This window comes from Chenopodium album, chromosome 15, assembly GCF_948465745.1.
Source record: "Chenopodium album chromosome 15, dcCheAlbu1.1, whole genome shotgun sequence".
Taxonomy (NCBI): domain Eukaryota; kingdom Viridiplantae; phylum Streptophyta; class Magnoliopsida; order Caryophyllales; family Amaranthaceae; genus Chenopodium; species Chenopodium album.
This window is the reverse complement of record NC_137848.1, coordinates 42,346,604-42,418,692: the sequence shown is the minus strand read 5'-3', so window position 1 is coordinate 42,418,692 and position 72,089 is coordinate 42,346,604. Positions and strand designations below refer to the sequence as shown.

The 72,089-nt window shown below is 35.2% G+C and overlaps 5 protein-coding genes across 5 annotated transcripts; 2 read left to right on the top strand and 3 right to left on the bottom strand.

The window, feature by feature from the left end:
* Positions 1 to 3,119: 3,119 nt before the first annotated feature.
* LOC145582267 (small ribosomal subunit protein uS7) lies at positions 3,120 to 5,042 on the bottom strand. Its single transcript, XM_081639277.1, has 4 exons — positions 4,881 to 5,042; positions 3,853 to 4,124; positions 3,517 to 3,720; positions 3,120 to 3,275 (listed from the first exon to the last, which is right to left on the bottom strand). Exons 1-4 carry the CDS (start codon positions 4,965 to 4,967, stop codon positions 3,221 to 3,223), a joined length of 618 nt encoding a protein of 205 aa, XP_081495403.1. The 5' UTR covers positions 4,968 to 5,042; the 3' UTR covers positions 3,120 to 3,220.
* A 19,756-nt stretch (positions 5,043 to 24,798) lies between these two features.
* Positions 24,799 to 34,670, top strand: LOC145583170 (uncharacterized). The gene is made up of 20 exons (XM_081640342.1): positions 24,799 to 26,239; positions 26,390 to 26,593; positions 28,104 to 28,208; positions 28,367 to 28,432; positions 28,513 to 28,677; positions 28,811 to 28,885; positions 29,000 to 29,154; positions 29,472 to 29,607; positions 29,745 to 29,814; positions 29,897 to 30,024; positions 30,152 to 30,208; positions 30,833 to 31,018; positions 31,153 to 31,245; positions 31,845 to 31,930; positions 32,020 to 32,086; positions 32,167 to 32,233; positions 32,316 to 32,452; positions 33,268 to 33,359; positions 33,584 to 33,650; positions 34,076 to 34,670. Exons 1-20 carry the CDS (start codon positions 25,010 to 25,012, stop codon positions 34,238 to 34,240), a joined length of 3,351 nt encoding a protein of 1,116 aa, XP_081496468.1. The 5' UTR covers positions 24,799 to 25,009; the 3' UTR covers positions 34,241 to 34,670.
* Positions 34,671 to 36,481: 1,811 nt separating this feature from the next.
* LOC145582266 (ethylene-responsive transcription factor ERN1-like) lies at positions 36,482 to 37,631 on the top strand. The gene has a single exon (XM_081639276.1). It carries the CDS (start codon positions 36,636 to 36,638, stop codon positions 37,608 to 37,610), a length of 975 nt encoding a protein of 324 aa, XP_081495402.1. The 5' UTR covers positions 36,482 to 36,635; the 3' UTR covers positions 37,611 to 37,631.
* Positions 37,632 to 40,052: 2,421 nt separating this feature from the next.
* LOC145582264 (tubulin alpha-5 chain-like) lies at positions 40,053 to 44,225 on the bottom strand. Its single transcript, XM_081639275.1, has 5 exons — positions 43,874 to 44,225; positions 41,918 to 42,132; positions 41,624 to 41,823; positions 41,031 to 41,539; positions 40,053 to 40,630 (listed from the first exon to the last, which is right to left on the bottom strand). The coding sequence occupies exons 1-5, from the start codon at positions 43,984 to 43,986 to the stop codon at positions 40,321 to 40,323; spliced, it is 1,347 nt and encodes a 448-aa protein (XP_081495401.1). The 5' UTR covers positions 43,987 to 44,225; the 3' UTR covers positions 40,053 to 40,320.
* Positions 44,226 to 46,820: 2,595 nt separating this feature from the next.
* On the bottom strand, positions 46,821 to 69,517 carry LOC145582263 (alpha-mannosidase I MNS4-like). Its single transcript, XM_081639274.1, has 18 exons — positions 69,382 to 69,517; positions 68,776 to 68,921; positions 66,797 to 66,916; positions 66,588 to 66,680; positions 65,723 to 65,809; positions 61,828 to 61,918; positions 60,947 to 61,002; positions 60,639 to 60,711; positions 58,200 to 58,309; positions 56,278 to 56,328; positions 53,631 to 53,719; positions 53,469 to 53,550; positions 53,198 to 53,311; positions 52,520 to 52,599; positions 50,601 to 50,736; positions 48,644 to 48,714; positions 48,226 to 48,481; positions 46,821 to 47,450 (listed from the first exon to the last, which is right to left on the bottom strand). The coding sequence occupies exons 2-18, from the start codon at positions 68,899 to 68,901 to the stop codon at positions 47,232 to 47,234; spliced, it is 1,854 nt and encodes a 617-aa protein (XP_081495400.1). The 5' UTR covers positions 68,902 to 68,921; positions 69,382 to 69,517; the 3' UTR covers positions 46,821 to 47,231.
* Between the last annotated feature and the right edge of the window lie 2,572 nt (positions 69,518 to 72,089).

Here is a 72,089-nt window from a genome sequence, read left to right as displayed (position 1 = left end):
GTAACTGAAGGATCCTCGGCCTCATGAAACGAGGCGGTCAGAGGGTCACTAGAATTGATTGTTGCAACTATATCCTCTACATGTCCGTCCTCACTAGGACAGGACCTGTGTTTGGTGTCTGACCATCTATTGCCATAACGAACGAGAGTCCCATAGATGGCGCCAAATGTTTCAGGTGATTTTGTGATTTCCTCGGACTCTGGTCGCATTCTTCTGACAAGTAGACTCGGACACCTGCAAAACACGAATATTCCAATGACGGAATATTCGCCTCCGACAGTTAAGTTAGTAACCTGAAATCGAAAAGGCTAGAGAGAGAAAGTAGAGAGAAGTTGGAGCTGTTTTGTGCTCTATTAAATGTTGTCTTTATCCACCCCTCCCATCATAAATGATTGGGGTATTTATAAGGGTGGGGATCTGAGCTTTTTAAGGTTTGTACCCTAGAATGACGTTCTCTGATTGGCGGCGCAATCAAGTAGGGACACGTGTCCTTAGGAAGCGCCGTTTTGCGGCTTTCTCGGGATTTGGGCCTCCTGATGTAAGGAGGCCATTTTTCTCTCTTATTCAGGTGCTCTTAAATTGGTTGTATATGTGGCTTCTTCCTGTAGTGATACGTGTTGCCTTCTGATTGGGCCACATGTTACCAAGGGATTGGTCCACTTGTTGGGTAATTTTTGCCCCAAACAAGTGTGTTGTGAGTTTGACTTTAAAGTAGTTGTCGAATAAATGGTTTGATTATAGGTGTAGCAAAAATTTTAAAGACTTGTTATAATGATTCAGTGATTTCGGGTTTAGGAAATTTGTAACAAAATATTATAGCAAAAATTGAATTATATATAGTTTATCTTGTTGATTGTATCATTCACAAAGCATCACATCCATTTATATTACAAGTCTAGAGCATATGCAATCGCCATACATGATCTAATAAGGAAAACAAATATATACTATACAAAATAAGATAATATACTATCCTTGATTAAGCAATCTTAAGTCAAATAATATGAACTAAATCACTAAATATATGCTGAATATCCGTGAATAATATTGATTGGGAAACAATATTAAGCCTGTGATATCTAAATGGTGGACCAAGATACGGAGTAGTAGATAACCTATGTTCTTCCCTCATACCCTCCAAAATAAAGAACAAAGCTACTGAACACTTTGGAAAATCAAGAGACAACTACTGCTTAAACTTTAGGGACAGTAGAAGCAAATGCACTAAGCTAACCTTGTGATGTGGATTTAAGCCCCTTAACTTAATAAAGGATCTAAAATCACACAAGTAACACAAGCCTTCCGAATTCCCTTAGAAACTCAAACAAATTAAAAATAATGAACCGGATGTGACTTGTAATCCGACAACTCCTAGAACGAATTCAAGAATACTCAAACTACTTACACTACTCCTAGAACTAAGTATTTTGATGAAAAAATCTTAGACTACTCCTAGAACTAAGAATTGAACGTTCTAATTATCAAAACAACTCCTTGAATTGAAAACTAGCAAAGAAAAGTTTAAACTAAGTTAAACAATTTGTATTGAAATTAATCTGGTTTTCTCTTGTCTCTCGAAGCTACGAATATTACCCCTATTTATAGACATAGGAGGCAACTAATCCTACTCCTACAAGGAATAGGACAAACCCCTAACCTTGTTCCGCAAGTATCCTAACTAGAATAGAATTACTACTTCTAACTAGAATAGGAAAACTAATCCTAAACAAACTCTAATTAACTAAAAACATTCCTAATAACCTTATGAAGTTTATAGCAACTAAATAACAGAAATTAAAGCTAATCCTAAGTGATTAAACCAAGTAAAACCCTTTCAAGTGAAAGGTAAAAACTTGCAAGTAAAACTCTAGAAAAACAAGGAAGGAAAATCATCCATTTCATCCCGTCAACTTCCGAGCATCTCATGCATCGAGATAGCTTACACGCGTCGACCCAAGGTGTTGCCAAGTTCAAGGTGGTTTGAAGGAGGTGGCGCGTGGCCCTTGGAGTGGCGCGTGCACCCAACAATCGCCGTTGGAAGTAAACCGCACCATATCTTCTTCCTTGACGATCAAGCTTCCTTCTTTCTCAATTGATTTATTGAACATTTCCTTGTTTATTTCCTTGCTTGGGCAGCCTGTAATGGAGCTATTTAGACCTTCTAAAAGTACATTAGATCCTTCAAAAAAATTAGCCTCTTGATTTACATCACCTTGTCGATGAAGAAGACATTCACCGAACACCAACAACCTCTTTGGTGGAGGTTAAGCTAGCATGCAACAAATTGCAGGCACCAAGATTGAAATTGAACCTTTTAGGCTCACTGGCGACCAACAAAGGAAGCAAGGTGGCCACCGACGAGCTACTCTTGCTAGGAGGTTAGTGGAAAGCTTCGAGACGAAATTAGGAAGGACTTTCTCTCTCTAGGACTTTTTTGAGAAAGTTTGATATTGCATGAGAAGTTATAATTCCTAAAGAAATACTAAAATTAAGTTTAGTCAACATGAAGGAAATTGTATATTCCATAATTACATCTTGAACTACTTTCTTGATTTTGTCAGGCAATAATGTCACTTCATCCGAACAAATTTGGAAAGTTTGCTCGACTAAAGTTGGTTGGGTACCTTGGTGTAAATAATTCCCAGGATGTTTTATAAAAATATCAATTCCAACAAGAGTTAACCAAACCAAACAACTACCTCATAAATATATTTCCTATGAATTTGTATTTTCTCATTATTGCAACTAAACAAGGCCTTAGGTTTTACTCACTACATTTACAAATTTTTTGCAATTCTATACCTAATTCTTAACACCCCCTCCCCCTCTTTTTTCTCCTCTCTTCCCCTGATTTTTACATTCCCTTTCCTAAGCACCCATTCCCCTGTTAGTAATGTAAAGTCAGCTCAAGCTAAATATCCATTTAAACCAAAATATATTAGACTTAAACCAAAGATAACAATAAAGTAAAATCTAATAGTAATAGATTATCAGCTCAAGCTAAATATCCATTTAAACTCAATCAATATCCAATAGACTAACAAGCATGACATAGATTTTGAAGGTTCATTCACACCTAACTTCAATAAATCTACTTCTCCAGCATTAAAAATTATGCGAACTATCTGAAAGAATCAACAATACATCTGATTGTCGATGAACCTAGGTTTTCAAAATTGCTGAACAAAATTAAATCTCTGTAGAACTCCAAATACTGAACTCAACGGTTGGCCTTGGCAACTCTTTCAATCTCATCCTTCTTCTTGATTGCATAACTGTAAAGATAAAAAGCATCATAAGTATAACAACCCACTGTAATGGGATGGAATAAAATTTAAGCTAACATAAAAAGTTCAAAGATAACAGACAATATCAAAGAAGCAAATTGAAAGCTCAAATATAAAGAAAGATTTAGCTATCCTGCCAATGACAAGTCTAAAAATCACAAAGAGTACCAACAAGTTGTCTTGTTCAAACCGATAAGAACAGAGTAGCGAAGTCATTGTGCAAGCATACCTGTTTGATGATCCCTTGGCAGCATTAATGAGTTCATCTGCAAGGCACTCAGCAATAGTCTTAATGTTCCTGAAAGCACTCTCACGAGCTCCTGTTGTCAGGAGATATATTGCCTGATTCACCCGCCTCAATGGAGAGATATCAACAGCCTGACGTCTAACAACACCAGCTGATCCAATCCTAGTGGCATCTTCTCTTGGTCCACTGCATCAAAATGTATGTCAAACAAGAACACAGATAGATGCATACAGAAGTCCACAATACGACCTTTCAATTTAATATAAATGTAAACACTCATATATTACAACTCAGAACCCAACTGGTTATGTTCAATACCTGTTGATGACGGCATCAACAATAACTTGAATGGGGTTCAAGTCAGTCAAGAGGTGAATAATCTCCATAGCATGCTTCACAATACGAACAGCCATAAGCTTTTTACCATTGTTACGCCCATGCATCATGAGAGAGTTGGTAAGCCTCTCAACAATGGGGCATTGAGCCTTTCTAAATCGCTTCATTTGGTATCTACCAGAGGTGTGAGGCACAAAGGTCGCATGCTTAACTGCAGATGCAGCAATGTAATCGGCAAGGGCAAGATCCGTGACCTAACAGAGGAAGAAAAAATGAACATTCTCAACACAGATGATAAACATTGAAATCAAAACACAATCTGAAGACTACAGAAACAGCCGCAGAGCTCCATATCAACAAACCAATCACAATAAATAAAAAATTGGCTGGCAACAGACGCTATTGGATACTAATCTCGGGTCTCCCCAGCGTTACGGGGTAGAATAATTGTTTTCCTCAATAAACATAATCCTTTACAATCTGCAATCTTCCCCACCCCAACCTAAGTTAACCTCATTGTAACCTCCTTTTCCATTTGACAATTCTCTATCTCGAACCCTACCCTTACCTCGGTTATAAAGATTCATGTGATACAAAATTTCACATTAACTTATTATAAGATGTTCATACAAATAAAACACAGAGGTCCAATATTACATCTGTTGCACAACCAAACACTAAATCACTTTTCAAATTACAACCAAATTCACAAATTGCACAAAAATTAAAGCATACCACACAAACAAAAATTCAATAAAACTAAAAAATGATTTCTCTATGAAATTATAATCAACATTCTACAAATACCCACGAAACAAGAATTAAAACAACAACAACACCAACCAAAAAAAAAAAAAAAACTACTTAAATTTCTCCAAAATTTAATCAACAAATTCGTTCAAACGTCAGACAAAAAAAAAAAAAAAAATCACGAAAAACAAAGCCACATTCCCTTCAATTTCACATCATTAAAAAAACAAAGATCTAAAATTCGAAAAGATGATAAAAACCTGGACATCTTCAAAACCGTAATTGCCAAAGAGCTTGACAGTTTCGGTCGAAGCTGAAACTGGCACCAAGGCTTCCACTTCCGCCATCTGAGAGAAGCAAAGGAGATCAACGTCGAATTCGAGGAGAGAGAAAGTGATGAATTGCAGAGGAGAGAGAATACCTTGAACTAGGGCAAATGAGAGAGAAAGGACTCAGAGGAGGCGATTTTAGTGAGGAGGCGCTTTAAAAAACGTAAAATTGCAGAGAAAAAAAAAAAAAGCATAATTTGTTGAATCTGCTGAGGGTCTAAGAAGAGCTCTATGATTTGGGCTGAGTTAGTTGATTGATGAATTGGGTATTGGAGGCTCATGATTTTTGGGTGATTATGTTTGGGTTTTGAGGGTTGGGTTTGTAATGGAGGAATTGTCGAAGTGAGAGGTGATGATGAGCCGCGTCCGATCGTGAACCATATAGGCTCGACTCGGTCAAGGCTCGATTCGGTCAAAGCTCGATTCGTGGTGACTCGGCTCAAATTTGAATTCGACTCGTTAGCTGAGTTATGTCAAGCTCGACTTGAAAAGTTCGTGAATAACCTCGATTAGTCTTTCCATATATAAAAAAAATTACGTACATAAACTTAAATATATTTATCTTATATATTATGCTATAATAAGTTAGTTTTTTCATTTAAAAAAAAAACACAAAATTAAACTCATTGCAAAATTAAAAATTTAATAATTAAAAAATTAAAAAGACGTGTTAACTAATAATAATAAGTCAAGGTTGTTCGAGAACAATTCGAGTTTAGCTCCATCAAAGCACGACTTTTAAAGTTTCAAGATCGGCTCGAGTTCGAACAAACTTAAACGAACATGAGCCGACCTGACCATAGTTCGGGCTCGGCTCACTCGATTATTACCTCTGGTTATATACACTCAAATGTATGGTCATTTATGAGTATTTTGTTCTCATTTTGATGATTATTTTTCATATAATAAACAAATGGAGAACAAAAATTAATGTTGGGTTAGTTGGATGCACAATGCACCCCGTATGTGTATAAAAAATTTCAGAGGGTCGAGGATGAATAGAGCTGACAATAGTTGATCAGAATTTAACATGATGAAATTGGGTGAAGTAAGAAGTGTGGTTGGTAGCTCCGGGGTGAATAGAGTTGACAGAAGTTAATTTAATATTTCGATATGATAATGGAGGGTGAAGTAAGAAGTGTGGTAGCTTTGGGGTGAATAGAGTTGACAAAACTTGATATTTTAATACAATAATAGTGGGCTAGAATGGGGAGTGACCTATAAGCTTCTCAAGTCAAAGGTCTACATTGTTTCTCTCAACTTAAGCGAGCTTTAACTGACACAAATTTGATTTGCTCATGGCCATTAGGGTTTCCATTACACTATTAGAGTTGCTCATAGTCATTACAAGTTGGAAGCGATTTTATGATTTCATGATTAAATTAATATGGCCTAGTAGTTTGTGGTGAATAGTGATGCTTAGAATTTTTCAAAAGTTAAAATGTGTAGTATTTTAATAATGAGCATTAGTTGCGCAAATTTGTTTGAGTATCAATAATTTGGGCATTAACCCCCTACCACCTAACCTTTTTTTTTTTTGGTAAGGAAACTTTTCCACTAATCAAAATCGCTCTACTCAATCTAACCTTTTAAAGTGGGAAATGGCCAAGGATTTCTTTTTCCTAAAGTGCCATAGTGAGTTGTGATATACGAAATTTACTATCAGACGAGTAGTTGATAACTACTTTTTTGACATCTAGTTGATAAGTACTTTGTTACAATCTAGCCTAATTACCATGTCATACATATGTACAAAAAAACCTATGTAAGATAATTTATGCATTTTTAACATCACTACTCCTTATGAAAAGCATTGTTTATGAAGTAAGGGTATTATAATGTACATACAGGATATTACGTTCTACATCTAATAAGTTACAATAAATTCTATAGAAATCAAATTTCATTATTAAAATAATAGAAGTATATAGTGGGAAAAAACATAAGAGTATTGGAATATTAAAATTCATATTTTAAACAATGAATATTAGTTTCCAACCAATAAATATATATTAAACTATAAAAATTGCATGAGGATCTAAAGAGAGTGGATGAATTGGTAGAGTCAACTAATATGTCAAAGTTCATATGTATCAACTTAATTATTAGTCTTCCCTTCCTTCACTTCTAGGGATTCTGACTTGTTTCATCGATTTTCTTTATTTTTAAAAATAAACTAGTGTGTAGCCCGGACAATGCTGCGGGTTGTGACTTTGAACACTTGTAATAAAGGCTTGAGAAAAACAAAGAATATGCGAAAGGGTGCACTGTATTGGCATCAAGAGCTACTGACTTTGAAATAATTCATGGAATGGAAGTGTTAGTATCGAATTTGAATGAAAAAACTTGTACTTGCAGGAGGTGGGACTTGCATGGTTTCCCCTGCTGTCATGCAATTGCTGCTTGCAATTGGCTTAAGGTACCTTGTGAAGATTATGTTGATGATAGACTAACCAAACCAAAGTACTTGCAGACATATAATGGACCTATTAACCCTATCAGAGGTGAAAGACATTGGGCACCTGTGGACTTTCCTCTACATTGCATCCACTTGATGTAAAGGTTAATGTTAGGAGACCAAGAAAAGCAAGGAGGAAAGCTCCTCGTGAAAGTCAAGAGAAGCCGGGAAAATTAAGCAGGCATGGCATGCAAATGACTTAAAGTAGATGCAAAGGAAAAAATCACACCATAAGAAAATGTCCACAAAAATCAACTGACCCTGCAACCATATCTAATTAACCAACTGTAAGTACTCGACACTACCATTGTTGTGATGATTCATATTTTCAAAAAAAAAAAAAAAAAAAAAAAAAAAAAAAAAATTAAATAAATAAATTAACAACCTCAATTAGCAAACTACTAAAAGAAACAGAGCTAAGAAGACTACCTCATCAACGAAAAGCTTAACTGAGAAGACCGCTTCATTAACTACATCTACTAATAACCACTCAAAGAAATCAGGTTTTGGTCTGAGCAGAGGGAGGGGTAGACCAAGGAAAGGCACAAACACCATACTAACAAGTTCAGAAGATGCAATAGAAACACAAGCATCTACAACTGCTGCACCTAATACATAATGTTTTAGCTCTTTTTTTAGGTTAATAGTTAGGTTTTTGATGTAAGAAACAAGATATAATTAGGGTTTGTTTTTAGATCTTAGTACATATTTAAAGCATCTTTTGAAAGGAGTACTCAGTGGTTATGGTCAAAAGTATCTTTTGCATATTATTGAATATTTTCCATGTACCTTAGGACATGTGTCTGATGGCATTGAATATAATAGTACAAATGCTATTGAGAATCTTAATTATGCTTATTTTTACCAAGTGCTAAACAGTAAACAAAGGCCTAATATGATAATTACATCTAGTTCATTCCATGCAAACCAGAAACTTACAAACAAGATCCAATTATTACATAGATAACATGCCAGCTAGTTCATACTTATAGCCATTAATTCGGCTTATAATGCCAGCATACAAAGCAAAAACACATTCAAAAGAGCAACATTACTCCCATATACATCTTTTCCCTGTAACTCATAAATATTTTTTTTATTTTGCTTCAAAGTCCTATTTTAAGATTTTACAAACTTTAGCTCCATTTGAAGCTCCACAAGTTTTCTCCCATCCATGAAACCTTGAATTTCCTCCCCAACGATCAATTTGTCCTTCATTTGCTTCAGTTGTGCTTTCAATTTTTCATTATTGTTGTTGTTTTCCTTCTTCCTAAACGATAAACATTAGGTTGAGCTCGAGCTCTCTAGGTTCATGAACTTACCAGTACAAGGATGACGTTTGCGTGATTTCACTTCACTTGGATCTTCTTCTTCACCTATCAATGGTGTTCTTCATCCATTTGAGTTTTTTTTTTTAATTGAGATGTAGGATGGAATGGCCAAAATACTAAACTGGGCCCAAACCAAGCCTTACTTACGACCTAATGATCATGTGGAGGGTCCGTTAACCTTAACCTCATTCCTAAACCCATTAGGATTTATTACAAGTTTCTAAAATTATCTAGAAGGTTGTTTTAAGTCCTAAATCCATTAGGATTGATTATTGGCGTCTAGAATCTTCTAGAATGTTCTAATCTATCTTGTTTTGAAAAGATAAAGATTAAGAATTTTATATCGGATAAAACACTTGTTTTTAATAGATTTAATTCTGATAAAATAAGGATAAATACAGAAATTCGTCTAACCTAATTTGATTGGAAGACAGATTCCGTACAAATCTTATCTTCCAAAAAAGTATTGTTCGGCAATGGAAATATCGCGCAGCGATATAAGCATCGCGCGGCAATATAAGCATCAAGTAGAGATATAGCCATCGTTTTGCTATGAAAGTTGTTTCACTCTGAGTCGGATTCTGACTCTTTTTATGATCTTTTCCACTGCTTTTCTCTATAAATAGAGAACGTTTTCCTCCATTTTCATTCACCAACAATCATCATCTTAATCCCTCTCTAAGCTAAAGCTTATTCTCTCTCTCTCTCTCTCTCTCTCTCTCTCTCTCTCTCTCTCTCTCTCTCTCTCTCTCTCTCTCTCTCTCTCTCTCTCTCTCTCTCTCTTAATTTCTTAACCTAGCCTTGATCTAGTTTTAGCCTAAACACATCAAACACACATCCTTGATATTTCTTTGATTAGTCACCATACCTCATTCACGAGATTCGAATAGTTCTAACCAAGCTCGAAGTTGCCTTAGACATTGACGTGAAAGGTTGATAGTTTTGAGGGTTTGATCCCAAATCCATATTTCAATAATTATTACTACCTCCGTTTTTTTTAGTTGACAAGTTTTGACTTTAGTACTATTCACACACTCCTCTTTGACCGTGTTTTGTGCTTTGTACGTAATAAAAAAATAGTCATGTGAAATCTTGTTAGATTTGTCACGATATATATTTTCACAATATCAAATTTTCATAATTTTTGCTTATCAGTAATTAAAGATATGAGTAGTTGAAGTTGTGCATTGGCAAACGTGACTAAACAAACGTGTCAATTAAAAAGAAACGGAGGAAGTATTTGTTTGATTTAATCTTTCTTGAAGTTACTAAAGTGTGTATTGTTTGATAAAAAGAGATACAAGGCATCAAAGTGAGTAATTCGATTACTAAATTATTCTTTTGATATAGAAATCATGCTTAGAATATTATTTTAATTCCTAATATCATGTTAGGATGTCTTTATGCTTTCTAATATCACGTTAGTATCATGTTAGGATAAAAGCTTTGATCTTTATTATTTAGTGACATGTAGGGGTGTTTAAAAACACCCGACCCGTTTGACCCGACCCGAAAACTCGAAGACCCGCAAACTACCCGGCGGGTAATTTTTTTAATTATTTCCATCTTTGCGGGTCAGGTACCCGACACGTGAAAAAAATCTAAATTTCGAGTCGGGTAATGGGCCGCACTTTGAGTACCCGTTAAATACCCGTTTGGTTTTTTTTTTTTAATTTTTGTGGTTTTTCTGGAAACATCTAAGGGTTTGTGGATTACTCTTTCACTGCTCTAGCCGCATAGAGCTAAGAGCTTTTTATTCTCCCCTCTCTCTCCTCCTCTTCTCTCTCTTTCTCCTCTTTCTCTCCATTCCTTGAGCAGGAGCCACATTCACGACCACGTTACCACTCCACCCCATCCACGACCACAAGTTACCACACCACTCCATGTCTCCACCGCAACCACCATTCCACTGCAGACTACACCAGTTGCTCCTCCACGTGCGACCACAAGCTCGATCTCGACCACTCCACCACAAATCATCACCGCCTGCCTCTATTTCACGGCCTACAAGCTCAATCTCCACCGCTACACACCTCTCTTATACAAACATTCTCTTTGGTAAAGGTGAAAATGAGGCTTGCTAGCTTGGGTATTTTTTTATGTATATTATTAATTAGTTTTGTATGTTATTACTTATGTGTTTTTTATTCCACTTAAATCAGGTTTTAAATTAGTTTTATAGGGGTAAGAATCGTAAATAAAAGTGAGAAATTTGTTTTGTTGTAGTTTTGTAAAGCAAGAAATCAATGGACGTATTTACTATTGTATTATTGTGATATTAAATTATAGATTTGTAACTATATATGTTGTTGATGTGTTTTTATATCAAAATTTGATAATTTTTAAGCTTGAGTGAAAAAAAAAACGGGTACCCAGTGACCCGACTTGGTAAAACGGGTACCCGATAACCGATTACCTTTATAGACAAAACTGAGGTTGATCATATAGGCCTTTTATAAAATAAAAAGATCTTTGCAAATAATACCTCATGAAGGGTTGAGAAACTGAGGTTGATCATATAGACCTTTTAAGAAGTTACCAAAATTTACACCTCTCTCTTGTTATATCAGTTGGTGGCTGAGACGTGATGTAAGAGTCACATATCTGACTAAAATGAGAGTACCTTTAGAACATTCATGCTTATTCATCGGCCATAGGCACATCCAATAGCCAACAGTACATTAGTTAATGGTGACTGAAGTGCTTCCATTGAGTTCTTCCCTCATTTATCACAACATGTAGAAAGCCGCACATGCACCACCTGCTGTAGCAATTGCCTAGCATGCAAAAGCCAGCTGGAAACCTCTAGCCAAAAACCGCAGCATATTGGAGTAATTTAATTTTTAGCATAACTCAAGTAAATATATGCTAAATTGTTTTAGCTACATTGTGAAATTTATGTCATGATTTATCTTTGTTTAGAATTTGAGTTTTTTTTTTTCTAAATTTTGAAAGTTAATATTATTCTTTAACTTTGTCATTTAATTGGTATTACACGGTGTAAAGTACATGGAAGTGAGATATATATTGAAGACAGAGACAAAGAGTTGCTTTATATTAGAGCTTTAGATTTTCTGTTCTTTGGCTACAATCCCGTCCTCCTGTACAGAATTAGATATAAACAATTAGTAGTATTAAATTGTGAATCTATTTAGGAGCATAAGGGTATAGATACATTATGTAGTTATTTTTCATTAAATATTATTGTTATTGAGATTTTGATGAGTTTATATGTGTTATGTTATAAAATCAATTTACATCTATATTGATGTTCGGCTTTCCTTTAGACTATTTTGTTGAGTTCACATGTTGATTCATTCTAATTTTCATAGTGTTACTCTTTAATGTATATGGAAACACATTTGTATTATTACTAACAAATATAACAACTGAAAGGTTGTTGTATATTATAAAATAAGGAGATAATTTTGAATTGTTTCCTAAAGTTGCAACATTTTTTACTTGTTGCCTTTGTACAATTGTTGTCTTAGCTATCATTTTACCTTGGCTTTAAAAACTGTTGTCTTAGAATAAAAATGTGTTTCTTTATGAGTAGCTCTTGTGATTATCATATCAACGCCGATGATTACATCACGATCCTTCGAAAAACAACCAATTAACTTGAATGATTTATGCCGAGAAAATTTGTAATTTCGGTGATCTCCACATCAGATGATCTGATGCAATTGACGACTTTGACATGGGTGGTAAGGCCCGTTGAAATTTGATTTGTTGTTCATATGAATTGCTGAAGAAGAAAAAATTAGAGTTTGAATGAGGGTTGAAGAGAGAGAAAATGGGATAGAATTGAAAATTAGAGAGAAAAAATTAGAGTTTGAATGAGGGTTGAATTGCTGAAATTTGATTTGTTGTTCATATGAATTGCAAATCAAAGAGGATGAGTAGAACTGAAAAGATGATCGTGTTTTTTATAACTAAGACTCTAAGCGGCATCACCATATTAGTAATTGGCCTTTCTATAGCTCGTTACAAGTAATAAGGTCAATAAGGTTTAAAAATGTCAATTCGGATGTTCAATCGGGTCTGATGAGCCAATTATTAAAAATGTCAATTCGGATGTTCGATCGGGTCTGAGGTCAGGTCAGGTCAAGTCAAAAGTTGAGTCATACTAAATTATTTTGTCCACACGAGTCAAAATCTGAAAAAATATATTTTTTTTCCAATTGGTTTTGGATTGAGTCGGGTCAGGTATGGTTTTGACACCTCTACCAATTACTAATATATGGAGAGAGTAGCTCAGGTAGTTAGAGCTTCCTTCCCGATTCCACGGGATCTTTAGATTGATTCTCATCGCCGCCTACCCTTGTGGCTCTTTAAACACTTAAAAAAACCTAATATTTGGTCACACTCTCTTTGACTAAGTCTTTGTAACTGGCCTTAGTTATGTCGTTACTAGTGCTAATTTATTTGTTAATCTGCATTGGTTATGTCAGTTACTTATACTCTTATATAGTAATTGACATAATATATGTCGGTTACTAATGGGGTGTTACTAATGAGGTATTTTCTACCAGTGCTCTAAGATATAATTTTTCTTCATTTTCCTTATTAAAAACTTAAAAAATTTATATTAATGAGATACATAAGAAACATAATGGAGTAACCCATGATTTTCTTTTAAACATTTAACTAGTATTTGGCCTAGGCGATGTCCCGAGTCATTACATTTTTTTCTTGTACTTACATTTGTTATACATATTAGTATTTTGTATCAAAAGATAACATTAAATGTTACATAGCTTGGTGTTAAGACGCTTAGCTCTAGAATTTGAGGTTGCAGGTTCAAATCTTGTGATTTTTTTTTTTAAATATAAGGGCATGTTCTGATTGACTGAACTGAACTGAATATTTTATGAGAAAAGGAAATTAAGAACTGAACTGAAAATAATCTGAAGAGAACAAGCCCTAAGTGTATGATGTAATGAGAAACATATGGAAGGGAGAGCTATGTGGTGTAGAGTGACGTGGCGTAATAAGAAGTTTAGTGGATGATGTGCGTATGAAGGGGTCTACATGACACATAGACTTTATCAGGAATGCCTTTTTAGATATTAGTATAGATTAGATTAAACATAATTTAGTAGGCAACACACCGACTAATGATGTGTATTCAATGAATTGATGTCATAGATGATAAGTGATATATTGTTAGGCGACAATTATAATATCATTATCTTTTCTAGCAACATTTTCTAAACATGTTGCCTTAGGCAAGAGAAAAGCAACGCTTTAGGTGATTCCTGTCTTTAGTGGTCTATAGTAACACTTTTTTATTGTTGCACAAGGATCTAGTCTTATTATTTTGGTTCATAGTAACATTTTAAAATTGTTGCCTTAGGTTATCAAGGGTAATAGGTTTTTTTAGTGTTGCAATTTTACGTGCTGCCTATTCTCATTATTTTTGTAGTGTCAAGAGGTGGAGCTCTTTGAAGTTTGGTGAGACTTTTCGAGAGTTGAGGAAAAAATTGAAAAATTTGAACAAAGGGGGTCTCACGGCTGGCCAGCTAGAGAAAAGGAAGGCTCTAAATTGTGATATTGCAGGCTTGGTTCAACATGAAGAGGTATTTTGGAAATAGCGATCTCGAGTACTTTGGTTATCTAAGGGCGATAAGAACACAAAATTTTATCACCAGCAAGCTTCAAGTAGAAGGAAAAAAAATTCAATTCAAAGTTTAAAAGATGACAATGGTATTAGTCACTTGGGTGATAATGCAGTGGGAGTAATGGCAGTGGACTATTTTCGAAATTTGTTTACATCGTTGTAAGGAGGGTGTGCCCATCATAGGAGATCCTTCTCCTTTATGCCCATGACCCTTTAAAAGCCTAGGACTTTACACTTTTAAAGGTGTATTAGGATTTGAATTCCTTATTGTTTGGGGGACCTTGAATTAGAGTTGATCCTATATATCATTACGCTTTTTTGTAAGAAACTAGTAAGGAGTCGCCAATGAGTTTTAGGAAAACTCATAAACCTCGTTCATGCCTTTCTCCCAAGTAGAGTTCAAGGGATATTTAGCATGAATCATAAGTTTACCCATGCCCAAATTGGTCTACTACCAGAAATGAGTTCGGGAGCGAGGGTACTAAAATAATGTTTCCTTTAGGGGGGGGGAATCTCTATTCTAGCCCTAGAGCGGCCTCTACTAGATCTTCCTTTTTCACAATTTCATCACCAAACAATAAATGCAACGTGATACCTAAAACTAAGTTAGTTGATTTTATTTACACATATTAATCACGTAGGAATTACATTGTAAAGGTCGTTATTCTTTATTTAATTCGAATTCGTGAAAAGAACAAAGATAAACAAGATTCGCCTTGGCTTAGGTGAGAAAACAACAATTAATTATTCCAATTCTAGTCTGTAATTAACGCAAGAATACTATGTGAATTAAATTAATTAAAAGTTTTTTTAAAGTGGTCAAACAACACTAATTAATTAATTAAAGTTATTTAAACAATAAAGAAAAAGGTGATTTATCTAAGTGCTCGGGAAACTAACCACTTTTCTTTGCTGGATCTTCGTTTAGAACCCTTATGGACTCCTTCTTATTCGGGAACCACCACCGTAACGACAAGTAGTAAGAGGGGTGAGTGTTTAAAACAAGAGGGTAATTAGTACACAAGTTCACAAAGTTCCTGCCGGTTTTTCGGGTTAATTTTTGTGTGTTTAAGCTTCGTATTAAGTCCCTATTTATAGGGAATGAGTGCATTTAGGGTTTTGAGCATTCTACCACAGCAGGTGGCACGTGCATCTCAAGAGGTCGCTTGCGCCTGCTGCGCGCAAGTGATTTGGATGCGCTGCTAGAGGTAGCGCAACTAATTGTCTTGCACACGGTATTATGGTAAGATTCGATTCAGTATTTTCACAAAATTCTAAATCTTCCGCGAGCACATCACTGGAGGTTGCGCTGGGTGTCACGCGCAACCTTGGAAGTTGCGCGCGGCTTTTCTTGCAGCAGCTTCAGTTTTTAACCTAGGCACCTCTAAGTCCGTCAAAATTAGGTTTTAAGTTCAGGTTTAGTCCTAATTATTGATCGGGCTTAGTTAATTAGACTTTGGTTCATTTCGTTTTGGGTTAGGCTAGTCATTTTTGAATTTTTATGACTTAATCAGTAATCAATAAGTATCCTTCACGTTGATCCAATACAAAGATGGTTTTATTTATTGTCATAGAACTTCTGGTTGGGGCTGGAGGCCAAAAGTAGATGTCTACAATCGTCCAATCCTTCAATGATCGAGCAAGCTGTGCAACAGTTTCAGAGTAGAGTAACTGATAATATGAATGGGATATTAAATACAGAGTGCACGACTTTTAAGGTGAAGGAAGCTCCGAGTCAAATGCATCCAATTAGGGCTTCGGGACCAGATGGTATGTGCTCGCTATTTTTTCAATCATACTGGCTTATTGTTGGACCTTTTGTGACAAATTTTGTTCTTTTGATTCTGAGAGGTACTGCTATTCCGTCATTTTTAAATAAGACTTTTATTGCTCTTATTTCGAAAAAGAACAATGTTGATCAGATGGCGGATTTGAGACCTATTTCCCTGTGTAATGTTGTGTATAAATTGGTGTCAAAAGTGTTGGCGAACAGATTAAAAAGTTTCTAGATAAATTAATTTTAGTAAATTAGAGTGTTTTCACTCCGGGGCGCTTAATTACTGACAACATTCTGGTTGCTTTTGAGTGTTTCCACCATATGAAGAATTCGACTGTGAAAGAGGGTAATATGGCTCTGAAACTTGATATGTCAAAGGCATATGACAGAATTTAGTGGGATTTTTTAGATGTTGTGCTTGAGAAATTTGGTTTTTATCAGAGTTGGACAAATCGGGTTATGGACTGTTAAATCAGTAACTTTTTCAGTGTTGATTAATGGTCACCCTACTGAAGAGTTTTGTCCGGGTCGGGGGTTGCATCAAGGACGCCCAATTTCTCCTTACTTATTCCTACTCTGCGCTGAGGTTTTCTCTCATCTTTTACGGAATGCGAAGGAGAGGGGTAGCTTGCTAAGTATTCAAATTGCTCCAGCGGCTCCATCGATCAGTCACCTTCTTTTTGCAGACGATTGTATTATTTTTTCTAAGGCGGCTAAGCAGGATTTGGATGATATTCAGGGAGTTCTTGAGTTGTATGAGCTTTCTTCCGGACAAAAAAATTAATGTTGATAAAACGACTGTGTCATTTATTAAAGGTGTCCGGGATGTGAAGAGAACAGAGTTGGTGAATAAGTTGGGGGTTAGACAAGTGGATGTTCATGACAGATATCTTGGCTTACCCACTGTAGTTGGACAGTCAAAGAAGGTTATTACTAGAGGCTTAAAAGAGAAGTTGTGAAAGAAGCTTCAGGGGTGGTACTATCTAAGGCAGGTAGAGAGGTTATGATAAAGGTGGTGGCCCAATCTCTCCCTACTTATGTGATGAGTGTGTTCAAGTTGCCTCTTTTTATGATGAGTTACAATCTCTAGTTGCTCGGTTTTGGTGGGGTTAAAAGCAAGGGGAGAGGAAAATTCACTGGTTAGCGTGGAAAAAATTATGTCGTCCTAAAAAGGATGGTGGTTTGGGTTTTAGGGATTTTAAGCTATTTAATTGGGCTTTGTTGGGTAAATAGGCTTGGAGGCTGATTACCAAGCCTGGCAGCTTGCTTGATCAAGTGCTAAGGGGTCGTTATTACCCTAATTTGTCGTTCATGGAGACTAATTTAGGGTCCATGCCAAGCTACACATGGCGTGGTATTTGGGAGGCTAGGTGGGTTGTTAATCGTGGGATGCGTTAGAGAATTAGAAATGGTGAGAATGTTAATGTTTGGTCGGACTGTTGGATTCCTGGAACTCAATCCCGCAAGATCATTTCGCCAAGAGGTATTGCTAACACTAGTTTGAAAGTTGTTGAGCTTATTGACCCTGGAAAAAAAGCATGGAATGTGGAGAAGTTTAATAGCTTATTTATCCCTTTTGAAAGTGCAAGAATTTTGAGTATTCCCCTTAGTACTCGTCTTCCTGTTGATGCGGTATGCTGGGATTTGGAGGATGATGGTAATTATTCAGTTTGGTCGGCTTTCAGGGCGATGTTTGAGGATGGGAGATCTAGAGAGGAGGTAGCTTGTTTGAATGGGCGATACTTGTGGAATAAATTCTGGAATTTGTGTGTTCTTCCTAGAATTAAGATTTTTGCTTGGAGAGCAAGTCAAGATGCTCTACCTATTCATCTTGGGATTAATCGCAGCGTGCAGGGTTATGATCCTTCTCGCGGGGTCTGCCAAAGGGAGGAAGAATCTACACTTCATGCTATAAAAAATTGCAGGTTGGCGCGTGCTATCTGGGATACAAGTAAGTTCCATCATTTTTCCTCTCTTAATTTCTATTCTTTGGTTGATTAGTGGGAGTATGGTGTCAATAATATGGTGGTAGAGGAGTTTGTAGAGGTTATTACTTTATGTTGGGCAATTTTGGGGGGGGGGGGCGAAATAAGGTGGTGATGGAGGAGGAGAGGCCGAATCCTGATAATATAGTGAGCTATGCTATGAGGGTTTGCAATGAGGTGAGGAAGAAGAGGAGAAAGCTGGTATGGGAAGAGTTGGTACGAGTTTGGTGCATCCCACTACCTCGCAGCCACCCATTGGAGAGATTTTTAAGGTGAATGTGGATGCAGGGGTCCTTAGGGATGTAAGTTCTGGTCTGGGGAATGTTGTGCAAGATAGTGCAAGGCTGGTGGTGGCTTGTGCAAGTGTTTAGGGTACGGAGAGGTGGGAACCAATGGTGGCTTAAGCTAAGGCTTTCTTTCGGGGTCTGTAGTTGGCTAGGGAAAAGAGGCTGCGTAGGGTTGTGGTGAAAGGGGATTGACTGGCAGTTGTTGAGGTGTTGAGGAGTAACTCGTCTGGCTCTAATGCCTTACATTTAGTTCTTGAAGACATTTTAAAGCTATGTTCTTTTCTTTATAGGTGTTTTCTTTATAGTTGTTTTTGGTCTTTTGTTAAGCGATTGGGAAATAAAGTAGCACATGATTTGACCCATTATTTTCAACCTCGTGAGATTGGTTGAAGATTGTGGAATGATGTAATACCAAATCGTATTATGCTTGTAGCTTCGAATGATCTCTTAATTTAATCTTTGTCCCTTTTAGGTTTGTTTAAAAAAAAAAAGTTTACATGTTGAGTTTTTCTTAGCATGTTAAAGGTAAATTTTCTTGTTTAAAGAATATATACAATAAAGTTTATAATAGTGAAGAATAATTAAAAGTTTGTCTGGTTTAGTGAAAACCAAGTAAAGTTTGTATTATTTATGTTAATTTTTCCTAATTTATGTATAATTTGTTACTATGATGTCTTCTTCCTCTTATATGTTGCTTGATTATTTATAATTTATTGTTATTGCTTGGTCACGCCCTTTTCTGCAGGTTTAAAAGGAATTTGTACTTGAAATCACGCCTAACGAGATAATTAATAATTTTGTTTAGGGCATGTTCTGATGTACTGAACTGAGCTGAATTGAACTAAACTGAACTTATTGGAGCTGAACTGGACTGAACTTAACTGAATATTTTATGAGAAAAGGAAATTAAGAACTAAGCTGAACTGAAAATAAGCTGAAGAGAACAAGCCTTTAGGCTAATATGATTTTAATTCAAGCGATCGCCAATAATAGATTTATTTGTGCATTAACAATCAACCAAAATAGATTAAGTATGCTCAAGATTAATTTATTGAATGTATGTTGATCTGAAAGCGCACATGAATATCATACGAATTAAGTAGAGGCCTATTTAGGGCGGATTCAATCTCTTTTAGGTTGGATTTATACCATCATCCCCGAATATCTAGTCATGGTTCCGGACCACTATAGAGTTAGCGATCTCTGTGATCGTGAATGAGGTGTAACTTTAACACTTGTGGGCGGTTTACAAGTTCCTAAAACTTGTTGGCGACTCTTTTAGGTTGGATATGTACATCATCCCCGAATATCTAGTCATGGTTCCGGACCACTATAGAGTTAGCGATCTCTATGATCGTGAATGAGGTGTAACTTTCACACTTGTGGGCGGTTTACAAGTTCCTAAAACTTGTTGGCGACTCTTTTATCTCTAGTTTCACTACAACAAAATAAAGCAAAGGTAACAGTGCAAAAAATGTTTCTAAATGTTGCCACTCCCAAGCATTTAGTAGTTGGTAGGGCTCGACCTTGTGAGTTCCCCACCAACTCCACTAAACTTGCTTGTTTATATATATATATATATATATATATATATATATATATATATATATATATATATATATATATATATATATATATATATATATATATATATATATATATAACACTCTCTATAAAAGCAACATCGTAAATTATGTTGTCTTTTTAATATAAATGTTGCCATAGATGGCAACATAGATATTAATGTTACATTTTCAAACAATAGTTTTGTTATTGTTATCTTTTCATGCAACAATTATTATGTTTGTTGTCTTAAACAAGAAAAAGGTAACACTTTAAGCGACTGTTGCCTTATATAGTCTAGAGCAACACTTTTTTTTTCTGTTACTTTAGTTTAAGGTAACAAATAAATATTGTTGCGTTAGATTATTAAGAGTAACATTTTTGTAAGTGTTGCAATCTTAAGTGTTGCTTATTCTCATTTTTTTTGTAGTGTTTCTTTCCCTTTTGGACACCATCATATTTAAATACATGATCACAGTGGGGCTCAAAGTTGATGTTTGTTGAAATATTCCCTACATTCACTAATTAATCTACATTTATTCATAATTACCTAAAAAACCTACAAATTAGCCAAAAGAAATCACACTTCCGGTCTCACACACTAGCAACACCACATTGCTTCGTGCGCAATGCGCGCGTAGCACTGCCTTAGTTACTTAAAATTTAACATCATAACCCAAAGATCCATAATGCTTAGACATACAATACAAGAAAGATGAAAAATAATTCCATAAACTTTGGGATTTCATACATTCTTTTTAACACATATATTGTCAAAGTTCAGGATGTTTTGAATTAGATGAATTATTTTTACATTTCGCAATTAAATAGAAAAACATGAACCAATTACCAAATTGTATGTTTAAAGTTATGGAGTTTCAAATAATGTAGTGTAAATATGAATATTAAACATTATAAAAAAAGTAACAACCCTAAATAAATAACAATATTTAATTAAATATTTCAACGAAACAAAAACTCAATTAATCAGATGGTGAGAAACTTGTCATTGAGTTATAAAACTGACTGTTATTTAATATTATACTCTCAATTAGTTTATCATTAAGCAAATAAATTAAAATTGAAATTACCATGGACATTATCAAATTGAGAATTATTACACATTAGGCATTAGGTGGTAGACAGTTAGTCACTTGTTTACTCACATAATCACATTACACATAATATCAAGTAATAAATGTAATAATTTTAACCCAATAAAAATAAAATAAATAAAAACCTAAAAGATCCAAATGTAAGGCAAAATAAATATGTAGTACAACATTTTCTATTTTTTCTATCTCCTCTATATCTTTCTCTTTCTCTCATTTTAAAGGAATTCCACTGGTTTCCATTTTCACAATAAGCACCATATCTCCTCTTCTCCCTCCTTATGTAGCCACTAACTCTCATGTTCTTTCATTAATTTAACCTCCTTATCTCATCCTTCTCCTTATATGTATTTCTCTTTAATTTTTATTGCATTTGCATTGAGTTTAATTTAAAAAAAACAAAATTAAACTCATTGCAAAATTAAAAATTTAATAATTAAAAAATAAAAAAGACGTGTTAACTAATAATAATAAGTCAAGGATGTTCGTGAACAATTCAAGTTTAGCTCCGTCAAAGCTCGACGCTTAAAGTTTCAAGATCGGCTCGAGTTCGAACAAACTTAAACGAACATGAGCCGACCTGACCATAGTTCGGGCTCGGCTCACTCGATTATCACCTCTGGTTAAATACACCTAGATGCATGGTCATCTATGAGTATTTTGTTCTCATTTTGATGATTGTTTTTCATATAATAAACACATGGAGAACAAAAATTAATGCTCGGTTAGTTGGATGCACAATGCACCCCGTATGTGTATAAAAAATTTCAGAGGGTCGAGGGTGAATAGAGCTGACAATAGTTGATCAGAATTTAACATGATGAAAGTGGGTGAAGTAAGAAGTGTGGTTGGTAGCTCCGGGGTGAATAGAATTGATAGAAGTTAATCTAATATTTCGATATGATAATGGAGGGTGAAGTAAGAAGTGTGGTAGCTTCGGGGTGAATAGAGTTGACAAAACTTGATATTTTAATACAATAATAGTGGGCTAGAGTGGGGAGTGACCTATAAGCTTCTCAAGTCAAAGGTCTACTTTGTTTCTCTTGACTTAAGTGAGCTTTAACTGACACAAATTTGATTTGCTCACGACCATTAGGGTTGTCATTACACTATTAGACTTGCTCATAGTCATTACAAGTTGGAATCGATTTTATGATTTCATGATTAAATTAATATGGCTTAGTAGTTAGTAGTGAATAGTGATGCTTAGAATTTTTCAAAAGTTAAAATGTGTAGCATTTTAATAATGTGCATTAGTTGCGCAAATTTGTTTGAGTATCAATAATTTGGGCATTTTTACTACTACCTCCGTTTCTGAAATTTCGACGCACTTTGCATTTGCATTTGCATGGTCTCTAATGAACATTTTTGACCATTAATAACTTCGGCTATGTATAAGTAAAATTTTTTAAAAGTTGATATTTGAAAATTTTATCATTAGGAGAATCTAATAAAATCAAACTTGTTAATTTATTTTGAATGTATAAATCATAAAACATGGTCAAATTTATTTTATTGTGACTACATGAATAGTAAGTGAGTCGAACTTTCAGGAAGGGAGGTAGTGTATTTTAAAATAAAAAAATCTGATTATTATTAGATGTTGGGGGGGGGGGGGGGGAGGATAGTTGTCCCCTCTTGTACCCCTCTCCCTCTGCCTCTGCTTTTACCTACTACTTAGTGTACATTTCTTTCCCCAAAAGTCTTTTAGGGGCCAAGCCCTATTGAGCCCTAACTAACGTCCGCCTATGGCTATGTTGGTAGGTTAGTTTAGTTTTTGTAGTTGAATTTAGGGTCTCATTTCCCTAGATTGTTCGTCCATTTAGCGCTCTAAAACACCAAGTTTGTATTTTCTTTTTATTTTAGGTATCTTTTAAATTTATCTTGAATCAAGGTCTTTCAATGGAGAATATATGATCGTGGGTGTTTGGTTTGAATCATATAAGCATAAGTAGTGAATGTAGCATTTACAGGATCATTATTTGTCCGTCAAATATGAAGGCAAGTACAAATGAAGGCTGACATTAGTTTGCGATGTACTAAAATCAACTTTTTTGCATTCTTTTGGGTAACAAGTTACATATTGGATTAGAATGATTCAAATTGCATTAGTAACTAGACATGAAGAATTTTCTAATAATAGGTCACATGCTTATGTACGACTTGGTAATGAATTATAGTGAAATGACCCATTGAATTTGCTGACGAGCTATGCTCACAGCAATATGCAACTCCCAATGTCATCAAGGCTTCTACCTAAGGCACAAGTATCCCCTCACTATGGCAACAATTGTCAACGACCTTACTAGTGACCAACTGGCGGACACTAGTATGTGTGTTCTCCCCTCAACGTGGCAACACTTGTTGATGACCTTACAAATGATTGGTCGCGCGGTCGTTTGTGTTTGCTGCCCATGTAAGTTGTTGAGCTGCATAATACCAGGTCGTTGCAACATAACACTAGTTTTTCCCCAAACGTTGCAAACGAAAGCCCGAGGACGTTAGATAACCCTTTAAAATAGATTAATTTGGGAATATATGTCAAAATTACGTAATTAATGTTTATTTCAAGTCAATATTTCTACTTTTACTTATCTTATCCAACAAAATCATCATATCCAATTTTGCCTATCTTGATTTCGAAATTGTCAATTGTTAAATAGTATTGGATACCCAAAATTTTTGTTTACCTCGACTTTATTGTAAATGCATTTCATGATTGTGCCTAGCATGTCGAGAGTGCATCTCAGCGTATAGCTAATATGCATTTACAAAGCATATAGGAGGGCAAAAATGTAAATTTTGCAAGCTTTCGGAAAAAAGCTGACTACATTGGTACATTATAATGTACCAATATGTATCATCATGCATTTATAATGTACCATTAATGTATAAATTGTCTTAATAGTATTTTTTGTGTACTATTATACATGTAGTAATACTTTTTACCATCTTATATGTTGAATATTTCCCCCCCAAAATACTAACCACTTGTCATCTATTATGTATGTAGTGATACATTTTTCTATCCTATATGTTTGTTAACAAATAGCAACTATGCGCTAAGACCATTTTCAATGGTGAGACTCAAGTGAGTATTTTTAGGAGAGAGTGAGTATTTTTTGCAATGTATACCAATAAGTTGGTATCTAAACTTAGCAACTGCAAAAGAAAATTGCTAAGTTTAGATACTCAACTTTGAGTCTCATTTGACAAAAAGTGTAGGCCCCTTATCAATATTCTAATATATTTTGTAATTTATTTAACTTTTACCTTTATTTTTTTATTTTTTAATCTTATAATATTTGATATTAAAAAAGAAATGGGTTTGGTGAGCCATAAATTGAAAGTGACATTTGTATATTTTAAAGAGTCTCACCATTGGGAAATTAAGTTTCACATGAGTTGCTAAATTGAGAAGTGGGTATGGTATCACCATTAAAGGTAAAAAACAACTCATTTTGCATTTCAATACTCAAATTTGAGTTTTACCATTGGAGATGATCTAAGATTAACCGCATGATGACCATATTTATTTTAAGTTGCAAACTATGATGGCCATGTGAACATAGTACAATTCCAAGGACAACGATGGTAATTGACTAATTTCCACAACTCCCATCTTCATCTTTATATCCCCTCCAAAATCTCCCCCCTTTTTTCTCTCCCTCAACATTCCACTTGGCTCCCTAAGTTGAGTACGAGAATATAATACCAACTTACCAAAGCAATTATTGCTACACTATTTCATTAAAAAGAAAAAAAAAAAAAAGGAAAGAGAGAGAAAGAGACAGCACAAAAACCTTTTAGCGCCTCCACTTCTCTCTTTCCCCTCTCTCTCTCAAAAATTATCCCCAAAAACCCTAATTTTCCCCAGTATTTGTGAGGCGCAAACAACCCTCTCCTACCTCCAAACCTCCATCAATGGCGTCCGAGTTGACTCAGTTCCAACACGCTTCAATGGCGGCGATTCTCGGCCCCGATCCATCCCATTTCGAAACCCTAATTTCCCAACTCATGTCCACAAACAACGACCAACGTTCTCAATCCGAAACCCTCTACAATCTCTGCAAGCAGCATCAACCTGACGCTCTCTCCCTCAAGCTTGCGCACCTTCTTCAGTCTTCCCCGCACCCTGAAGCTCGAGCTATGGCGGCGATTCTCCTTCGAAAGCTCTTGACTCGGGATGACTCGTTTCTATGGCCGAAACTCAGTGGTTCGACTCAGAATACCCTAAAATCTGTTCTTCTTGCTTGTGTTCCGAGGGAAGATGCGAAGACGATTTCGAAGAAGTTGTGTGATACTATTTCTGAGCTTGCTGCTGGTATTATCCCAGATTATGGTTGGCCTGAGCTTTTGCCGTTTATGTTTCAGTGTGTTACTTCGGATAATCCGAAGCTTCGAGAATCTGCTTTGTTGATTTTTGCGCAATTGGCGCAGTATATTGGGGAAACATTGGTTCCGCATTTGGATACGCTTCATAATGTGTTTTTTCAATGTTTGGGTGGAAATTCGAGTGCCGAGGTTCGGATTGCTGCGCTTGGAGCTACGATTAATTTCATACAATGCTTAACGAGTGCTTCGGATCGCGATAGGTTTCAGGATTTGTTGCCTCCGATGATGCAGACGTTGACGGAGGCTTTGAATTGTGGGCAGGAGGCGACTGCTCAGGAGGCGCTTGAGTTGTTGATTGATTTGGCCGGGACCGAGCCGAGGTTTTTGAGGAGGCAGTTGGTTGATGTTGTTGGGGCAATGTTGCAGATTGCGGAGGCGGAAACTCTTGAGGAAGGGACGAGGCATTTGGCGATTGAGTTTGTGATTACACTTGCTGAGGCGAGGGAGAGGGCGCCGGGTATGATGAGGAAGTTGCCACAGTTTATTCACAGGTTGTTTGGGATATTGATGAAGATGTTGCTTGATATTGAGGATGATCCTGTGTGGCATACGGCTGATACCGAGGACGAGGATGCCGGGGAGTCTAGTAATTATAGTGTTGCGCAGGAGTGCTTGGATAGGTTGTCGATTTCGTTGGGAGGGAATACCATTGTTCCTGTTGCTTCGGAGGTGTTGCCGGCTCATCTGGCTGCTCCGGAATGGCAAAAGCATCATGCTGCATTGATTTGTTTGGCTCAAATTGCAGAGGGTTGCTCAAAGGTACTATCTTTTGAGCTTTCGATAAGTAGGGGTTTTCCTATGTAATTTGCTAATTATAATGTATTCATTGTGTTAATTCTTTGTCATACTTAATGTTTTTGGGGGTTTAGTGCTAGGTAACTGAGTTTCATTTGCAATTTGAGTTGACAGGTGATGATAAAGAACTTAGAGCAAGTGGTGTTAATGGTGTTAAATTCGTTTCAAGACCCACATCCTCGTGTTCGTTGGGCTGCTATTAATGCAATCGGTCAATTATCAACAGACTTGGGGCCAGATTTGCAAATGCAATATCACAATCGTGTCTTGCCTGCTTTGGCATCTTCCATGGATGATTTCCAAAATCCTCGTGTCCAGGTAGCTTTGTTGTATTGGCATTGTTTCAAGTAATTAACAGTATTGCTTTTATTTTTACGGTGTTCAACCAATACCTTTGTTTATTATCTTGCTTTTTAGTTTCCGTTGGTAATTTTTGATGCAAGGAATTGTCTTATTGTGACAAAGCATGTGTGTCTAATTGGGTTTGAGGTTGAGCTCATCAGTTACAACTCCTTAATCGAAGCATTGTATACTTAAGTTATATAATCTAGGTTTTTTGGATTTGGGCACTAGACACTAGTAGGATAAAATAGAAGGAAATGATTACTTTAAAAAAAAATATGTTACATTTTCTCCACATAGACAAAATATACATGTCAAACCTATTGAATTATTGATAACATTTTTATAATTTGATTTGAATAAATTTATTTTATACTTACAAATATAATACTACCTCCGTTTCATATTATTTTGCAACTTTGAAGACCATATGGACTCTAGGCAAAATTTGTTTGTGTGTGTAAAACGGAGAGAGAAACATATGGATGCATGAGATGAGGAGAGAGATAGAGAGAAATGATAACCTAAAAATGGAAGGAAAAAATTTGTAGCAAATAACGAGTAGTATCCATTTTTGGCAAAAGTTGCAAATAATATGAAACGGAGGTAGTATATTACAATTCTTGGTTGAGGCATCACCATAAAATCACATACACAGGGTCAGTCTTTCAGAGGTGTGTCATAGGGGTGTGTTGGCTTTGCATATGTTTGGGATACTTGACATGTGTCCTTAATATGTCTGTGTTACCTAGTCACTGAATTTTGAATACTACTTACTAGATTCACAAAGATAGAGTGATTTTTTAGCATGCTTGAATATTGAAAATGAGCATTACATATAGAATTTGATCAGGTCTAAGTCTTAATAGCTTCAGTTAGAGGCTACTGCACTTGGCCCAGGTAGAATCTCGATCCTAACAGTATTGGGTTAAATGCATTAGTTAAGGGATTATTTAAGTCTGTGAACTTATGTCATGTTGCCACTCATCAATTCTTGTTTTCTCTCTCGTTATTTGAATGAATACATATTTTTTTGATAAAATAGACTTTGACCTATGACTGAACCTTGTGGAATTGTTGCTGCCTCTACAATATGCATGGCATTAAAGTCTTGTGCTAACCAATCCCTCTCCTGATATATTTCTGATCTTTTACTCGTTTTATGTATTTGAATTGCTATTCTTTCAACGAACTTTGTTGACTAAGATCCTTGAGGGAAATGGAATCCAACTCCCAAAGTACTCTAATGTTGTAGCTCTGGTAAAAATGATCCTGTAATGAAGTGTTGGCTGGTTCTGAATAACAGAGAGCTAAAAGAATCTGTCATCTTTCTTCCACTCTTTCTATTGTCTACTCAGTCATTCTATATGTTCATGCATAGTCATCTTACTTCTCTGTGCTTTTATCAAAATAGGGAATTCATGAAAAATTTTGCATCTTGATTTATTTTTTGTTTTGTTCATCTTCTTTTGGCTGTGTATGGTAGGCACATGCTGCTTCAGCTGTGTTGAACTTCAGTGAAAATTGTACTCCAGAGATCTTGACGCCATACTTAGATGGTATTGTGAGCAAATTGCTCGTCCTTTTGCAGGTACCTTCATCACTTGCACAAATATATTAACTCTGTTTTGTGCATGCATCTGGATGTTGTTTTTTCAGTCAGTATTGGATCATATATTTATTGTATTTTTGTTTCTCAGTTAATGTTTTGAAGTAGTTTTTTGAGTGTTTTTGTGCTATGTTATCCAGAATGGAAAGCAAATGGTTCAGGAAGGGGCTCTGACTGCATTAGCATCAGTTGCTGATTCATCACAGGTACCCTATGTTTACAAACATTTATGGTATCTTTGGGTTGATGACCTTGATGTATTTTCTGACATTACCTCTAATTGCAGGAGCTTTTCCAGAAGTATTATGATGCCGTTATGCCATACCTTAAGGCTATACTGGTCAATGCAACTGACAAGTCCAATCGTATGCTACGTGCAAAGTCAATGGAATGTATAAGCTTGGTTGGAATGGCTGTTGGGAAAGAGAAGTTTAGAGATGATGCTAAGCAGGTACATTAAAAACATAATTGCTTATTATGAAACAGTTACTGTACTAGTCATGAACTGGTTAGGATCTATACATCTGAATATATTACTTATGGTTTGCTGTATAAGTAATATATGGTTCTTTTCTGTGTTATAGGTCATGGACGTTCTGATGCAGTTACAAGGATCACAAATGGAAACTGATGATCCAACAACTAGTTATATGCTTCAGGTTTAGCTATAAAATTACTAAGACATCTTTGAATGGTTTTGATATTCTGAGCCGATTCCTATAAACAAACTGCTATTCTTGTGTATGGATAATGGATACAAATATTTTTTTCAGGCATGGGCAAGACTCTGCAAATGTCTGGGGCAAGATTTCCTTCCTTATATGAGTGTTGTTATGCCTCCATTGCTTCACTCTGCTCAACTTAAGCCTGATGTGACAATCACATCCGCAGATTCAGATGCTGATATTGATGAATCTGATGATGAGAGGTACTTTTGGCTTTTATGATTTGATTGTCTTCTCATCTTCTGCATGTTCAACCTTTTCTTAGGATTAACCTCTTAAGGACTCATAATTGCTTTTACTGATTGGAACTGTTTTAGATTCAGTAGTGCTTCTTTAGTGCTGATTTTGTTAATTGAGTTGAAGAGACTAGGTTTTCTATGGCTATGCTTGTTTAATTAGACTTATATTTACTGATATTTGGTTCATGATATGTCTCTATCACCACACAAAACAACCATTGCACATGTTCATTTTGCTTTCATATAAGAAGTACAACCTGATTTTAATGCTTCAATTGTAGCATTGAGACCATCACCCTCGGGGACAAAAGGATTGGAATCAAGACCAGTGTTCTTGAGGAGAAAGCTACGGCTTGCAACATGTTGTGTTGCTATGCTGACGAGCTAAAAGAAGGCTTCTTTCCATGGATTGACCAGGTCATATATTATTCTTTTGTATAGTCTTCTCTCAGTTGATTGAGGCTAGCATCCTCTGTGGCTGAAGGCCTTGCTTTTTCTTGGTTCCTTTTAATCTATGGGTAGTTGAAGTTGATAAATTTCATAAAAATTTGCAGGTTGCTCCTACATTGGTTCCCCTTCTTAAATTTTATTTCCATGAGGAAGTTAGAAAGGCAGCAGTGTCAGGTATTTGGCTTGTTTGTTGCTTCTATGCTCTTGCCTATATCAGCTATAGCTTTGATGTGCTCTTTAATTTTGTGTTTTACAGCCATGCCAGAGTTGCTGCGCTCTGCTAAGTTAGCTGTGGAGAAGGGGTTGGCCCAAGGTCGGAACGAGTCTTATGTTAAGCAATTGTCTGATTATATTATACCTGCTTTGGTAGAGGCTTTACACAAGGTGATGATTTTTTCTGTTCCCTTGATTATTTTATACTTTATAGTATTGATGAGCTTGATTTTGCATGTATTCCTTCATCTCCCTGGTGAATCTGTATCTGACCCTCATTATCCTACTAATTTTGCAGGAACCTGAAGTGGAGATCTGTTCAAACATGCTTGATGCGCTTAATGAGTGTGTTCAGGTATCTCTCGTAGGCCTGTGAAATTTTAGTGCTGATGTCTAATTTTCAAGCTTTGATTTAGCAAATAACTACTTTTTGGGCCTGGGCGATGCCTCGAGTTATCGCATTATTGCCATCATTCAAATCCTTATTATGTTTTAAGTTTAATAGAAAAACATGTAATGTGGTAATACAGTAATAGTTTAGTGGTCAACACTTTCGTTTTTAAACTTGAGGTTGTGGGTCCGACATGAAAGAAAAGCTTCAATTAAATTAGGAGAGCACCACGTGACACTAAGCAGCTAAGCTTGTTCAGGAACGCTTTTGAGAGAATAACATGTATTATGGTAATATCTTTGTGGTTATAACATAGCTTTTACTTAAGGTTTTGAGTTTAAATCTTGTACAATCCTTGTTTTTAAACACATGAAATAAAAGACTCAATTAAATGAGGAGAGTGCCACGTGACACCTAAGCTTGTTTGAATACGCTTTCTAATATCTAGTATAGATTGTTTGATTCAACCTAAGATTCCTTGGTACTCTAGCATGTTACTGCTTATAAATTTGCCAAAAATCAGTTTATTAAATATATTATGGTTGCCTTAACTATTTGGTGGCAAAGCTAACTCCATTTTTCTGTTAGGTATCTGGAACACTTCTGGATGAAAGCCAAGTAAGAATCATAGTAGATGAGATAAAGCAGGTTATTACAGCAAGCGCCTCCAGAAAGGCAGAGAGAGCAGAAAGGATCAAAGCTGAAGATTTTGATGCTGAAGAAGGAGAAATTCTTACGGAAGAAAATGAGCAAGAAGAAGAGCTTTTTGATCAGGTGAGTTTATAAGCATTGTAGGCTTAGGTCTTTTGAGATGTGTTTGATTTATTTATTATTTTATTATTATTACTATTAGGTTTTAACTTAGAATTTTTTTGATGCTATTAATCTTTATTTTATGTTTGAGCCAGATTGGTGATTGCTTAGGCACTTTAATCAAGACGTTCAAGGCATCTTTCTTGCCCTTCTTTGATGAGCTCTCGTCATACTTGACACCTATGTGGGTAGGTTCTCTATCTCCCAGGCACAACTTTTTGTTCAAGTAACATTAAAATCATTAGGTTTTGCAGTATTATGGTTTTGAGACATGTAATTTTATAGATTGTTTCCATAGAGTTATGAGGCTCTCTGTAATATTCTTTTGTGCCAAATGTGTTGGTTGAGCTCCTGTGTCTGTCAAAAATTTAAGTTGCTGGATATAAGATAAACTAGGTGTTATTCTGTGTTTGCTATATAGTACTGCCAATCAATCGCTATGTAAATATTTTTGCATATTGTACTAGCTCTAGTTGTGGAGTAGCTTTCTGTTTGCAGATAATTCCTTTAATCCTCTTAGTTGAGGATTATCTTTTGTGGTGATTTGCTGAATGATGACCTTATGCTCATATATATTCTCAACTCTTTTTATTTAATTACAATTAATCTATATAATATATGTAAATTGAATTATGAGAGTAATTGCCATTGTTTGGGGTATTATATCAGAACTAGAGCATTCTTAGTATTATAGCATTCTCTCTTAATATGCAAACTATCCAAATGTGTGTCTGTGCTGTGCTTTGTTTCACGTTGGGGGTGAATTAATGGGTTTATTGGCACACAGGGCAAGGATAAAACGACAGAAGAAAGAAGAATCGCCATTTGTATCTTTGATGATGTTGTGGAGCATTGTCGTGAAGCAGCACTTAGGTGGATACTATTAACTGATATTTTTCACTGTTATATCCTTTTATTTGCTTCTTTATCTTATATATTTATTGCATGTGTCGGTAATGCAGATACTATGATACCTTCCTTCCTTTCCTTTTGGAAGCTTGCAATGATGACAACTCAGATGTTCGGCAGGTGACTCCAAACTCTTTTTCTGTTGTGTAATTGTTAGAGTTGCACTTGGCATTTTAGTTATATAATTTTCTGGTCTGCAGGCGGCTGTTTATGGTCTTGGTGTTTGTGCGGAGTTTGGTGGATCTGTGTTCAAGCCTCTTGTTAGAGGTGTGATTTACTTGTGTTTTTCCTTCACAATTTGGATTTCCATAATATCATCTGTTGACAAGTAATTTGGGATTAAATCCAGAGGCTCTTTCAAGATTGGATGCTGTGATAAGGCATCCCAATGCTACACGTGCAGAGAATGTGATGGCATATGACAATGCTGTTTCAGCTCTTGGGAAGATATGCCAGTTTCATCGTGATAGTATAGATGCTGCTCAGGTATTTCTAACTTGTCTATCTGTTATGGTCATCTTTTTTAGTTGAATGTGTTTGACCCTCAATTTCTATAATGATGGTGAAGTTTTAATCTGACCATTGGAGCTTTTTATTTGAAAAAATTTAATTAGATTTTGAATTAACGAAAAACTATTTACTTGTATATCTTATTTCTATAATAATTTTACATGTATTTCAATTAGGGTCCGTTCGGCATCACTATAGTTTTCAGTTTTATTGGTTTTTTTTTAATTTTTTTTTTAAGCCTGAAATAGTTTATAAAAAAAATAAAAAATAAAGTCCAATTTATTAGAATTATTATAAATTTGAAAACTAATTTATTGGAATTATTATAATTTTGAAAATTGTCAACAAAAAAGTCCAAACCACTTTTTGTGGTTTCCTTTTTTTGTTTTTAGTTTTTAAAAAAAACAGAAAACAAAGGACAAAAAATGATGATGAATGACAGAACGAGTTTGTAATTTCCTTTCTTTGTTGGTCCAAAACTCCCAATATAGTTTGCCCAGTTCTTTTATTTGGCAAGGAGTCAAGGACCCACTATTTTTTTTAAATGCTTCTTTTTTCGCACTACTAAAAATTAAGGCTTCGTACTCATTCAATTTTAAAAATTTCCCACCATCTCTCATCACATCTACCTTTTTAATAAAATAATTACTGTGTGCTACACTCTCAAACTCCACCTAAAACTATGTGCCTCGATAAAGAGGCAAACTAAAGTTGGACGGAGGGTGTAATTATATTTGCCTTGTTTGATTTTCATCCTTTTAACATATATATATATTCATCTGACTTGACAGGTTGTTCCTATGTGGTTGAATTGCTTGCCGATTAAAGGGGATCTAATTGAAGCCAAGGTTGTACATGATCAACTTTGTTCCATGGTTGAGAGGTAAAGTGCTTTAAATGCATGTTATTATGCAAAAGTTGCTCTCATTCCTTCACACTTTAAAACTCTAAGAAATGTAATGGGATTTTTTTTTTTAATAATCTTTTCTTGGAGTTATGAAATAAGGGGTGTAGGGGTTGTAAATTGATTTATGTTTAGGTTTGTATTTGTAATATCACTATTTCACATGATGTCTGTGATAACATTTGCAATTGTGTTCTTTGCAGGTCTGATGGAGATTTGTTAGGACCGAACAATCAGTACTTGTCCAAAATAGTAGCAGTTTTTGCTGAGGTACACCTTACTGTCAGATGTGAATTTGTTATCTCATGAATGCTAATATAACTTGAACTGCCATTTTATGGGGCAGTTACTCAGTTAGTCTCAAATCATGCTTCATTTATTTATTTTGATACGGCATCAGCGTTTTGTTAAACTATTATTGTTACCTGTAAATAAGTGAGATTTGAACTTGAGTAAGCATATTTGAGATACACCGGTTATTGCTGAGCACCTGCATACATGACATATGCCTTGGTGTTTGCCTTAGAGGAAAGTGGGAACTTTGGCATGTTTTCTTCGTTTGCGTACCTTGTAACATCTTGCTGATAGTTATTGTGTAAGCTTAAGTGTGCTCTAATTTATATCTGCCAAAAACTGGTAATATCTTGCGTCTCTGATTTGTTCCACTAAACCTTTGCTCACTATGGTGCTTCTAGGTCTTGTGTGCGGGTAAAGATCTTGCAACAGAGCAAACTGCAAGCCGAATGGTCAATTTATTAAGGCAACTTCAACAAACCTTACCGCCCTCTACTCTTGCATCGACCTGGTCATCCCTTCAACCTCAGCAGGTGTTGGCCTTGCAGTCAATTCTCTCCCAATAGTTTCACGTGTCTTTGTTTCATCTTTACGTGGAAGCCTGCTCAAGATGTGAGCAGGTCTATTGTCTTCTATTTCATTATTCTTTTTTCATAGCATATAAAATATCCTCAATCGTAATTTTTGCTGGTGGCACGTAGTTGGTCAATGTGGTTGTCTTGGTTGGGGAAGATCAGATATCAGTGTACAATGTGTATATTATGAGTTGTCTGTAATCAGTTATCTTGCTATGATCTTAAGTTACAACAGATGAAAAGGAGATTAAGAAGAGTGTGAGGTCATATATATGTTGTCTAATAGCGTTCAATTTCTTGACAGTTTGAAAAAAATTTTGTGAATCAATTTTGTAGCAATTTTGGGGTCTTTGTCTCTGCAGTAACCAACTTAATTTTTGGGGTGTATTGTGTATTTATTCATTGTTTGAGGTTTGCTTGATATCTTAATACTGTACTTTATAATGGTTCCATGCTGTTGTATGTGTTAATAATTTAAAAACTATAACAAAAAGAATTCAATTGTGTATTTGCTATTCTTGTTGCTCAACCCAGGAAACTAGCAAGGGTAGCATGTTTTTCTCTGTCCCTTAAAAGATTACTACTAAGTAGCTTTTTTTTTTTTTTTTTTTTTTTTTTTTTGGTAAATTGTTTACGTAATTTAGTAAAGACAGATTGTGGATTTCAAGGGTAAATCGAGTGGGTGCAAGGTGTAGTTGTAAACCAACTTGGCTCGAATAAAGTTTCCCGCATTTGTCTTTTATTTTATCCGTTATTTTGTAGTGTAGTTTGTTGTAATTCTGTGTTTTCTTTGTTTGTTTGTTTTATCGTTTGTAGTTCCTGGTGAAAAAAAAAAGATTGTGAGGTCCAAGATAGTTTAATAGGGCATCTTAACAAATTAAAAAGAAAAAAAATGAGGTAATGTTAACGGATGAAGGGAGTATTCCCTTTCTGTGAGATGCTTGGTTGATGTGAACTTTTAAAGTGGAATATCCTAAAAAACTTTACTATTTACAAAATAGAGGAATTCACTTATATAAACCCCCGGTAAGTTAAGTGTATAGTGTAACTTTTAACAACGATATAATGTACATTAAAAGTTCATGGGAATTACTACTTTCTATTTCGATTGCAAAACTTGGTCACACTTTTATCAAGTTATGAATTTGCTTAATCTATGAAAAGTCATTCAAATTTAACCAGACTTTCAGGATGGGCGGGCCAAATCTGGGCAACAGAAACTTATGTTCATTTCGAGTTTAGGCTGTGCTAATTCAGATTGAGTTAATTTGATGGGACTTAGTTTCGACACGTCTAATTAATTAAGTTAATACTAATTAGTAAGCGATATCCGTAATGACAACATTGTGGTTTTGTGAACTTATATTTTGTAAAGACATGGTCACATGGAGGATATTATGGTAGCCATTTAGTAATGGCAATACGCCTATACTGGTTCCTAATGATTACAGAATAGACTGAGTAGACAGTAGGATACGATATTGAAATTCATAGATTCTGTTTTTGAAACAATTGATAAATTTGTACTTGGAAATTAATTGTAAAAATTTTACTAAAACTTAAAGACGAATGAGTCATATATGTCAAATTTTTTACTTGAAATTATCTGAAATCGAAAAGCTTGTAAAATTCATGTGAATGCTAGCTATCTTAATGAAGTTCTGCAGGTGGTATGCAAGACTTGTAATCGAATATGTTAAGGTTCTTTCTACAGAGAATAGTGATACATGAACTTGTATGTGAACTTTTAAATTCTTGTATTGTGTTGAATTACGAATTAATTTATTGGCGTTTAAGTGTTTTTATAATATATTTTTTTAATTTTTTTTATAGCGATGATAACATATCTAGATATAGAATAAGCTAATTAACATGAATACCCATGGTCCCCAAAGATGATCCCTACTAGAAGAAGATGAATACAATTAATCTAGAGAAGGATGACATATTAATACAATCATTAAACCTTGTTTATGGTTGTTAGAGGGTATTTTGGTCATTTTACTTAGATTAGGACAAAGACATTTGTAGCAGTAACACATCATTTGTAACAAAAACAATTAGTCTAAACTAGAAAAGATAATGATTTCAACGAAGATAGTCAGCTTAGCATATCTTTTTTATAAAACAATACATTCTCACGAAGAGCACAAAATATTTTAAGTACTAAATATTTGAATTGAATGCAAGACATGTTGACAACTCCCCCACTAATTCTAACTTACATGAAAATGACCATTCTTAGTTAACTTCCATTCCCTCCATTTCTTTCAACCCCCTTTAAATTCATCCTTACATGTCTTCCTTTCCTATGTTCAATTTTCGCTTAACTCGAGCCCTTTGATTAGAGAAAGAGAGAGCGTGTTTAAGAAACTCGAAAATTTCTATGGAGATACAATTCCAACAAGACTTCATTGGTCAAATGGGAGCGAAAAATGTGATCCCAATAAACAAAGTCACAAAGCTCAAAGGAAAATCAAAGAAATCATCAAGTAGCGCGAATAGAAGCAACAAATTTGTAGGGGTGAGGCAAAGGCCGAGTGGGAGATGGGTGGCCGAGATCAAAGATACAACCCAAAAGATTAGGATGTGGCTAGGCACTTTTGAGACCGCGGAGGCTGCTGCTCGTGCCTACGATGAAGCAGCCTGCCTGCTTCGAGGGTCAAACACTCGAACCAATTTTGTTGTCACTCATGTTTCTCCTAACTCCCCTGTGGCTTCTAGGATCAAAAACCTTCTCAAAAACAAAAAACTAGAGTCCCAAAAATCAAGCAATGTTGATGATCATCAAGTTGCTAATACTTTAGTTACACCCTTAACTACCAATTCGGTTGCATTTCCCTCAAGCACTACTAACACCGCCTTTTCAAACCCTTTTAACTTAGCTAGTACTAACAGTAGTATAGCCCAATTTCAGGGTAATTTTGGTTATAAAAATCTTGATAATTTTGTTGCACAAACACAAGGTTTACATCAAAATAGGGTGTATAATGGTGATGTATATAGGCCTCAAATGAATGGTTTTGTTGGAAACTACGAGCTAGTTGATTACTCGACGTTATTCCAATGTGGTAACCCTGGAGGTTGTGACATAAATTCTAGCTTGCTAAAGCTGCCTCTTAGTCTAAGCTGCCAAAACCAAAGCCAAGAGACGTCGGAGATGCCTAAAAATGTAGCACTTCCACAAGCAATGAGCGCGGAGTTGTTAGAGATGGAGAAGATTAAAATGGAGAAGGATATCTCAGCATCCTACTACAACGCGGCTAGTAATGGACTACACGAGTTCATCGATTTTGTACATGATCCTATTGAATCCCTTTGGGATCTTCCTCCACTTTATTCATCTTTTTGTTCAATTTGATAGCCCATTTTCGCCTTTTTGTTCATGCCTTCCTTGGTTGATTAGCCAAAACACCTCAACTTTGCTAGTTGAGAGGGATGAAAGCCAAAAGAGAAAAAAGAAAAAACTCTTTGGCTTTGATCTTATCAATCTTGTTTTAGTTTATATTTTTTGTCCTTACTTATTTTGGTCTTGGTTAAGTATTAGGAATGGATCAACTTTAAGCTTGTTGGAAATTTATCGACGAGGAGTTTTAAGAGAGATGGAATTTGTCCTCTCCTAATCTCTTGCGTGATTGTATTGTATCTACATATGTATACACATTTTCATACTTGTGTACTCTATAATAATTAATGTCAATGATGAAAGGGTTACATAAATGGTTTATTCATTAGTTCATTGTATTAGCAAGTCCTTTATTCTTTTTTGTAATTGTGATTCGATCCCATGCTTTGCTTTAAAAAGGATTTGATGTACAACAAAAGTGCATCTTAGTTTTAAGAGGCATGATGTACAAATCATACTTTATAGTTAATTAAGCGTGTGTCGTTGGTATTAGTTTTGAAATTAGTGACCTCGGTTGTTGGGTGCTACATAAACTATTGATTTCTTATCAGGGTCTTTACAAGCCTAATTGACTGAGACTAAGTTTGAACCAAATCTCCTAGGAAACAACTTTGAATAGTCAAGCTCGAGCCAGAACTCAAAACTTTTTCAAACATTAATCTCAAGTTCACTTACCTTGAAAACTCCACTAGAGTAAAATTGATTAAAGCTTAATACGAAGTATATAGCAACAATTTCATAGTTAAATTTTTGTTGTTTACTTCAATTATCATACCAAAACTACATAAAAAAAAAAGAAGTATGTCAACTAAATATAAATGACTTTATAAGGAACGTGTGACTAGACTGACAACTAAATTGTGACAAAGAGAGTATTAGTTCAAATTAAAGTTCATATTATGTAAGATACAATAGTAAAAAAAAAATGTCGAGCCTAACGCACAAACTTTTGGAGGTGAGTTAAAATGTGCTTAGTTCATAACAATTATATAGTATTAAGAATTCAAGATTAAATTGTTCACAAGCCAGCTAGATTTATCAACACCTTTATTTCTTATGTCGCTATGAATTAGATTTTCCTCAGATTGACAATGAATTATTCGTTGGACTTGTAGTCTTTATACACATACATGTAATGATGTTTGCTACCATGCAATGAACATATATAAAATATACAAGTTATGTGGCAACATGGCATGTATAACTTTATGACTAATTTTAATTGTTTGAAATTGAAACAATCATTTTAATCATATTATATGTGCAATAATGACCCAAAATAATGAATATTTTACTATTTTAATTCCTAAGACTAATAATATAAGTAAGCTAAGACGTGAGATAGTGGCACCCTCGTAATAGAGGAAGAAATATTCATTAACGGTTGATGAGGGGAATAGGCTTCGTTGAAAATATCTATTATAATAAATGGCCTCCATAACTTTGTCAATTATTCTTTTCTAATCATTATTATTATTTAAACATTATCTGACATTCTAGATTCTGGCTCTTGCACCGAATTGAAAAGTGATACAAAATATATTTACCTTAATCCTTAATGCCCTTAACTCCATTATGATTAGAGGTGTCACGCTGGGTGTTCGGATTGAATTCAGTGAGGTTGGATATATATATATATAATATTTTTCGTTTCGATTTCGAATCAGTTCGTATCGGGTCGGATGTGGTACGGTTTTGACACCTCTAATTATGATTTTATCCCTTTAAATACTTGGTACCCAAATTTATATTACCTTATTTGACCCGAAATCGAACTAAACAATTTATCATCTGAAGTTGGCGTGGCCCTGACTGTATTATCCCAACATGACTTGAATTGAACCTGATCTAAAAACCTGAATTGACAGGTCTAGGGTAGATGATTCATTAGTCACACTTATGCCCCTTTATAATAATTCTTTTGCTCTTATGTTATACCTATTGATGCTTGTTTATCTTATTTATATGCATGGTACATGCACTGATGTACATCATTAGGAAGGATGCAAAGAAGTGAGCTACATCAACCTACTGTGTTTTGGGCCATCACTTATTCAATAGCACTTCTTCAATTGCTAGTAAAATTAACCAAAATTCTACAAAACCACTTATTGCTATTAGCTAGCTCAACTAATGCAATCCGCTAATTATCAAATGAGGCCTTAATTGGAAAAAATGCAAAATCTTTCACAAATACAAGTTGTACTATGAAATGCAACAAATAAAGTGGTTGCAATGGTCACGATATAAATCATCTTTTGCTCTACAAAGCCGCAACAAAAACCAGTAATACATTGGATCAGTATAGATATTTAGATCCCGATTCAGACAAGTTTTGGGATGTTCTAAATGTTTGAATCATACCCCTTAGTTCAATAATACAGTAAGTATATTGTGAGAAAAAAAGAAAAAGAAGTAGAAATTGGACATCAGGCTATTTTTTTTAGATTTTTACACAATGTGGAAAGGATGTACATTTTTCAAAATCCCAGTCCCTAAACAACAACTTATATAGCAGATTGATGCCACTTGAATGATAAATTTACACAGGAATTTCACTCGAAAATCAATTATCCACCAGAAAAAATTACAATAATACACTGCAAAAAAGGGTACTAGAAACCAGAGATGAAATTGCTAACATTGACCCTGTGATGCCACCACCTTAGTACTCTTCTTCCTCCTCTTCATTACCGCCCTCAGCCCCAACCTCCTCATAGTCTTTCTCGAGAGCTGCTAGGTCTTCTCGAGCTTCTGAAAACTCACCTTCTTCCATACCTTCGCCAACATACCAGTGCACAAATGCTCTCTTGGCATACATAAGGTCAAATTTATGGTCAATTCTGGAGAAAACTTCTGCCACTGCAGTATTGTTGCTGATCATGCAGACTGCACGCTGCACCTTGGCAAGATCACCACCCGGTACTACTGTTGGTGGTTCGTAGTTGATTCCACACTTGAAACCAGTAGGGCACCTGTAACATGTTTAAAATCAAGACTGTTAATGAAAAAGAGCCTTCATTATTTGAACAATAAGCCAAAGGCCTAGCCACAATATGATGCAAGTTTTGATCAAAGTCTTTTTACAAAACTAGCCCTCAATTTGTTCTCTTGATCTGATTTTACAGAACATAATTAATTCTGATCCGAAACAGTATTTTACTAAATTTTTCAAGTTGAAGAATTAAGAAGCCAAAATGGCTTGCAGTTGTATCCACTCCCCCATACCTTTCCAGTGAACGGCATTACATAATCTGCTTTACTAATTGCAAAACGATATCAGTTGATCACAAGAAATATGTACACTAATGTGGTTTTGGTAACCTAAATTGATACTATTAGACATAGACTCTTTAGATACAATACTAAACTTACCAATCAACAAATTGAACTGTTCTCTTGCTCTTGATAGTGCCAACAGCAGAATTGACGTCTTTGGGAACAACATCACCACGGTACATCAAACAGGCAGCCATGTACTTTCCGTGTCTTGGGTCACACTTAGCCATCATGCTTGAAGGCTCAAATACAGCCGTTGTGATCTCAGGTACTGAAAGCTGCTCATGGTAAGCCTTTTCAGCAGAGATAACAGGGGCATAGGATGATAACATGAAGTGAATTCGAGGATATGGAACAAGGTTAGTTTGGAACTCTGTAATATCCACATTGATGGCTCCATCAAACCTTAAAGAAGTTGTTAATGAAGATACTACTTGGGATATTAAACGGTTCAAATTGGTATAAGTAGGCCTCTCAATGCTTAGGGATTTCTTGCATATATCATAGATTGCTTCATTGTCTAAAAGCACGGCAACATCAGTGTGCTCCAGGAGAGAATGAGTGGCGAGGACACTGTTGTAAGGTTCGACAACTGCTGTCGATACCTAAACATTGAAAAGTAACACCATGATTTTCAAGCTTTCATTACATGAACATGCACAGGAGAAGTCAGATTATAAATCACGTACCTGAGGAGAAGGGTAAATTGAAAATGCCAGTTTTGACTTTTTCCCATACTCTACAGACAAGCGCTCTAAAAGCAATGACCCAAAACCAGAACCTGTGCCACCACCAACAGCATTAAATACCAAGAAGCCTTGCAATCCAGTGCAACTGTCGGCCAATTTCCTTATCCGGTCAAGGCACAAATCAACCATATCCTTTCCAACTGCAAGACAGGAAAATTAACAATTCATTTAATAAGTGAAAAGTGTAACATAAAGTAGCAAGTTTGACATCTTGCTTAAAAATAATCCAGCAACCTGTATAATGTCCACGAGCAAAGTTGTTGGCAGCATCTTCTTTCCCTGTGAGGAGCTGTTCTGGATGGAAAAGTTGCCTATATGGCCCTGTCCGTATTTCATCGATCACAGTTGGTTCCAAATCGATAAACACAGCTCTAGGCACATGCTTTCCAGAGCTAGTCTCGTTGAAGAAGGTATTAAACGAATCACTTTCAACACCTACAGATGTGTCACTGAAAGAAATGAATAAGGAAAAAATTAGACACAAAACAAAACTTGGAAATTACTGTGTTGATTCCAGGATTGATCATCTGCTTGAGAAAATCATACCAAATTATACAAGTTTTGCAGATGATATAAGGAACAAAATGTTTCATCAGAATCAGATATCTAAGAAGTACAAATACACTACATGATCACCTTGACAAGTCATTCATTCCATGAAGATATTACGCCATCCTTTCAATCATAGTTCATCACTTATGTTCAACAATTAATCAATTTGGATCTAATTAAGAACACTGACTAATTTGTAGCAATGCAGACAGCATAATCTGTAATCTAGTTTTGCATGCTAGTAAAATATTTTATTCATTGAGTGCTCTACCTCCGGGTCATTGGCATCATACACTATACTATAATACTAAAGTAGATATTGTGAAAACAAGCTATAATTCAATCTTTAACTATATCTATGTGAAGCATATAACTACAACAATCACACAAATGACTATCCTAAATAATTCATTCGGTTCCTCATTGACACCATTTCTCCCCATTTAGTTATAATGACTTCAAATTAGCAAGAAATATTTGAGACATTAGGAAGAATTGAGAAAAAACAAAATGTTATATATTTGGTATATAGAGGGTGCAACCTTGATTATATCCTACCATTCCTTCAACACTAACAAAATCTACACAAATTAACATTAAAATCAAAAGTGAGGATGTCAGTGGAGCGGTTCAAATAGGAGAGCCTCCCCATCCCCCTCCCCCACTGGGGCGGGGGTGGATCTAGAGTTTGAGGGTGGTGATTGGTACCCGCCATAGGTGGTGGGGTGGGACTGGATCTCAAGTTGTGCCCACTTAAAAATATTGAATAATGGAGTATATAATGATAAAACTTAAAACCACCCTATACCCACTTAAAAATAAGAACAACTAGATTTAACAACTGGGTTTTATCTTTATAATGAATTTGGTTTTGATTTTTTTTTTTTACTCCAAATGAGGTAGACAAACCAAATGATTTTGATACTTGTTGGACAATTAAGTTTGTAACATTTTTTTTTGGTTCAGTACACTTTGTTCTTTATTTATTTTAATTTTTTTTGGTACTCCGTAAATAACATTTTACTAGATATGTACAATTTTGAGGAGTTAAGGTTGGGACTTGGCGGGTGGTGGGATAGGATTAGGCAGTTGGTAGGGCAAAATGGTAGAAAACAGGTGAATATGGATAACCAAGTAGGTGGTGGGACGGAATGCTTTTAGATTTATATTCGTGGAGTGGGATGTGTTGAATTTTGGACCCACCTTTAGAGTGAGGATAGGTATGAAAATATTTGGTGGAGAAGGGGATGGGAAAACTAACATTTACCCCGTCTCGCCTCATCTACTCAAAAGAAGAAAAAAGGCCAAATTTGGCGCCATTCCAGCAACATATCAGCATACTGCCATTTACTTCATGAGAACTCAATTAGTCAAACTAAATATCTCCAAAAAAAAAAAAAAAAAGATCGAGAAATTTCAAACATAAATTTTTGATCATCTATTACTAGAAACGTCTGACCAAAATTCCAACAATTAATCTCAAAATCCAACCCAAAAGTAATTATCTCATCATAATCAAGGAAAATATAAACAAACCCATTTCATCAAATGCAAAATAAACATCAAAAAATCGATCAATTGATTAATAAACCAATTTATAAATAACTAAAAGAAGAAATTAAAAAAAAAAACAGAAACCTGGGCATCATGCCATCTTGCTGAATTCCATGTTCAAGGCAAAAAAGCTCCCAACAAGAATTTCCCACTTGAATTCCAGCTTGACCAATGTGAATGTTGATCACTTCCCTCATTTTTTCTCAACAACAGAAGCAGAAATTGGTTGATCGATCAAATTCTTGTTAAAGTCTAAGCTCACTTTTTTAATTTTAATTTTAATTTTTATTTTGTGAGAGTATTTTGATAATAGCTGTTAATGTATAAATATCTGGTTGTCTATGTTGATTGGGAGAGAGAAGAAGAAGAAGGTGCTCTGTTCAACTTTGACAGACAGGACAGCGTTTCTTTAAGATGACAGATAACACAAAGGATGCGATGTAAACTGCACTACTGCTCACCTACTGTTATTGATTTATATGATTAATATATAATCCCGAGTTGTTTTTGAGTTTATAATGGTTATAAATATTTTTACCATTCATTCATATTCGAGATCTTTTCTAGAGGTAAATAGGTAAGATTAGACGAGATTTGATCTTGGGTTTTTAAGTATGGTCTCCAATTTTTAAAATAGATTAGAAAGGGTTAATAATATTTTTAATAGTAATTTTTAAGATTGTTTGTAAAATAAATAGGTGGGCTTGAATGGGACTAACAGATAGGAAGTTAGGGTGAGTGGCAACTGGCAAGGGTCGTCCAGCTGGGTTTTGCACTGATTGTTGAACGTTCTTGTGCATTACTAGGATGGGATTTCTGTCCCTTTTTTAGCCTTATTTGATAATGTAACGGTACTTTTAATTTAATTAAATATCTCTCTTCCGGTACCTTATAATATGTGTTTTGGAAATCATTGAAAGTCAAATAAAAATAGAAGATCGATAATTCGATAAAGGTCAATTAAGACAATTTTTAAGGGACAAAGAAAGTAAATTAAACTACAATGAAGTGGAAAAAAAAACACTATATTTAACAGTTTATTAATACAAGTAAATTACGTAAATAGTTTAATTGGAAAAACAATACTCCCTCCATTATATATTGTTTTTCTTATTTGAAATCTTTTTGTGTGAAAAAATTGATTAAAGTAGGATAATAATATGAGGAGAGATTGTTAATGAGCACTTTACTCTTATTTTGATGATTGTTTTCATTTAATTATCAAATGAAGAGCAAAAACCAACTTTAGATTAGTTGAATGCATGGTACACTCAAGTGTGTATAAAATATTTATAAAATATTTTAGAAACCGAGAGAATAGAATATAAGATGAGATATAGATTGCTGGCATATAATCCCTAGTCCCTACCTACCCTATAAGAAGTGCATGAAACAAGCGTAGAATTGTCTTATCACCACTGATCAGCGTATTACTCAAATATATACCTTTCTAGAGAAACAACTTCGACCCTCCTTCTCTGCACAAGTACAATATCATTATTCTATTCTTCACGAGCCATCCCAGGTTAATAACTGTGCTAAACCTGGCCTGTTTAACACAGGTTATTTTCGTCTTAAAAAGTAAGGGTGAAAATGTCCATCCCCAATTTGAGAGATAACTTCTGTTAATTTGTCGTTTTCTTCTATTCCTTAATCCTGGTTAGTCGCTGTCACTCCATTGTTTGGTGCTTCTTCTTCTTCTTCTTCAACTTGACTGGTTGTTCTTCACTCCCCATTCTTTTTTTGTTCTTCCATCGAGCAAGAACTTGAATGCTTGGGTGATGCCGTTTCATCGATCTTGAACTCAGATCGATTTTCTTCTGGGTTCAATTCTCCGGTGTTCATAAGGTAGGCGTTCAATTGGAACATATTTGCGAGTTAATTTGACTATCCCACATACCTTCATCATCTTCTTTGAGCTCCATTAATGGTGGACACCAAACCTCAACACCATTTTCGGCGGCTTTGCCGCCAAATCCAACGAAAACCCTTAGTAAAAATATAGAAATTAAGGGAATGGTTAACCCTAAAGGGAAGGTGTTTTCGTTTGCTTGTTTGATTTCCCCCCTCCTATTGGTATTCACCATTGATAGAGCTTGTGAGCTTAACTCCGTCCTAATCCTCAGAAGAACCAACTATCGGAAGCTGCGCAACGCAATTTGACAGAACAAACAACCTCCGACTGAGAGATCTAGCAACCAACGCTTGACAGATCTACCAAGCTTGAAACCTCTTTTTGTGTTTGGCTCATGGCCTTTTCTTTTTCTCTCTCTATGTACTGCTGATGAGAAATGGCTTTTTCTTTTTCCCTCCATGACATTCAATTCAAGGAGTGGTAAAAGCTTAATTCAAGTGTAATTACCGTGGTTAGCAGTGAGCCTTTACCGTGGTCACTCCTAACGTTTCAAACAAACTTTCCGTTAGCTTGTTTGTATTAGGACAGGTCATTTGTCAGGTGCTGCAGTAAGGGAAAGTATTTGTTTAATACCTGTTCATGGATTCCAAGCCCATTTAATTACAAAATTGCCATGTGCTAAACTTGGTTTGTTTAGCACAGTTATAAACTTGAATTTTCCGATTCTTCACAGTCCAAATTCTTACTTTTTCGGGTTGGCTAGGGTTGTATTAGGCCATACGGCTAGACCTTTGTTGATCACCTCTAGAACTAATCAAAAACGCAAATTTGTGCCATTTTATTTCAGGTTTTTTTTTTTTTATAAAACTTTTCTTCACAATGTAGAAAAAAATTTACTATTTAAACCTGGATATGCCAAAATTAATAATTAGCCATTGATAATTATCGATGCTAAACAATCTACTCGAAGTACAAGTACATCTCTACAGGTGGGGCCCCCCCTTACCCCTTAAAAAAAAAAAAAAAAAAAAGTACATCTCTACAGCCTTGCCATACATAACTTGCTGCATACAGCCATATAGGGATCCTTACCAACAAATCGCTTCACCAAACTGTCAAATCTATAAGATGATGGAGACTGTCTGAATTGATGCAAATCTTCGACTATACATAGAATTCAATTTACTCTGTATCAAAATTTCTTTTTTGGTATATACAATTTAACACTTTGCAAAAATAAAAAGCTGAGAATAAAAAAATGTTTACATTACAAATGATCATTATCTAACCTGAGATTTTTAAATGCTAACAGGCCACAAATGATGCTATTATCAACAAGATACAAATAAAAATACAGCTCCTTGTTTCTGTCAGGCTTTGGTCGATGCTCCGGATGATTAATCAATGTATTCGGTCAATGGATGTGTGAATGTTTCGTTGATCACGTTTGACAAGTACAGGCACAATAACAATATTCCACAGTGCTTTTGCTTCACTAATCACTAGTAATGAAAGCTGCTCAACGTCACGATGCTCAGACCTCTATATATAACTTAATGCACAATGGTATACTCGTCCTGCCAGCTGTTATTGTTGGGGACTCTGATTTCCCATCTCAGATTTGCTTGATTCTTCAAGAGACCCATTATTTTCGGTGTATGCAGGACTTGAAACCACTATGTTGCTCTTAGAAGAAGCTGTGTTAGCTACCCTATTATCTACAGAGACAACTTCTTGAGCCTTAAATTGAGGCTTGACAAATGATACGCCAATCTTTTGTCCATGATTCAGTCCTCGACAAAACCCCTATAAAGCATAAAGAAAATTTTAATAGACCAATTTATAACATTGGGGAAATGGGGTTCAAAACTAGCAAAAACCAACTTCAGATTCAATGCCTTGATATTTAGGCAATAACCACATTTGATTAAGTTGGCAGAGGAGGGGTTTAACAAATTCTACTCATTAGGTTTATCCATTATAATAAATTAATAACAAAATAATCCTATACACACACCCAATCCACCCTTTCCTAGAGGCAAAGAGAGTAATTTTTCTCTTGTTTGCTGTCACATGATTAAAACCTGCAAATCACAAATTTATACTCACTCCATTTCACAATTATTTTAACATTTATTATTTGCACAAATATTAGACTAGCAAGAGAGAAAGTAAAAAGGAGGGTGGGCGTAAGAAAAGATGGATAAAGTGTAAAAAGCTGGGTGGGTGTATGAAAAAGGTGGTTAATGGAAGAGATAATGATCCAAAATAGGTAAATGTTGTGCGGTAAGAGGGGCAAGAATTCAAAAAGGATGTGTCAAATACAAAGTACAGAATAAAGCAACATGTTATAACATTTTTAAATGGACCAATATGGCAAATGTTAACACCATTGTGAAACAGAGATAGTATGCAACAGTTGTATCCCCATTGTTTTTATACGTTTCTCTTAATTGGCAGAAAAGAGAAGCAAGAGCATGAAGTACAAGCTTAATTGAAGCTTCAAACAGGCACCCAAGCTAAAAAGCATGTGCATATGAGGCTGCATACAAACAGAATGTTCAACATAAAACACACTGACCTTCACCAACCCTGAGCTGGAACTTGTCGTCCTAACAGGTAAGGCAGATAACAATGCATTGGGCCCCCAACCTCTATGGTGGACTCCACTACCATTTGCTTCTTGGGATTTCCTGGAGATATCAGAAGAGTGTAGTTCTTGCCTCAAGCTGCTATTATGGCTCCTACAGTAGGCACCATAATATGAACAATGTTCACGTACTAGGGATATTTGAGGGGTTGCAGGTAGCAGGTGGCCTTCAGTACTGAATATATAACTGCAAAGGAACAAATAACAAAACACTGGATAATTGGAATTGCAAAAGCCATTCTGTAGAAATAACAACCCCCCCCCCCCCCCCCCCAACACACACACACCCCAATCCTTTCTCAATTGATTTAAGTACACAAACCTATATGCATGGCATATTGGAACTTACTTGTAAGGTCCACTTTCAACAAGATTATCAGCACCCACTGCCAAATCAAATAGCAGCCACAAATATTTAACCTGAGCACGAACGTAACTTGCATTAAAAAACAAACAAAGTTTTACAGCACCAAAACCTGATGCAAAGTGAAGGCTTTTGGGTTGTATTGATTATCTCAGAATTTTACCCAAGCAAAACACCAGATAAACAAATCGACACCACTGACACAAATTTGGAACATTTTTGGTAAATCAATGCCAATTCATCTCTGCAAAGAAATACTTTAGTTTATGAAAACTATTCTATTACATCACATAAAGGGTAATACAGAAAGAGGACTAGTCAATCAATCAATCAATCAAAGCCTTAATCCCAAAAGTGGGGTCGGCTAACATGAACCAAATTTGATTATTCCGTGTAGTCATCAACATAAATCTTTCTCCTCCATCCCTTACGATCCAAAACTTCGTCCTCACGTAAATCCATGCACTTCATATCCTTCCTCACTCCTTCCAACCAAGTCATCTTTGGTCTCCCTCTTCCTCGTTTAATCCCTCCATGGTCCCACTCTTCCACTCTTCGCACCGGTGCACCCTCGGGTCTCCGTCTTACATGTCCAAACCAACGCAGACGATTTTCCCTTAATTTATCTACAATGCCCGCCACACCTACTTTCTTGCGAATAACCTCATTTCTGATTCTATCTCTTAAAGTGTTTCCACACATCCACCTTAACATGCGCATTTCCGTAACCTCCATCTTTTTAATATGCTCTTTCTTAGAAGCCCAACATTCTTAGAAAGAGGACTAGGTGTCCTCAAAAAGAAATTGCAAAAATTACATATCAGCCAAATTTCTCTATACTTGTATTTCTCTAGAGAATAATTTGAGAAAGACTTTGCCCATAAAGAAGATGGCAAATTACTTTTTTCCATATCAAATCATATGGGATAGTAATACCCTTATAATTCGACCATTTCTTTCCAGCCAAACACACTACAAGATTGCCATCATGCTATTTCACCAAAGAAACTTCTCCTTTACCCTATCAAAACTCAAAATCAAATCTGCACCCACTCTTGAATGTTCGAAAAGCACAGCCAAGCACATCAACAATGGACCCAACACAAATGCACACACAAAAGTTCTAAGGTAACCAACAATTGGGAGTACCAATGAGGGCGCAGTCATGCACGCGCACGCGTGCACACACCACACACAGACACACGCACACAAACACACACACACACATGCACACGCACACACACGTTGAACCAAATGAGCTTACAAAACACTTTTCACAAAGGATTCTTGAGAAATCCTCATCATATACATAACCTGTGAATAGCAATCTATGTTACATAAACACGGGTATGAGTATCCAAATATTATGGATCAGAGTGTTTAGCATGTCATTTTCAAAAAATTTAGACACGATGACACCATCTTAACTTTGGACATAGGTACGGGGATATAATTAATTGAAATCCTTAGAAAATTATTTGAAGTTATTTCAAAAAATAATAAGTTTATAAGTGTCCATCAAAAAGACGGTGTTGTATACTAAAAACAAACTGAATATATAACATAACAAAAAAAATAAATCGAATATACATTTTCTACTTCCAAAGTTCTGCTGCAGCAAATAGCAACTTCAGAACCCTTGCCACACCTGATGACAACAGGGCATGTTCGGTCCTTATACCCCGAATCTGTGTTGGGCCGTTTAGCAATACAATAGAACATCAACCAAGATAACCTAATAGCTCTTTTGGGAAACCTATAGGTACCAACTATTATTTTGTTCAAACATAAATACCATAATTAAGAAAAAAAAATTTTTCCTGATATGATATCGAAACCAAAATCTTTATGCACAGGAGCACAAACTTGCAATTCAAATATACAAAACAGGGAAAATATATTATTAGAAAAGATTGATTCATCATTTAGATATAAGACTTACAGTTTCAGCTAGGAAAAAGCTCTCCATGTGATCTTCTTGCTTGTGATTCTCAACATCTGTTATATGACAATATCCACAAGGACACCGGGCCCCATATTGCAAGCTGGAAACAATGTCACGTCCTACATCCAGATACCTTCAAGTACAAAATGATTTGGAATAAGATATACACCTAGCAACAAAAACTACAGGCACAGCAATGGTTCTGAATATTGTGCTAAGCTGCCCTCATAGAGAGAGAGAGAGAGAGAGAGAGAGAGAGAGAGAGACAGAGACAGAGACAGAGAGAGGTACTAAGGGAGATCAACGACTTGAAGGTATTAGAGATGGTGACACTAAAGTACGATTTAGTAATTTGTTTCAACAGACTGCATTACCTCAGATAGTCTGTAGACAAACACCGTGTCTTAAACCTTCAATAGTAAGCTAGGGAAATTTAGAGGTTGGCAAGTTTGATGAAACCATCTTTTATATAGAACAAAAGAAGCTAAGATAATTTTCGCATTGTGATTTTTCTGTTTTTCAAATGGCCAAACTTCTTTCACAATACGTTGTACAAGTCAAATAATTACCACAATTATAGATTCCTTATAACTACCCAATGCATTTGGGATTCTTTTTATCACAATTTATCCTAAAGATTAAGAAAAGATAACTTTTACAAGTCCCTATGGTATACATGCACACCATATGATATCGATTTAGACCTTTAATCTTAACATTAATCTTGCTTTTAGTCCCGCTTAGTCTTCTTGCTTGCTGATCTAATCCAAATTATGAAACTTTTAGCTTTCATAATCTTAATTTCCTATTGATATTTCTTTACTCTTATCTTATCTTGATTAGCGTTAAATTATTTCATGGGTGATAATTTGGTTTGTTTAGCTCATGATTTCTCCTTGTTTTTTTTTTTTTTTGAAAGAAATGATTTCTCCTTGTTCAATTCATACTTAGTTAAAATAAATAGATTCGCATTTGAGCATATTGTATTTCATTCTAGTTTCTATTTGAAGCTGTGGTTCTAGCAAATTCATGATTACTTCTAAGGATTTTTGAGCTATACCATAGAAGAATTTTTAATATTGAGATTGAACATGAATATTGAGTAGATTTTTTTGCTAGGGATAGGTAGGTGGGTGGATTTTGTAATTCTTGGACTTAAGGGGTTGGGATTTAGAGAATTCTTAATTAAAACCTTTTGCCTTATTGATTTTAGTCGATCTTGTTGCTTTTCTTTGATTGATTGAGTGTTGCATGATTTACCTATGATTCTTTGATAATGTGGCCTAGGAAAGTCTATTAGTTAATTCATCTTAATTGACCTAGGGATGTATAAGTATGGAAAGAAAGCCCATGCTTGACAAACTACTCGCCATTGAAAGGTGAAGAGAGTTTATTTTAAATCAACAATTCCGACTTGGCTTAGTTTAAGATTCACTTTATCCCCTACCCCATTTATCCTTGATTACATGACCCCAACCACCCCACTGTGGTGTTTACCTAGATTGAATTTCATTCTAACTTTTGTGATTTTGTTAGGTTATTAATATCTCGCTTACTTTCTTTGATTGGCTTGGTTTTGGATTATGTATCATGGTTATTAGTGTCGTCCTTGTGGATTCTCCACCCTTGCTTAACATTGTACATGTATTAGGGTTCGAACTTGGTTTTGTTAGATCTAGGAGTTTTGTTTAGACCATGCAAAATTTGCCTTATCAGTGATATGTAAGCAATAATGGTCATATATACCAATAAAAGCAGTCATTTAAAAAAAAAAAAATCAACTCATGGCAAATTGGAAAACCAATGAAAGAAAAATCATACGCCTTTTCATACAGAAACAAAAATCAATAATGACACTCCAAGAAAAAAAATAAAATAAAGTGAAAAAAAATAAATTATTCCCTCAAAAAACAAACCTGGTATCTCTGGTAGCTTTGTAGAGCCAATAAGTACTCTCGGCTAATTCTGGACGTAGTGGATAGCTTTTCTGACCTTGCTGAAATTAAATTTCTAAATCAGGTCACTGCATCATAGCCTCTCTTTTACAAATATTGTTCAAACATTTTGGCTTGCTTATTGAGGATTGTCATGTGACTAATACACTATACATAATTTTTTTAGTCAAAGCCTTTACTATATCTAGCAACAAAAAATTGCAGGAGCCTATTTGAGAATAGATATAACTTTATCGCATAGAAAAGAAAAAAGACAGGAACTTCTTTTGAGGACATCCCAATATAGTAATAAGAATTCCAATTTGAGATGAAGGTAGTACTCTGATACTTGCATAAAAGGAATTTCTTGTGGCTTAGTAAAGAAAATCATATATAGTATGTAGGTATTGAAGTTTACAAGATGAAAGAACTGATACCAATCATACAACAAGAGCTACAGTGCATACATATAGTAGAATGAATAATAAATTGATAAATTTTTATAATTCAACCAAAGGTGCCAGTAAGAAGCAATAGCTGAATACTAATTCAAGGAAAACATCAATTTAAAACGGCTTTTAATAATGAACAAAACCAATTTCCTAAACTCACATAACTGTGCTACTAATAATAGCTATGAGGAAACTTTTGAGAATTTACCTGAACATTTAGAGTAGCCAGATTAAATCCCTCAGGGGTGAATCCATATCTTTTCCAAACACTGTAGAAGGCAGCATGTGTACGAATAGCAGGATCAACATCTCCAGCTAAAACCTTTTAAATACAAAGGGTATAAATTCTTCTTGCATGTCATCAACGCAACTTCAAGTTGAAGATGGCTTATATCACTTCTATATATAAGTAATTCCATTGTAATTGTGTGTTTTTTATTTTAGGAAACCATTATAATTGTGTTAGAAGTATGTATTACCTGCAAGCCAGGCCAGAATGCTTGTAAACTGTTGAATAATGGCCATACAATAGCTGCAGAATCCATATTTACTTCTACATACCTAAATGGATTTCCCCATCATATCAGTAATGCTGGTAAACCAAATCAGCAATAATGAGATCAGAACATGTAGATAATTACCAGGGATCAGTGAAGAGATGGTGCATTACAGCTCCATAAGCCTCTTGAAACATGTAAAGATATTCTTCATCCCCAAACAGTAAAAAAGCCTGGCAATTATGGTTGACCATTGATTATGTACTTAGCCATTTCTTTTTAGTTTTGAGGATAGATTAGTATAATTGCGTATCCAACAAGCATTATATATATATATATATATATATATATATATATATATATATATATATATATATATATATATATATATATATATATATATATATATATATATATATATATATATAAGAAAAGAAGAGAAAAGAGAAACATTAATCATTTAAATGGTGTATAGAAGCACATGTGATTCAGGGTACATGTTATCAATGTACTTTCAACAAGAAATAATCATTGCCAAGGAGTCGTTATTGCATATTATAATGTTGAATGACATATACCATGGATTAAAACACTAAATCATAAAACATATGATAGAAAAGACAACGTGTTACTATCTTATAGCAGGAGTTATAATATACTAAATCTAACTTCAAACAAGGCCAAATGTTTTATCTTAATAATTAATCTTACACAAACTCTTAGTTTCACCTTTAAGACCAACATTTAGGTGACAGAGTAGTAAAGGTGGTTGATAAATATTTTAGAGGGTTTTAAAGCACGTTTAGGTTGCATTCAAGGATCACCTGTTTTCATTTAGTTTCTTTTAGGCTGTTTTGTGGTTTTGCTAAAATTTTAGGTAATTTTATTTTATGGTCATTTATTAGTTGCTTTCAGAGCGTTAGAGTGATTCCTATTGAAGACAAAGTAGTTGAATACGTCGATTTGAGGATTGAGGGACTTGGTTATATGTCCGTCAATTGCAATTGCTTAGTTCCATGCATTGTTGTTAGTGTTGATAGCAAGGCTTTATTTGAATCAAAGTATCAAAGCATTAGCATCGTTTGTGTTGCAAGCCCATGACGCCCAACAATACTCTCCAGTCTCCATGCTAGATCCCGCACTCGCAGGCCACACCTATATAGGCATTAATGAAGCATATACCAAGCGATAGCCCACGAGATTTGGCAAGAGCAAGCATCAACGCAGACAGGCAAGCCACCTATGCAAGTGCATAGTTTCGTTGCTTTGCTTTGTCTGTCACATCATCCTCCATCGTCTAACAACATTGTAGTTTATGTTGTATAACTTGATTTTATTTTTTTTTATTCATTAGTTGTCAAAATGAGGTCCGTTATAAATAACTCGACCTTGCTTTTATCTCAAAATAATATAACTTCTAGGGTAACCATTTTAGGAAATTTTGTTAAAAAAAAACACACCCCTAAATACACCACATGTTGAATTTACCATCCATTTTTTACGAAATTAAAAAATACCACCCCAAAATACAAAACCAGTAGGTGTCACCACCCCCTCCTCTATTAGAAAACAACCTAAATCGAGGAGGGGGTGGTAATACCTACCGGTTTTGCGTTTTGGGGTGGTATTTTTTGATTTCGTAAAATAGAAAGGATATTTGATATTCTAATAACTATTGATTAATTTCAGTAGAATTTATTGTAATTGTGTGTCCATGTGCAAATTAAGTGTGTGATTATTGTGCTTGTCATGTATTTCCTAGAATGGAAAAGTTTGTTGTAAGAAACTAAATTGCAGTATATGAAATTATGATACTTATAAATAAGAAATAAAATGCATTGTATAAATATTTTGAATAAAGTAAAGTATGAACTTTGTGAAGTTAAGTATGTTAATTAATGAAGTGAAGTGATATGTGATCATAATGTATCACGATATACTTTATGTGCAACAAATTGTGAATAATGATCATGTACTGTATTGATATAAGCTAAGCTTCTTCTTGCGATTAGATCCTGCATTTGTTTACAATTGGAAAGATTATGGTTACAAATATGATTAAGTACCTAAAGTCTCTAATCATATATGCTACAAAGAGGCACACAACAAAGGTCAATTAATTTCCCTATACAAGTGGTGGTTGAATGTTACCATGGGAATGAAGAGAGAACCAGTGTGAACGATTCATATGAATGATTACAAATATGAACGATTACAAATGTGAAGGATTATGATTACAAATATGATTAATTACCTAAAGTCTCTAATCATATATGCTACAAAGAGGCACACATCAAAGGTCTATTAATTTCCCTATACAGGTGGTGGTTGAATATTACCATGGGACTGAAGAGAGAACAAGTGTAAAATATTCATGTATCTTTCATGAATATTTTGTTCAGTTTGAATTTGCGTAATGGATTTGACTTTGCTTCTTCTTTTGTTTGGTTTGAATAATGGTTTTGAGGACCTTTAATGGTTCCTAGTTGTATTAACTATTTACTAATTACTTTTGATTTTAGGTTTCAAGTATTTTGTTTCATTGATTTCCATTACATTATTCTAAGTAACCCTAACGTGTCACATGTGGCGGTGACAATTTGGTAATTCTCCAGGGTTTTATTAATTAATTGGTTTTAGGAAGAGGGAATTATTGGGACGTTACACACTGGTTAACATGATTAAAGCAGAGACAAAATTTTCACTAAAGAAGTTCATAATCAAAACAAGCATTTAAAAGAAAGACGTAGGGGAGGGGGAAAAAATCAGATAATTCAAATTTGATACCAACCTTTAGAAGATATTCATAATATGAGTCAATACTTGTTCCAATTCCAGCATCCTGCAAAGGAAGAATGTAATTAACATGCTGACATGCTGTAGCCACTGCAGTGACCTTCCAATAGATATCAAGAGAGTAACATTACTCATTACTGTATGCAAAAATGGAAAGAAAGAAGTCAATATTAACATGAGAACATAAATATATATATATATATATATATATATATATATATATATATATATATATATATATATATATATGTATGTATTGCAAAGACTGGCCACATTGCTAACAAGGAGCCTCAATCCTGGTCTAAGTAAATGACAGAAAAGTCATAGACCAGTTTTTACCAAGTGAGTCACACAGGTCAAGAGATTGTGTGAGGAATCAAGATAAGCCTTCCATTCTTTACAGTTATGCAAGAAGGAAAAGGGAAGTGGAGGACATTATCCAGAGTTAGTTACAAAGGCAATTATACACTTCATCAGGGCTCATTGAATATAGAGGATAAATATTTCATTTCATGCATTTGAAAATCTAGGAAAAAGGACTAAGAGTGTCTGTCCCAACACAACACACCTCTCAGGCAAGATGTCAACCATCAGATTATGACCTACATATCAACATGGCAACATTGCATAGAAACAAGTTTCTCCATAGCAGTTCTAAACAGGATTATTTAGAAAGTTCTCATTTCTTCTTTCCAACTCCAAAAAGAAAATTAATTAGTTTAGCTAGAGAAGGAAGCATTAATCCTACTATGACAAATCAGTTTAATCAGACTAATCCCCCATTGATAAAATCACCCACTCTGAATTTATCAACTCTTTCTCAGTTCTCTCAGGATTTTTCTTCTCTTTTTTTTTGGTTTGCTTTAATTTCTCCCCTCTCTTGGCCTCTGTAGATGCTTTTCCTCTCCTCTAATCTCCACCTGGAAGAAAATATGGCAGTCCAATAAATTAACTATTAAGTGATACGGAGACCAGTGACCCACTCACTCCTTCAACAGATGCATGTGAGCAACTTCGCGTCAATGCATTCATGATCATCAAAGTTCTGAGATCATTAATTGCAGAAACTTTCTTGGAGCATGCTTCCCTATCTGCATGCATCACATGGAGCATGCATTCCCAACCAAAAAACATTTACGGTGATAAATAACAATGAGCACAAAACGTTCAATATCATCATCATATATTGAGGGTAAAGGATATTGATAGCAACATAAGCTTTGTACCGATGAATACCAAGCAGCTATCAAATTTACAAAATATAAATTGAAGCATCTTCCACAATGGCAAAATTAATGCTAAACATTAAAAATTCTTTGTCTTCTATAGTCCCTCCATTTTTAAATATTTGCATCACTTTGACCTATGCAGTATTCACATTCTCTCTTTCAACTAAATTTTTTACTTTATAAAATGAATAAATTTTATTATGTAATATCTTTGGATTACTTACAATGTCTATTTCATTTAATATATCAATAATTTAATTTTTCACAATTTTTACTAATACTCCCTCCGTATTTTATTACCTGCTCCATTTCTCCATGCGTGGAGTTTTAGGAGAAATAGTGAAAAGTAATAAAATATGATGGAACATGGAAGTGGTGTTAATTGAAGAATAATTTTTTTTTTAAAAGTAGAAGTGAGTATAAGTGGGGAAGGAGAGAGAATATGAGAAGTAATAAAAATATGATATGAGGGGACCATTAGTGGGAGGAAATAAGTAAATTATTATTAAAAGTTTCCAAATAAGGACATGGAGCATGTAAAAAAATATGGCCGCAAAAAATGTGAGCAAGTTATAAAATACAGAGGGAGTAGACAATTAAAGATATTAATGGTCAAAGTTACATCAGGCCAAATAAGCGGGTCAAAATGATGCAAATATTAAAAAATGAAGGGAGTATGTATTAATACCTTTTGTGTCCATTCACCTGTAAAGACATTTATGTGTGCACCTACTAAATTAAGCTTCGAACGACAAGCCCATAATCCACGGACAGCATTTTTTGTGACTTGCTCAAAAACTGCATTTAACAAAATGGCGTTAGCTACAATGGGGATAAAGATGTGCTCCATTAAAAGAACAAAAGGACTGTATTCAAGATTCAATGTTTAACCTACCAACCATCCATAGGATAAAAAAAATTAAAGAGTGGACGGAAACCCCATTGCAAAACTTTTTTAGACCTTTCTACCTTTAATCGTGCATGGGTTGAGGAATAATGGAAACAAAAATAAATTATTTCATAGGAAGTTTAAACTACTTTACACCTAGAGCGGCTAAGATCTCCATAGTTACTCTGTAAGAACATTAAATTTGTAAATTTCTTGACAGTACCAAGATAGTACCAAGATAGTGCCTGATCAACTTCCTCCTCTAGATAAAGTAATACTCCCTTTAAGAGGATGTTTTATTGATGAAACAATGGATCCATTAGTTTGATGGCATGAAATATTCCCAATTCCTTCTCTTGAGAAAATCCTTACTGATGGGAAAAAATACATTATTAGAAGAATCAAGGTGTCTCCCACATGCAAAAGGAAGGTTAATGACAAAAAGTATCATTCCCTCAAACTAATGGATCCATTATTTCATTAATAAAACATCCTCTTCTAAGACGTAATTTAAAATACAAAGATACAGACTGCAACTGCAGTGATCATCATCTACAATAGGGCCGGTATTGTAATAGACTATCCTAAGGAGGGGTGATATGTGTATTCTAGTAATTTTAATTTACTAGGTTAAAAGTCCTTAGTATAAATAGAGAGGGAGGGGAAAGAAAACGGTAGGCAGAAATTAGAATGAATCATTTTGAGAGTTGTGCCACAAAGTCAATATTGAGAGAGTTGTAACCTAAAGCTACTTGTGAGATTGATATCCTAAAGCTATTCACCCCTTGTAATCAGTTTGCCATTATCAATCAATCAAGCTTTCCACTTATACTATTGCTTATTTACTGTTATTATAATCTGTCGGAGTTAGCCCATTACAGCTTTCTACATCATTACCCTACCATCTTCAAATAATTTGCATTTCTAATAGGCTGTGCAAAGTTGCTACTTGTTCAATGACAATATGACTGAAATCTTTGAGGATTCTAGGACAACAAATTGACAAAGAAGGCAGCTCATATTAATAAAAATTTCTACAGCATAGAAACATAACAAACGAGCAGTCATAGTGACACCTATAATATAAGTCATAGCCACATGGGAAGGCCATTCAACTTTTTACACAAGTTGTATATATTAATATGCAGCAAAATTTCTAATAAATGACACTTTATAAGTCAAAGCCACCTGTGAAGCCATTCAACGCTTACACAAGTATATATCAATATGCAGCAAAATTTCTCACTTAAGTCAAATCATAGTTTGAAAAGGTGCAAGGCGCACTGAAGTCCAGGAAGTCCTTGCAGCCAAGGCGTAAGGCGAAGGCATGCGCCTTTTCTATATTAGGCGCACTTTTGAAAAGGAGAAAAAATGCGGTACTTAATTTTTGGTAAAAAAAGCCTGAAAGTATTAAGGAGAAAAAAATAAGATGGGGAAGCAAGTGATTACCTTAGTAGTATTCAGTAGGAAAGTAGTCCACTAAAAAACAAAAAGGAGGATAAAAGCAGAAACTTATAATGTAAGAGGATTACTTTAGAGTTTAGACCTTTAGACTATAGGGGAGACGCAATTAAAAAACATTAAGGAGGAAAAAAGGCAAAAGCTTTAAGTAAATGAGAATATAAAGGGATGAAAGGTGAAACACAAAAATAAAAAGAGTGGCAGAAATAAGAGACGAAGAAAAGGGAAAATTTTGAAGAAAGAGGAGAGAGCCAAAAGGAGTTCGAAAAGAGTATATATCTACCCTGAAAGACCTTGGACAGAGATGTCCACAATCACCGGGAACCACCAGAGAAGGCTTACCGGCATTCTCTGTCAATAACTGCCAGTGGGCCACCACTATAGCTAACCAATTCGTAGTTTAGCGTCTTTCCCAAATTAGGGATGGAGAAATTAAAGTACCTGTAATTAATTGGGGGGTTTTGCCCAACAATATATTTTAGAAGCTTACTTAACATTTTCAGTCGCGCCTGACAGGACTACTTGTGATTAATAGGGGGGTTTTGCCCAACACTATAATTAAGAAGCTTACTTAACATTTTCAGTCGTGCCTGACAGGACTACGGCAATATCACCTTGGTTTGCCTAGCACCAAGGCAAGCCTAGGGCACATTTTTTATTTTTAGGAGTCAAGTTAAATCTTTCAGTGCCTATGTTCTCCCCTTTCAGAAAGACTAAATTGGCTTTATAAAATACAAAAAGTAGTTTGCAAGCGGAAAGTACTAATAATTTCCTTACCAGGATTATTTGTTAGGCGGCTTAAAATACCAAATTCCAAGGTCAAAGTCCCACCACCAGCTGTTGACGTTATCTGAAGCAGCCCATGAGTCATGATAATAGTTTATGAAATCTAAACGATGAATATACAGCCATGACAGGCGGAAGTAGCAAGACAATAAAGAAAGATTTTGAAAGCTAGTAATCTGCCAACAGACTATCAAATTGAAGACAAGATCATTCCAAACGACAATTTCTGCAATCTTCACAAGAGGTATACAATACACAATCTTGTAACATGAAAAAAGGAAAGAAGGTGATGACTTTACCTTACTTTCATTCTCATCTACTCCATCCAATAAATTCACAGAACCAAATGGAATCCCTGGAATATTGCATACAACAGTCATGACATGAATTACACATTTTCTCAGTTTTCTTAGCAAAGTGCCAAAGAGAGTAATTAATCATAAACACCTCAAATCTTTTCAGATTCAACATCCATACTAAAAGATGTACAGCCAGGCTTTAGAACAAGGTTGCTGAGTGAAAGATTTTGCATCAAGATAGATGGAGGCCTCCTTTCACAATTCCGATTCATGGGGAATTTTTTCCGGGGAAAAGATTTTGCCCAAGTAGGTGAAAAGGAAATGCATTATAAAGAAAGACAGCAAGATCTATAATTTATTTATTTATCTCACTATAATTTATTGATATGTTTAAACTCGAGCTAAGCCATTCGCCCAAGTATTTAATTATCTCACTAATATCCTAGTCAACATATATCTGAAAATATATATACATAAAACTCCACTTTTTATCCATTGCAGACAATTTAAAACCCCATAAAAATACCAGAATTGTGTCAAAGATGTGGCAACCCTTCAGTGCCTTAACAAAAGTAACATGTTTTGTCTAGTTCTTTAACAACAATTTTTATAGTGTGTGCTTAGGCAAATCTTACAAAAACACAAAGGCCTCAATCTCTAATTTTTATACGACAATAGCTTTTCAAGACTACACTAAGGGTAGATTTCAGCGAGAGATAATACAGTAGGAAGTAGGAACAGCTCACCATTGGTGTATTTTTATATCTTAAAAATTTTGGGTAATTAGGAAAAAAAATTATAATTTAAAAGGTAATAGATGGAGCCTAGGCATTTATAATTCAGAACAGGGAAAAAGAAGTACAAAGTTGAGCTATCAATACCTGTAGGCGTGTCAAAGGCAGGCAGCAATCTGTAAGCAAGATCCTCGGCTAAATGAAGTAATTGATTTTCATATGATGGGATTCTCATGCCCTGCAATTAGACATCCAAATCACCAATAATATAATCGCAATAGAGAATATACTCATTTTAGTCAATTACACTCGAATTGGTTTCCAATGTTTGTGGGAGGTGAAGTGGGGCACAGAAAGGAAGAAAGGGGATATTAATAGATTACACAGCTAGGCAGCTACTCAGCTATGCTACTTGATCATCAGGCCTAAAAGTTTCTCTTTCTAACACTTTTTTGAGGGGGGGGGGGGGGGGGGAAGAGGTAGAAACTAGAAGTATGAATTTCTAATTCCGAAGAAAGTTGGATACAATCGAGGACAATGATCCTCCCTTACTCTAATTTTTTAATTTTTTTTAGAATAAACAGTGGCTGATGGCTTGAACTTGAATTCCGTATTGAGCAGAACTTAGGCTCTTTTGACCAAGCCACCAAGATTCTCAAAAACTTCGACTGCACTTTGGCTAACCATTTTTAAAAGAGCTTCTGAAATATAGAAATAATGTTTTTACTACTTGTCCCACAGTTAACACCTTTCACCCCCACAAATAGAAGACATTACTGCGAGGAATCAGTCCAGGCCCAAGGAGCAGTTCACATATGCCCGGAGAAAGCCCAAAATAGAAGCTGCAACAGCTTGAAGCTGAGGTGGAAATCAGTTGCCAGATTCTGTAAAGGGAAGGGCAATAGAGAGTAATCTAAGGCTAAGTAGTTATTTCTTAGTTTGTTTATGAGGGAATCTTGTTATAAATAATGAAGATGTAATGGGGGGAAGATATCCAGAAATTTGTACTAGAACCTTTTGGGAGAGATTTCCTTCCTCTAGAAAGGAGAGTTGTATTGTTGGTTACACTGATGTGCAATACAACGTACTATAAATTGGGGCTATTTCTCTCTACTGTTGCTTAAATTCTCTGTTTTGATACTAAATCCTAGCAACTACAATGTCTACAAATCGTCATAAATCAACATAATGTAGAATCTGTAACACCCAAATGCAGCTCAAGCACCTTTATCATCCCCAACTCTAACCACTGACCATGACCACCTTATTCACTTGAACTAGCCCAGAAGCATACCCCAAACACAACCTTAAACTGCCACAAAACAAGGACCCAAAGGCTTTTCAATTGACCTCAGTGTTGTCACCAAACGCATTCCTAGAAATTAGCACCAAACCTCCATTTTATTTCTCCTCTGCTCCTGTCACTTTCTTTTATTTCTCATACTTTACAGCGAGATGTTTTACTACTTTTTTTTGTTTATGAATTAGGGATGGGAATTTGAGAATGCTTTGCTACTTCATTGAGATAACAATGAGGAACTAAGATGAAGAGGACTGGAAAAGTGTTTTAACTTTTCTATAAAAAGGTCATTAGTACATTCCAGAAAGGGTATACCAGTCCGTTTGAAAAAACTCAGTAAATGTTGTTAGCAGTACAGGTAAGCTCATTTGTTCATGCTACTTAAAACAGTTATGTGCTTCGAAAGAAGCTAAAGTTAATTTCGAAACAAGCCCTGTTTGCCCAAGTTTCAGCTCTTTAGCCTGAGAAGCTAAGCCAATTGGACACTTATTGATTATCTTTCTTATCCATCATTGGGATTCAATCAGTCAATTGACCAATATAATGAGGCAATCCAATCCCCTTTAATCCACTTTGACCCCTCCTTAAAGGGATAGAAGTCCCTAGGCTCAAAGACCCCCAACTTGCTTTCCTAACTCAATAAGAACAATGATCCACATACAACACTTGTCCGTTTCGTGGTGTCTAGTGCTTAAAAAGACGAGTCTAGGTGCTGAGGTAATACGGGTCAAGCGCCTTTTTTGTCTAGGGAAGACATTGAATTAAGAGCACAACCTTTTTTTTCTTCCACAATGCACCTTGAGCCCTTTTATAAAGTAAAAAGGTGGTTGGATGTAAAAAAAAAGGTAACGTAATAGAGAGTGGAAAGGTGTACATTTTGTAGGGTAAAAGGGGCAAGATAGTAAAGGGAGTTTGTCAAAAGAAAGTTTGGAAAATCTATGGGCTGAGAAAGTGTACACATTGCAAAACGCGCGGTCAACCCACAGTACGAAAATGCGGTTTCGGTCGCGATCGCGGAAACGGTCGTGTGATTCGGTAACGGAATTGATGCGTTGATCGTGGATCGTATCGCGGTTGTCGCGTAAGAATTAAAAATTATATTTAAGTTTTAAACTTTGTATTATTACAATGGTTTTTCTCTTAAATTTTGAAAATCTTATATTTTCACCGAGTATACCACTGTATTTCCCTTTTTACTACTATGCATTCTTATACCCCTCTTTATATTTTAAAATTAAAATCCTTTTTTTGAGTGTGGGGCCCTGGTACATTGAAAAAAAGGGAAGAGAAGGGGTGGGGGGTCATGTGGGATGTAAAATAAGAAAAAAGCAGAAGGAAAGAGAAGCAGTGGGGTCAGGTCAATTTGAAAAGAGGATAAAAAGTGATGTTTGATAACTGGCTGTACCCCATTTTATTTAAAAAGAACTCGACTTTTATAGAGAATTGAGATCCCTCGCCGGAAAAAATGTCAAGAGAGCTTAAAACTCGGAGTTTTTTCTTCGGATATTCGCTGGTAACGTTTGATGTGGCCGAATTTCACTTTAAAACGGCCGTACCGGCCGAAATCGCAAAGTAAAGATGGGCACGGGCCCGGCACGGCGGCCCACTTGTGGGCCGTGGGCCGTGCCGTGAACAAAAAATTGAAATCCGGCATGGGCACGGCGGGCGGCACGGTCCTCGGCATGCCGGCACGGCCCGTGGCACAGCCCATGCCCAAATAAAACTTAATTAATTAAATTTATTTATATAAACTTATTTAATTAATAAATAAATAAGTTTATTTATATATAGTTTATTAAGTTTATTTATATTAACTTATTTAATTAAGTTTATATAAATTGATTAATTTATATAAACTTATTTAATTATTTATAACACAATAAATCGATTTATATATATATATATATATATATATATATATATATATATATATATATATATATATATATATATATATATATATATATATATATATATATTTATAAAAAATTAAAAAAAAAATTATGGGCTGGCCCGCAGCCCGGCACGGCACGTGGGCTGGGGTTTGCCAAAATTTGGCACGGCACGACACGGCCCACCCCAAAGCCGGCACGGCACGATGCCCACCTTTACGCGGAGTATTGTAAAGCAACGTGTTGTACCGGTAAATATCGAAACGGCAGCTTCAAAATCCGTTACGTGATTACGTCATGGGCGATTCGTGACGTAACGGCCGAGTTTTTATACCACGGGTCAACCACAGCTTTTGACATTTTGAATACCATGATATGTGCTTTTTGGGACCTTTCGTAACCAGCTTAGGGCAATTTAAAACATTTCAGACATAACCAAGCCGACTGGAAAAGGTTTCCATGCTTCTCAGACTGGACTAGTTTTATTCTAAGTCCTCAACTCTCCCACAAAGAGAGGAGGGAACAGGTCATCCAATTTTATTCCGAGATGGTGTCAAGTTGTCAACCAAAGGTAGCAAACAGCTCATTGCATCACAAGCTGATTTTTCCCCAACATGATGCCATCAAGGCACACATTTATGTGACAGACATGACAACTACAACTTAACCAACTAATTGGATCAATTAGATGAATTGACCATTATCTTACACAGAGTAGCAACAAAAGTTCAAGTAAATAAATTCAAGAGATATATTCTAGCAGAAATGAAAGAAAATGAGCAAATTATTCCAGATAAATAGATAGCGTAAGTGCCAACCACAACCACTACGAGAAGAGAGCAAACAATACCGTAGCATAATCACTTGCAATAAGGTGGGCAGATAACAAACCTCCAAGAACTCGTATAGTTGTTTCAAAAACTGATACTGTTTTATTCTGCATATGTTACCACAGAAGATCAAACTTATAAGTCTCTTAACAGAACTCCTATACTTAAAGCAAAATTGATCAAAACACAAAAGAGAAAAATTCATAAAATGGACCCATTGGAAGTGATTGGTTAGATGTGGACTACGAGTGATCACGTGCAACTACAAAAGTCAAAAACTCTAGATTGCCACCACACAAACAGTAACCAGGACAAAAGCAGAATATTGCAAGACCATGAAGCTGGTAACCCCCAAAGTCGACAAGATAAGACACATACTAACATCACAGCCAATGTAAAGTTTTTTATTGTTAGTCCACTAAATAAGGGACAAAAATAAGCCAAGATATATCTTATTAGGTGGCATAACAATGATAGGACTCCATAAAGACAGAATATATGACACTATTCACAAGGGTGAATGGTAATATTGTTCACAAATCACAATTTGACATCATTCACAATAGTCAAGTCATAGAATATTTCAAATAAGGAGCACTTGCTTCATCAGTTGCTTTTCACCACCTTCACAATAGTCAAGTCATAGAATACTTAAATTCTTTTTTCGTATTTGCCAATGCAACTCAAAAATAATAATTAATCCCTCCCTCTATACTTGGTGCCTTGTACCCTTTATTTGTCTCTATTTTTTAGACCTAACCGACAAAAAGTGATTAATGTATCAAAGAGAAATACTGATACCATTGCTCATTTAGTGCTAGGTTTCTAGGAAAGAATACTCTCAATACAACAGTAATGATATAGCACAAATGATTACCAACTCACAATGTCAAATCGAAGGTTATTCCCAAGCCATTCAACAGAAAAAGCAAAACGCTCTTTATCACCAAGCAAAGCCAATGTGTCAAGGGAGTCAACCTACAACAAAGAGGAATTCAATGTGCGGCAAAACTGTTAAGAGTAGGAATACTATCGACCTCTGCATTAAGTAGAAATCAAATTTAAAAATATGGAACCTGAAGGTTTCTTCTTACCAATGTTAGGGCATAACCACCAAGAGTATCTTCCCCGCCACAAGACATGGGTTTTAACTCATCTCGTGGAAAAGCATGCTTCATATATCCATTAAATGCATGGAAGAACATCTCTTCAACCTGAAATAAAACATTTTGATCATATAGTAAATTCAACATAAAAAAAAAAAAAAAAAAAAAATATATATATATATAATACTCCCTCCGTCCCTTAGAGAACGACCATTTTGGCCAAACCCATTTACACTAAAAAACCCTCTAATTTACGGTAATATTTGTGCAAAATTAGCTTCCTCATGTAAATTTTGCTTTTCCCATATACTTTTTTTACTTTCTCTCTCTACGTTTTTGCAAATCCCATGTAAATTTACCTTTTCAATGTACTTTTATTAGCTTTCCCTTACACTAGTATTTTTCATTTAAGTTTCTTAATAGCCGTGAAAACTCCACAAAAGGGTCTTTCTTTTAGGGATGGAGGGAGTAAGTATAAAAAGAAGAGATAGAAAACCAATCGAAATAGTCCAACAAAAACCTCACATGGATAAGTTAGAAAGATGTGTTTAAAGTCAAGGATTTGTTATCTAATACTTCCTGTGATTTTTTTTACTTACAACACAGCCTATATCACGCACTTTAAGGAAGAGATCAGATAATGTAGACATACGAAATAAACAAAATAATGTGCACATATAGTACATAACCCTTCCTTATTCACGGTGTTCAAACTATTTTGATAAAATTGTCTGCTTACCTTCTCTAATCACCTCTTAAAAGTGTGTATCTTAAGGGTATATTACAAGTAAAAGAAAACATAGGAAGTATATTACTTTTTCCGTGTATAAATAAGTGAAACGTTTTCCTTGTGCACGTATGTCAATACAAAATTTTGATTAAAAATATTTTTAGTTATCAATAAGTAAAAGTTAAAAAAAAATTGAATATTAATAAACTATTCATTGAAACGATTCCACCAAGTACCCACAAGACTATATTTATTCTTATGTATAAATCACAAATATTAGTCAAGTTGAATTGGATGAATAGTGCAAAAACTCAAAACGTTTCATTTATTTAAACACGAAGGGAGTAATTAATAAATTACCTCGTATTAATTTTGAAAAGGATTGTGAAGTATGATTTGCTATGCTACCATAACTAGGTGAGGCATGATATGTCAACTCTAACAAGAGGATCCAAAAGTTAGTTGGTTAATTTTAATAAGGTTTAATAAAACCAACAATTCCGTTTATTCTATGGTTCAATTCCATTGATAGTCTATACCACAATACAAGTAGCCTAGGTAAAAATTCAGAAGCTCTTGCTTGCCGAATTCAATAATGGCCATTGGCCATGAAAGTTAAGCATCATTGAAGATAAAGAGTAAGCAAGCAGCTAAAAACAACAGCAACAACAAAAGTTTTCGATTTTAAATTTGTAACCTTCTCTAAGTATCTATATATGCTAGCTAGCACATTAAAGGCCTTATATGCTATCAACCTTAGCTCTTACAAGTCCCAAAACTAAGATGATTCAATTTTCTTCTAAGAGATGACTTAATTGAAATCATCCAGAATTACAATTGTTGCCAATATAAGGCATACACCACCGTCCTTGTTTCAAAATCACACCTAGACTATAATTTGTCAAATTTTCTTCCAATAAAATATCTGATCCGTAAGTGACATTCAAAATTTTAGACTAATTACTACTAAGTTACATCAAAGATTTGGAAGACATGGTGCTTCCAAAATTGAGTGAAAATTAATTGTAGGTGGCATCAAGCAAAAAATAAATAATTAAATTCCTCCAAAGTACATTGATATCCTACAGCATTGATGAATCACGATCCCAAACAACGCAGTAATACATTTAATCTGGGGCACATTTAAGAAGAAAACCAATACTCCATTACTCAAAAGTCAGAAAGCAACCAAACAAATGGCTCATCAGACATATTCCAGATGAACTATAAAGAATACCTCATCTCTGAGCTGCCTAGCTTCATTTGGAGTAACGCTTTCTGCAAGACTTTTTCCAATGAAAATGCCACATAGTGATATAAGAATACACAAGTTTAGCGTTAACGACGTAGCTGATCCTCGCATGACTTCCGGGTCTCTCTACCCTGAAGAAAAAGTTGCACAACCACGCGCCACATTACACAAAATACTCCCTTTTATAAACAATCAAGCATGTCCCTGGCAGGGCAGGCGGCACGGCCGCCCTGGGCCGGGAATAACAGGTCTAAATTCATAGTTCAATTCTAACATTAAAGGGTTCTACAACACATTAGCAAACAAATATAATTCAATTATCAAATACACCTCGAAGACGCATATAAATAATTATAGGGAGGAAAGCTGGAAAGGCATTATTTGATTTATTTATCAAATCATGCTCATACTTTTCTTTTCTAGCAACATAATCGCTGGTTATGATCTTTTATATAATCTTAGTAATTAGAACCAATAGTTCAAATTTCGAACCCTAAATTTACTACACTGACATTTAAATTAAATTAGATCAACTATAAATCCTAGATTGTGAAATTGACATGATGATTAGAAAAAGAAACAAGAAATTACCTCAGAAGGTGCTTCAATGGGGGTACAAGTATCAGAAGGTGCTTCAATGGAGAAACGTTGAGTGCGCTTCAATGGAGAAACGTTGAGTGCGCTTCAATGGAGAACGCTGAGAGAGAAGAGTATGAGGAGGTGGTAGTCAGGTAGGAGCCACATTCATCCGGTTTTTTTAAAAAAAACTCACACTAAAATTAGCATTCATTTCACCTTGTTAAATTTAAATTATTTTTACTAAATAGAAATTAAGGAGAGGGGTTTAGGGGAGAAATTCGGCAGGTCTTATCGCTGGTGGTTCAGGCGGGGAAATTAGGTTCGACGGGGGGGTTTAGGGGAGGAATTTGGTGGTTCAGGCAGGAAAATTAGGTTCGACGATTAGGGTTTTGAGCGCCTACGAGTGGGGAGCAAGGGTTTTTTTATAGGAGTGCGGGAGCCGGCTTCGACCAGGGGTTTCAGTGCAGACACCACGTCGGCGAGGTGGTAGGGGATGGCTGGCTGGCTAGGATGTGGTGGTTGGTGGGATTTTTTTATTTTTTTTGTATTTTTTGATAATTAATTAAATAACTATTTTAAAATTAAAATAAATTAAAAGAGAACCAATCATATAATGTCACATGGCATAATTAGCCTTAATGACTAACGCAGTTAACATCCGTTAGTCATTAATGGCATATTGTGACATTTTCATAAAACCGAATGGTATACGGTGAATTTGAAAAATATTGGTGGTATTTGGTGAATTAAGTTAAAACTCATGGGTATTTGGTGAAAAAACCTTAAATATTAACCTTTATTAAAACTTATTTATTTTAAAACAATAAATTATGTTGTTTTCAAAAAAAAAAAAAAAAAAAAAAAAATTATGGAGTTAAGATAACATTTGGTGATCAAGTCTCCACAAATTTCACCTTTTGGTGATCAACTTTTTTTTCATTGCAGAGTTTGGTGATTGAAGCCAACTTTCCGGTGACTTAACTCACCTGAATTATGTTTAACTTACCTTTAACCACACCAAAACTTAATCACCTCCAAAAAAAACATAATCACCTCCAAAAAAAAAAAAAACATAATCACCTGTCATAAATAAGTTTCAAAATATTTATGAAATCTGTTTTTCCAAAAAATTAGTCGTTGGGGTTAAAAATACATAATGTAATCATTCCATTTCCTAACAGCAACAGAACAATTAAAAAAAAAAGCTATCCCAAGTCCATTGCAACGCTTCCATAAATCCCAGGAAATCCAGTAGCACAGCCATCAATTTTTTTTTTAATCCTGCAAGAACAACAAAAACTAAAACAGGTTATGGAAAGATCGAATATTTTCTGTCATTGCAATAGAAGGCCAGTACAAAGAGTATCAAGGACTGTAAGACATCCATTCATGAGATTTCTTATATGTCCCAAATACAGACAAATTGATGGCTGTAATTTTTACAAATGGATTGATAACCAACATGATCCAGAAATTGCATATGAATTGATTATTATGCTGAAGAAGAACATGGAATAGGAGGAAGAAGCTACTGAAATCAGGAAGAAATGTAATATACAAAGTGCTGTAATTTTGTTTTGAATAGTTACCTTGGTTATTGTAGTACTATTTAAGTGATGAAGTAGATTAGATTCATCAAGTAGTCCCACCATGTGTTTGAGTAACATTCATGTACTGAAATTGTCAAAGAAATAAAAATGTTAGTATTTTGAAACTGGTGCATTTGTGAGTATGTTTAATTGATTTTGCTTACCACTGCCATTCTCTGATAACCATTAGGGTATATGTACATCCCAATCCCTCTGTTATGCATGGGTATGGTGGTTTGTGACTGTTGAGTGGCCTGAGTAGTTGTTGCTTGCTGATACACATGGTCTTGTTGCTTGCTTGTGTTTGCTGACCCTGATGCAGTTGCCTGAGGGCAGGTCTTCTTTGTTGTGGCTTGTCGTCTACATATGTTGCACTTATGCTGTTGCCCTTGTCTTGTGAGCCTTTCTCCTTGAGCCTCACTAGTTGGTTGTCTCCTCTTTTGCTTTAGCCTATGCTTCATTTTTTTTGAAGTGAGGAGCTGTTATAGGTGGATAATTTGACTGTGGCCATTCATTTGGACCATTCAAAGGCTCTAGGGGGTAATCATAAGCCTTCAAATAGGTGTCCTTTCTGTACCAGTGACTAACATAGTGTTCAGGGACCTCCATAGCCTTCCATATAGCAGTGACAACATGCTTGCAAGGAATCCCACGAAGTTGCCAGGCATTGCAACTGCATGTTCTGTCAAGTAAACTCACCACATACCTAGTTTGTGTGCCCCCCTCCCTAACACTATATGAGAAGTTCCTATCCCAGTATGCCACCCACCCCCGGCAACCACCTTTGCTTTCTCTAATGCCTTTTGGATTCTAGGGCAAATAGGGGTTTCTTTTCTGATCATGAAGTCTCTTTTCTTATGCAATCTTTCCATGATCCCCTCCCTAATGTCCTCTAACATGGTGATTATAGGTCTATGCCTAGATGATAGAATGTATGCATTAAATACCTCATTCATGTTGTTGTCTATGCTGTCACAAGTTGAGAGAGTTGTCTGGTAAGCCCTTACCCATTTCTTGTAGTTCCTGTTAAGCAAATCTTCACCAGCTTCAGCATTGATCTTAGAGAATGTTTCCATATTAGCATTGAAATCATTCTCTGTAGTGCTCTTTGCTATCTTCTAGAAACCCTTT

Coding starts and splice junctions, on each gene's coding strand:
- LOC145583170 (XM_081640342.1), top strand. CDS start 25,010: ATGGCGTCCGAGTTGACTCAGTTCCAACACGCTTCAATGGCGGCGATT. Junction 26,594..28,103: donor TCCAAAATCCTCGTGTCCAG/GTAGCTTTGTTG, acceptor TGTGTATGGTAG/GCACATGCTGCTTCAGCTGT. Junction 28,209..28,366: donor AATTGCTCGTCCTTTTGCAG/GTACCTTCATCA, acceptor TATGTTATCCAG/AATGGAAAGCAAATGGTTCA.
- LOC145582263 (XM_081639274.1), bottom strand. CDS start 68,901: ATGCGAGGATCAGCTACGTCGTTAACGCTAAACTTGTGTATTCTTATA. Junction 53,551..53,630: donor CATCTCTTCACTGATCCCTG/GTAATTATCTAC, acceptor AAATCCATTTAG/GTATGTAGAAGTAAATATGG. Junction 48,482..48,643: donor GTTGAAAGTGGACCTTACAA/GTAAGTTCCAAT, acceptor GTTCCTTTGCAG/TTATATATTCAGTACTGAAG.
- LOC145582267 (XM_081639277.1), bottom strand. CDS start 4,967: ATGGCGGAAGTGGAAGCCTTGGTGCCAGTTTCAGCTTCGACCGAAACT. Junction 4,125..4,880: donor ACGGTTTTGAAGATGTCCAG/GTTTTTATCATC, acceptor TTCCTCTGTTAG/GTCACGGATCTTGCCCTTGC. Junction 3,721..3,852: donor GTTGATGCCGTCATCAACAG/GTATTGAACATA, acceptor ATTTTGATGCAG/TGGACCAAGAGAAGATGCCA.
- LOC145582264 (XM_081639275.1), bottom strand. CDS start 43,986: ATGAGGGAAGTGATCAACATTCACATTGGTCAAGCTGGAATTCAAGTG. Junction 41,824..41,917: donor TGCTCGTGGACATTATACAG/GTTGCTGGATTA, acceptor CCTGTCTTGCAG/TTGGAAAGGATATGGTTGAT. Junction 40,631..41,030: donor ACAGTTCAATTTGTTGATTG/GTAAGTTTAGTA, acceptor AACATGTTACAG/GTGCCCTACTGGTTTCAAGT.
- LOC145582266 (XM_081639276.1), top strand. CDS start 36,636: ATGGAGATACAATTCCAACAAGACTTCATTGGTCAAATGGGAGCGAAA.